Below are 51,219 nucleotides of genomic sequence, written 5' to 3'. Positions count from 1 at the left end.
CATTACTTAACCGGCAAAATAATGAAGGGTTTTAAATGAAATCATTACCTGTGATGAAAAGTAGATTCTCTACAATAATCGGAAACGCTCATCGTAATGGCTGGACGCTCGCTTGGCCACTGCTGCTTCACGACAACGCTAGACCACATACTGCACAACAGACGACTACCAAATAAGAGGAGCTTCAATTGGAATGTCTAAGACATCCACGACACTCCCCAGACTGCTTCAATAGATTACCATTTTTTTTTGAAATTCGAATATCTTCTTCCAAGAGAAAAAATTCAACCCGATAGGACAGTCCAAACCGCATTAAAAATTTTTATTGATTCCCGGCCAAATTGTTTTTTAGTTACGAGATCAATGAACTACTCATGAGATGGCAAAAGTACATGGACAATAATGGTTCTTACTTTGATCAAATAAATAAATTACATTAAAAAAAATTCTACTTTTTGTTCCGCTTATACCAAAAGACAAATTCATATGTAAGGACCTAATATTATATAATTCAGAGCTCTATGGTCTTGTACCATCAAGGTAGGTACTGTGTTTAATGTGGATGAACAAAATAGAGAAAAATACGATACACTACTCCAAACCCCTCATAACGGATTTACCTACCTACCACCAATTTTCATTATTCAGGCTTCCGCTTTTCGACATTTTTCTTTGCACTTTGCCTGGTATTATTGAGTTTAGGTCCATATTGGCGATATTTATGGCGATATCAAACTAGGATTATGCACGCCTTCTGCCATGGCCCGCCAGAGTTCAAATGACGGGTAGATTTGTTCCCGCGATAACTTGAAGGTCTACACAAGACGTGATCAGAGTTAATTGCTTAATTATAATTAAAATATTTTTAGGGTTTCGTATCCAAAGGGTAAAACAGGACTTTATTTAAAAGAGTCCACTTTCTTTTCCTTTCGCTAAAATGAATTCTTAGACAGTTGAAGGTCCTTTTGGGAAGTAGCAAATTAGGAAAGTGGATATGATGGTCCGAGAGGAAATGTTCTCAGATGATGTTTTTTTGTTGCCGCTATATCAACAAATATTTCAAAAAATAAAAAAATATTATAAGCATGGGATTTCCAATACAAGATACATGTTTTGCAGTTTTTAAAGAAAGGTAGTGAATAGTACGGAACACTTCGTGCGCGAATCCGACTGGCTCTTAACTAATTTTTGGTTTTATTGTATTCTTTATCAACTAACACGTGTAAGTTAGTTGTATTAGGCGAAAATAATAATTTATATCAAACAATAGAATTTCGGTTTATACTCGTACGAACAAGAATTATGTGGATGCGATATAATAACAAAGGTTTACACGTGTAAGCTTTTCGACAAGTTTATCTATATTATTTTTTTAAACAAGCTTTTGCCCGGGACTTCACCCTCGTTTTAGTCCTTAGTTCATACATCATAAAATAGATCTTTATCACTTTAGAACTAAGCAAACCTAACAGTCTTGAAAACATTTAAAAGTCACATTCAAGCTGTATGGTTTATTAATGGAATTGGGATCCAAATAGTGACAGGTTGTTAGCCCATCGCCTAAAGAAATCCCAAGGTTATAGATATTTAAATATCTTAAAAATTATTGTACTGCGACGAATGGAAGGAATATAAGGATCTCGTTTTTTGGCTGTAGAAGGGTGTGGGTTAGTTACAGTTACTGGCTAGAAGCCAGGATGGAAGCGGTATAGGAAGGAGAAGATTATTTTTAAGTGATGAGGGATTAAAAAAAGCATAATGGAGCAAAAATACAGCAGGATGTGGATGAAACATTAAAGGAACACAAATATTTAAAGGGTTAGAAAGTTGTAAGTATAACGAAAATAAGCATAAAATGTAGGCAACCAAACATCCCGTCTTCTAGTTGTAGTCAGCACTAGAAGTAGGAGGCGGTGGTACAGGAAGAAGAAGAATATTGTGTTAATGAGATGAAATGAATATTCAGAAATATTGTTTGATAAAATTTAAGGAATTGCACTAGGTAGAGAGAGCTCTTATGGCATTGAAAAAGGTTTTGAGATCGATAGAGAATTTAAAATGGTTGGGATCGTGAAAATACTATAGACGGCCTCTGTGGCGCAGCGGTAGTGCGTTTGTCTGTGACACTGGTTTCTTGGTTCGAATTCCGGTTAGGGAATCATGAAACGAACTTCCTTTGATTAAGCCTGGGTCTAGGATGTTTATCTACATAAGTATTAGTAGTAGGATGAAGCGAAGGAAGTATGCAGAGATAGTGGCAAGTGGAAAGATATAGTCTATGCCTACCCCTCCGGTAAAAAGGCGTGATTTTATGTATGCATGTATTAGTATTAATTATAAAAATTAGTATCGTTGAGTATCGCTTAACAAAAGTCTCGAAGTTACTTCGAGGCTCTTAATCTGTGTAAAATTAATTGGACGTATATATACCTAAGATATATAAAAGTCTGGAAAAAGCGTATATGCTACTTAGGTGTATTCCTATAGCCATTTTGATTCCTGTTGGAGAAACGGCTGAGTGCTGAAAGATTTCGTGTAGGGCTGATATAACTGCTTAACAAAGGCTCAGAATTCGAATTCTGTAGGGTATAAGGGCGTCATCTCCGCTTTGTCAGAAACGGAAAGGTGATTTAAAGGGCAATGAAAGAAACGGTTGAATGAGAATTAAACCCAACAAATGTGTTCCCTCCTTTATATCGACGCCATGTTTTGCTTTAAACCCTAGCCCACGTTGGCCATTCAGTCTTTTCAAGACTGTTGGCTCTGTCTACCCTGCAAGGGATATAGAGTGACCATATGTATGTATGTATCTCGCGGTATGTTAAAGCGTACTTTTACTATTGAGAAATGGAACTCCCCCTCCACCACAAAATTTTTGGCAGTGCCAATTAGCCCTTATTGGGGCTGTATAAGATGACCACCCACCTACGTCTTCAAGTAGGCTCCTGCGGAGGCAACCCTTGCGGACCTGTCCCAACGCAACTGTGCTTACCATTATAACTGCGGAGAATAAAGTGATTTCCAGTTCATCATCATTTCTTCTGGCTTCGAGGGCTGCGAAGAGAGCTTATACATCCAAGCGCATTCATCCACGATTTAGATTTAAGAGATCTATATTTGTAAATTGACGTCCGGTGAAAATGCTGCAGTGTAGTTTGTTCCGCCGCTTCTTCTACACATGCGTTTTGAAAGCGGTAGTAGTTATAAGTAGATTTAAGTGATGTGACTTCTTACCTACAAGGTCTACTACCTTGTATCCAATTTTGAAAATAAATCTATTCTATTCTATCTACAGCCAGGCTACTGACCACTGTTCTATTGCGTCAAGATTGAAACACTTCCAGTAGGTAGGTACATGTGTGTTAGAATACTTAACTGGTGTATCTTAGCGGAAATAGGGAGTTGCGACCTGGTGCGACCTTACCTTAGTCTCAAGATATAGAGTTATGTCAAATTTCATTCAAATAGAAAGGAATAAATTCAAACACATAACCTATGTGTTTGAATTTATTCTTTCGGAACAAAAGTATAAAAAAAATGAATCCAATTTTTTTTTACATATTAATACGGATAAGAAACATGCAAAACAAAAACGTATTTTTAGGGTATCAAGAGCGTCTGAAACAAAACAATTGTATTTTCGGTTGATAACGACAAGAATATTGTTGATATTTGATAAGGGAGAATTAATAGATGCTATTCTTATGTAGTAGTATGTGGCGCGTGCGAGGGCTGATAACGCAGGTCATAGGGTACTTGTATAAAGTGTGGATTCAGAATTCTCTCAATCACAGTTCCGCTCCGCTGGGCTACATGCGACGACGCAGTTTTTTGCACACCCTCAAAATAAAGTGAATCTTGTGCCTGAAAATGCCGTGGACTAGTGCCAACAGGTAATTGTGTTTTTTTGACAACTTGAAAATGGTACCAAAATTTATTTAAATAAAAATGAATTTGGAGCAACTAGAAACTAATATTATTCAGATTTCTAAAGTGGCAGCTCTGATTTAATTCCAGCTAGAAAATACCTCCAATTATCCTATCTTCCAGAGTAGTGTTTTTAACCGAAATTTTAATAATATTATTCACATTGCTTAAATGTATCAAACCAAATAATTTCACCGTATTTAAACTTATGTTTTGTGTTTTTTTTTATATATTCAAAAAAGCCATTTTTTTAAGTTATCCGATTACAAGAGTTTAGAAAGTTTTAAAGACGTAGTTGTTTTTTGTGATTTCTACTTAAAAATAAGAGGAGAATTGAAATAAAGTTTTAAAACAATTACTTATTATACAGAGTCTTGTAATTCTGTAATTTTACGAAGATAGAGATAAGAGACAAACATAATTAATTAAACAATTGTGATCTGTTAACAGAATCTACGCAAAACCCTCGAATTCAAGTGCGGGCGAACCCGTAGTGGGTCCGAGTGCAGCGCGGCCGGCGCCCACCGCCGCCGCCGACTCGGGCGGTCGCTTCGAGCTCTGCGACCACGGCTACGGCAAGGGCTCCGTCAAGTTGCTACACGTGCACCGCGACGGCGACTACCACGCCATCCGAGAGTTTGAGGTCTCCACCGAACTCAAACTCACATCAGAATCCGCTTACGTGGTAGGCGACAACAAAGAAGTTGTCGCGACAGATTCTCAGAAGAACACAGTATATCTACTCGCGAAGAAACACGGAGTTAAAACGCCGGAGGAGTTCGGTGCGGTTGTTGTGAACCACTTCTTGTATATGTACAAGCAGATAGTGGAGGCGAAGTGTCGTGTAGTGGAGTACCCCTGGGAGAGGCTGCAGGCCGGGACGCCGCATAACCACGCTTTCGTGTTTTCACCAACAGCTACAAGATGGTCTGAAGTTTCACAAAAAAGACATGGTGAGTAAAACATTTTAATATACTTAAAAAAATGTTATGCATCTATTAAATAGGTACCATAAATAAGTTAAATAAGTTTTAATTTAGTCATATGTACAAATTGCTTAAGCAATTTTATGATTTTGAATATTGTTTTTAAACAGAAACGATATTGACGTCTGGATCCCACATTAATTATCAACATTTGTCCTAACAGAGGCGGTCAAAGTGAAGTCTGGTCTGAGTGGTCTTCGAGTATTGAAAACAACACAGTCTGCCTTCGTAGACTTTGTACAAGACGAATATACAACTTTAACAGACGCAGCTGAAAGAATATTTAGGTAAACCTTTTTTTTTCAAAGTCTAATGTGCATTATAATTATCAATAAAAACATAAGTTATCACAGTGTTTGAGGATCATTATCTAATTAAAAATATCAAATCAAATTTTATTTTGGTAAGAGGAAGAGATATTACAGTGTTAATGAGCTCTTACTAAACTATGACCTTACGTATTATTTGATAGCACAAATACCTATATGTCATTTATTGATATCCGTGTTGGTGTTTGGCCTAATTTCAAGACTTTGTAACCGACATAAAGAACTGCCTTTTTTGTAATTTGAAAAGATGTAGGTACTTTCGGTTTTCTGTACCTATCTCTAGTCAATCGATGATTTGACTTAATTTTCCGTTTTCTTTGTGAGATGGAGATCCGCATTCTCTCCAACAGGATCTGTATGCTTCAAGCTTGACTTACTACAGGTTTTGTCATTGAAATTAGTCCTAGATAACCTTAAAACCTAAACTTTACTGGCAAAATTTAAGTTGTTTTACTTTATCATATATGCATTATTTTTTCTCGAAAACATAGGTACTTTATTATTAGAAACTTTTAATAAGATTAAAGCTGTATTCATAGTCTTCTTAAGGTTGCCCAAAATAAATTACATAATGTGATGGGGCTCCCATTGGAGTATCACTTAAGTTATAGTTACGTCTGTTACCATTGCGGGGTAGACAGAACAATAGTGTTGAAAAAAATTAAAGGCCACTTTGAGCTGTATAGCTTAATGATGGAATTTAGATTGAACTAATGACAGGTTGCTAGCCCAAGGCCTATATGTTTATTAATAAGCCTTTCCCTTAATCGTGCAAAAATTAGACTTAATTAATTTCTTGTTTGTCCTCCAACAGCACTGTCGTAGAAGCCGAATGGACGTACGACAGCATGCGGAGCGCGGACTTCGACAACGCGTGGCTCACTGTTAAAGACGCCATATTGGACAAGTTTGCGGGCCCCCCGGACACAGGGATATACTCACCTTCTGTCCAACATACTTTGTATTTAGCTGAGAAGACTGTTCTGGAAAAAGTTGCAGAGGTAAGGACCATCTTAAACGTACGATCTAGGTATCAGGTGTTGTCAATGCCAATATATATAACGCGATATAGGTGCAGAATCGAATTCAGTGCAGAAAAGAAAAGTTAAATAATTAACTTTTCTTTTTTAACTTAACTTCTCTTGATATAAGTATATCAAGAGAAGTTATAAAAATAACTTAGCTTACTCTACTTAACATTAATATCAGATCCTATTTAGATAAGGTCATTCACCTTTAAAAATTGACGTTTTATTTCAATATATTTTAAAGATTTTAAAAGTATCTCAAAAAGACTAAGAGAACGTTCCCACATGATTTGCATGAAAACATCACTATTTATAAACAAACAAACAGCTGGACCTTTCGCTAGCGTTTTATCTGTCGTCACGTGAACGACACATCATAATGTCGGCTCCATGTCGTCTCAGGCCAAAGATTATCGCATGCTGTCGTAATTAATAAATTTGTGTCACATAAACATGTACATATGTCCTTGCGGAACATCAATTTTATCAGCATATTTTGTAAATTCTGTTTTGTTTGGGGGATAGAGCTCCATACAAATTCTTGTCGTCCTATTTTACGAAATGAGGGACTGTGTAAATTGGTCTTTTTTGTTCTTAGATAACGTGGATTAAGATGACGATGCCGAACAAACATTACTTGAACATTGATGTATCAAAATTTCCCGCAAACGTGACTAAAGGGGACCCGCGCCACCACATCTATCAACCCATAGACAAACCGGCGGGGCTGATCTACGCGCAGCTACGGCGTAGACCAAAGAGCCATTTGTGACACTCGTGGACTCGTAGCAGTCAGTCTACGGCGTCGGCTACGGCGTAGCTTGTTCTTGTCTCGACTTTCAGTCAGAATGTACGCTATGCGTTTATGTGATGGATTTATGTGCTTTAAATATTTTAAAATACTCGTACCTAGGTCTCAATGTTGATGATAGTCAGAATAAATTTTCTCAAATACGCTAGGAAAATATGGATTGGCTTGGATATTTAACGTAGTACTGAATGTCGTCATTTCCATAACCCAAATACAATGTTTTAAACATGACAAATAGGATACAGTTATTCAAAATTAATGTAGTATTGAAGCTCAGAACAGTTAACTAAAAACGGTATTATAAAAGAAAGTAATCAAAAAAAGGTATATCCATTTGTATTGCATGTATGCGATGGAATTGAAACATTAAAAAAAGATATAAGAAAGAAGAAGAAAGAAGTAAGTCATATATACTGGAAAGGCGCATTCAAATGTTTTGTTAAAGTTAGTTAAGCGATGCGCCTTATGATTATTATTTTAAGACCACATATGAATAATGTAATTAATAAGTAAAATTTGTGATATATTTTGATTAAATTTGTATGAATAATACCTTTTTTATTTAATAAACTTCCTAATTGTATTAACTGAATATTACTACAATCAGACATTTTCCGAAAAAATACTAAACAAAGTTAAAAAATAAAACTAGTCAACGGTAAAAATACATTTAATAGATACAAAATTACGATCTCGCTTACTTCCACTAGTTTTATGAACTTTACAATATTTTTCATTGATTTATTAATAGCGATAAAATAATGGTAACCGAAACACTAAACCTTACCAAACTTACTCGCAAGATAACATGACATTTCTACATTTCTCTCAGACACCGAGTGTTGCCAGCCCAAGTGGCATGGCACGATTATAAGTCATAACTAAAATACAATATTTAGTTTATTTAATGTTGAATTTTGGATACCGATGATAACAATTAGAATTATACTACTAACTACATAAATTACTTTGAGAATTTTTGGATTTCTTTCACAAACGTGAAGGCAGTGACATAAATATAGAAGTACCAAGTATCGTAATGCAATAAGTTCTACCGGGATGACAAAGCAAATACCAGTTAATCATTTACGCTTAAAAAAGAATTACACAACTTTTTATAAACGTTTCGTGCCAATGATCTTGTCCGCCAACGCGTACAGCTCTTCAACTGTCTGTAGAAGATAAATAATGATTAACACACAATAGTACGAATACGTACATAAACTTTGGATAGGAAGGCAGAGATTACATCTTTCTACAATAGTTTTTCCAAATATATGTCCTGTTTCTGATGGACATGAATATAAGTAAATACATATGATAACAACCAGTCTAGACAGGCAGGTTAATAGGTTAATATATGGGACATAAAAAAGGATGATGCACACGCATGTTCAATTCTACCGTAAATTATCTTTTGTTAATAAACGAGTGTTCTATTTTTAAAATAAGTAGATAGACTACGTGGCGGATTATGGGGGATTACCCGTATAATTTCTGTAATGTATCACTTGACATTTATATCACCAAGGGGATTCTTTTAAAAATGTAATCAAATGTAATGTAAAAATGTTATAAAAAGAATTATAAATAGAAATTCATCATAGTCTAACATTGTCGCAGTAGGCAAGGTACCATTCTGTTTGGGTCAAAATATCAAGTTGATATGGGCCAAACTTTAGCATAGCTAGTATATAATTTAATTGGCACTAATAACCAGTAAAGACCTGTAGTATACTGGTTTTACTTCAGATAACTGGGGATTGTTTATTTTCACGTTATAAGTCGAACAGGTCCAGTCAGTTATCACGCATTCCTGCTTATCAGCCGAAAGTAGTAGGTAAGCGACTCAAAAAAAATTTCTAAAGTACTAATCGAGCTAAGATTTTTACGGCGTATTTACAAGTGACCTTTCTGAAATGCTACTTTCTTTTTGATTCGAAGCAACAATACCAGTAAGTGATGAGTGATTTTAAACAACTCAAATGAGCTAAAATCTGGTTAATTTGAATAAAAGAAATGTGTTATAAACTGGCTGATTTAAATATAAAAGTATTTGTCTGTGAATTTGGTTAAGCGTAGAAAGGTTGGAAGAATTTTTCAGGTAGGTATTTGTGTCACGCAATGAATATTTGAATTATTAAAGAATGTCTCTATCATGTAAAGAGGAAAAATATTTATGTTAAGGAAAATTGATTGAGATGGTTCCTTGAATTGGATTTTACGTGTTCTGTTTCTGTTTATTACTATTCAGAGAATTTTCAATGACTAAAACGTAATCTTTTATGACTACGGACGATCTTTCTGTGATGGCACGGAGTGATATATAATATTATTTATTTAATATAATCCTTGACATACTGCCATGAACTTATTTATGAAAAAGTCAAATATTTATTATACCGCTGTTGGTGGAAAAATATTTACCAATAAAAATCGGCTAGCACGGCCGGGTGATTGCGTAAAATTTGCGATAATTTTGTTTACGATTGGTGCATTTATTGTGGAAATTTTAACTTAAGATTACCTGTCAGGTCACGTCATCTTTAATTTTATAGGTCGTTTTATTTGAAGTGTAGTAAAAAAATAGCTATTGTTAAATATATCTTAGGTTAGCAGATATTGGTTTGAGTCTTAAAGCAATGCGGACTTCATCTCGGAAGGTTTAGCGTTTTTACTCTATACAAGGTTTTAGTGGCTAACTTAGATCTCTTCATGCTCATTCATTTCATTCTTCACTTCATTTATGCTAAGTTACTGCACATCAAAAAAACCAAGGTGCATAAACGTACAGGTAAATATATGTTAATTAGTTTTGTTCAGTTATTATAATGCTGTTTTTTGCTAGGGTAATTATCCCTATATCCAATGCATCATGGGTCAATAACATATTTGATAGGGTTGCAATGGTACACGAGCGAAGAATGGAGCAGGTTAAGTGATAAGCAATGATAACACACCGCCGGTGCAAACGAATAAAGGTCACATCAAACTAGAAATAACTCCAATAGAACTGGTTTACCACGAGCCAGATCCCCCTACAGAAGATAAACTATGATTAACGAATATTGAACTTATTTGCTATGACATTAAGCTACATAATTAAATTGATACCAATTTACCGAAGTAATATGTAACTTAATAGATAAACGGTTTTATGAATCTGGATCAGTCTAGAATCGACTGCGGACTTGAGACCGTGAGGGTGAATCTAGAAACGTGTTTGCACTTGGTAAGTTAAAGTTACGCCCCGCTCGTGTCAGAATTAAAACATCAAAATTAAAGTTACTCACGTGGGTATAAGGTAATAATCATAAAGTATCGTTACTACATAAGTGCGATATATTAGGCAAAAAAAAAAAATACAATCACAAATTGTATTTTTTTTTTGCCAAAAACTTACCGAAACTTGTACTGCCAAATATATATATAAACCTCAGGGTTTCATTTTAGTTTGTAACAAGCTGCATTTTAAGCTTATGTCTATTTTAAATATATAAATGTGATGTGGCCGAAAGTGATTCTAATTTTAAAGATTTTGAAAATTTGTGAAAAATAGTAACTGATACCAGAATAATTTGGAGTCAGACACTTACCGTTAGTGATTTCAGTGTTTTAACATCGTTGGTCTCATATTTGAGTAGATTGAACTGTTCGTCTGTGAAGCGAACTCCTTTCTCCACGTCGGCCTGTTTCTGCTCTTCCAGTTCCTCACGACATTTCGCTAGCAGCTGTTCCGAAGACAACTGCTCGCCTTCTTCCTCATCAGGGACGTTTTCTGTTTCTTCTTCTAATGACTGTAGAAATAAATATACTATCGTTAGTAAGTTCGTATGTTAGTTTTTAGATTTAGTTCATGGAACAGATATTACTGGACATTACATTAAAATTTTTGCCTAACATTGGCGGAATACCTTACTTATATTATAAATGCGAAAGTCTATCATTCTATCTGTTCGGCTTTCACAGCTGTACCGCTGGACCGGTTTTGATGAAATTTGGTCCAGAGACGGAGTTGAGCCTGAAGAAGACTACTTTTTTCCTGAAAATTCCCACGGTAGCGAAGCCCCGCGCACCAGCTAGTAATAAATAAAATCTTCAATATATGGAAATGAAATAGTTACATATAATAGGAATAAATTAGGATATTCTTAAGTTATTTCTTTAGAAAACTAACTACATATGTTAGTAGAGAAATGGTTAAGTAAAATTAGTTGAATAGGAAAAGGATTCACTTAATTAGGTACGTGAAATAATGTTTAAGTTAATTTAACTTATATTAATTAGAAAATTGGAATTTCATAATAGTGCATTTATAATTATAACTTGCCAAATTTTCGCATATCATATTTATACTCGAAGCTATTGGTAAACAAGTACCTACCAATGATAGCTCCGGCAAATAAATCTCACTTTACCTGATCAGCCTTCTGTGACGCTTTCAGTTTTCTATAGTAAGCGTCTGCTCGCTTCTTGGACGCCCTGGCCACCTCCCGGTTCACCATTCTCCAGAACACGAAGACCGGGTGGTGGAACAGCTCTGGGGGACATTCCTTCAGCGGCGTCTTACCGACCAGGATCAGACGCTTGAGACGTTCCATTTCATCCATCTGTGGAAGGGTATAAAATTTTATTACATAACGTTCGATATTTCTTTCGTGAAGTATTGCTACAATGTTAACAATTCCGTATGTAAATAATGAATGTCTTTCTAATAATACGAAAATATTTAAAATTCAATATAGGCAGCTGCTAAGCACTGGGAAGGAATATGGTTGATGATCAAGAGAAAGACTTGGTATAACAGTAAACACTTTACACACAGAAAAAAATCCTTCGAATATGACAGGGAATGTGTCATAACTGAAAACTTTGAATTAGGCAATATTACAAAATACTTGCAGATCTGTAAATTTTATGAGACAAGAAGCATACCTATTTATTTTATAAAATAGTTGTAAAAGTGAAGAATTGAGTGCTCAGACTATTACACTCGTAACAGTAGGTATTCAATTTTAGTATGCAAATAAAATGCTCTCTTTGAAGCATTGATCAACTATATAAATAGAGTGAAAAGTTCGTCTTAGAGCATTAAGTCAACGAATTCTGTACGTTATTTCGTGTCTTCGGTCCGATGACAATATATCCAAAACTCAGTGAAAAAATAAATTCAATGCTATTTAACGCGTTATCAAACGCGGTAAATAAATTAGGGTTTTATAGCCTTTAAATATAATAGTTTTTAAAGAAGAAAGTAATCCTTAACTTCCGAATAAACGATTCATTCATATGTGATCTATTTCAATTTAAGTCTAGATTTCAGAGTATATATAAAGATCGTAAATCCAGTCGACGGCTATAAACAAAACGTGAGATCTATCGATCTGATGATACACGGCATATGTGTTATGTGTCGGTTATCGTGTGACATGAGTTATAGACATTTGAAGTCTGCATCGCTGCAAGGCACGTTAAAGAAATCCTACTAAAATATTATAAATGAAAAAGTTCGTAAGCATGTCTGGATGTGTGTTTGTTTAGTTTTTCACGTTTCGACTAGACGAATTTTGATGAAATTTGGTAATACACAGATTAAATTTAATCTAGAAAAACATTAAAGTACTTTTTCTTCCAAAATTGTACAGTATAACTAAGTGTGTATAGTTTATATCTTATTCGATAATGTGGATGACGAATAAACGCTATTTCTTCAGTCCATTTTCATTCAATGTTGAAGGGAAACTTTTTAATAAAATAAGAAAAAACGGATAGTACTACGAGATACTACAAAAACCGAGCTAATTATTGAGCCATGAAAGATTCTACAAACCTGGAATTGAAAATCCCAGACGAAAGTTCCTTGTTTAAATTAGGGACTTCCTGGCGAAAGGTTAGTACAAGAGTATACAAAACCAACGAGCTTGTATGAAATTATGAATGTGGATAGTGCGAAAGAAGTGCAGGGAAAATGACATATGTGGTAAGATGTAGTCTTTTGTGGTGCGGATAATCGGTAATATTTTATGGAGCTTCTGAATACTACTTACCACCCTTGCCGAGATCCTCTTGTTGAGGTTCTCCTCGTTGACCTCCCGGATCCTCTCCTCCAGGTCCGTCATGTAGGACTTGTCTGTGAGGCTGACCAGGTTGGAACCCATGTGCTTCTCGAGGCGGGCCCGCACATGAGGGTGGGCGAAACTATGGACAAAAGGAAATATACAATTTGCTTTTAATTACAGGCGGTGAAGGAAGACATAGTGAGGAAACCTTGAGACACAGGAGACTAAAAATGTAACCATTGTTACAATATGCGTAAGGTTCTCCTGCACAGGTTGCGTTGGTCAGGAGGAAATCACTTCGTGGTCATAGGGTGCATGGACCCCGTAGTGTTCTCAGAGAGGTGACACCACAACAAGAAAAAAGAAATGGTACTTAGGTAATAAGTGAGTTTTTGACACACTCGGTTCCAAGAGTCCCACATTAGTCCGTGAAATGGCTTTCCCCTCCGATATAAAAAAAGGTTATAAGTGAGTTTGATAAATATCAAAATTTTTTTCATGTCCATGTTCATTTTGGGATATTTTTTTTTATCTTTTGAAAACAAACTGCTATAGACAAAATATTCAATTTAAATAGCGGATGACATAAGAGGCCATCATATAGAGATCAGGATCTCTATGAAAATCCGACTATATCTTTTAAGACAGAGACTTACCCCCGCCTTCTCGAGCTGTCGTTGCTACCACTACTCGTTTTGGAAATCGCACTTGTTTACTTCAAATCCGTCGAGTCCCCGTCAAGTTTTAGTAGTTTTGGCGCCAGACCCCGTGTCATAGTGGAGCCTTTATGTCGTGCCCTATGAAGGGCCTGGTACGGTGTGGCACGGCCCCGCCGCCTTTACATGTACGGTTTTTGTGTAAAGTTGTGTTCACATGTGACGTGAAAACACTTTCAGGTTGGTAGGTTGGTTTTTACTAACTTACTTAATTAATTTGGTTTCTCTTGTTTTTTATTGGAATCAGAGTCCAAGTGGAAACATGTAGGTAATCTGTGCATACGCCTCTGGGAAAGTCGTGTGATTTTATGTATGTGAACATTTATCGGTTTCATTCTGATTGCCCGGCCCCAGATATGTAGTGAATGATAAATTGATAACGTATTTATGTTCCTTGAATTCTTTGTTAATAATATGAATATCCAGGAATCCATATGGGATCGAGAAATGAACATGATGTACGCGACCGGATTATGATTTAGTAATTTAAAAAAATTACAATAAGTTTTTAAGCTTGATTTAATAGTTGAAAATAACATTTGACCTTCTATCAGCAATTAAATAACGAGTAGGTAAGTAACTTAAATTCTACTGTCAAAAGGTCTCATCGATAGATAAACTGTTTTATAACAAGCATTAAGATGTTGATAAAATTGTCAATGTTAATATCTGTAACTTTTATTGTCTAATAAAAAAATATCGCTAAAGAATTACAGTTTACCATTATGAACGCTCCTTTCAATAGCGTGATAGATGAGTATTTCCCATAACCCATATGTTCAGTACAAGGCAAGGGAATGACTTCCAAACTGCCGAAACCCCAGAATGCATTCATGGTATAGGAAAAACCTATATGAAAAAAAAATTCTGAACTTCTAATCAATTGTTGTCAACCAGGGCCGTAATAAGGCCGTAATAATTTTAGATGAAGACTCAGGTAAAGGAGTAAAGTAATCATAATATAGGAGTGGAAAGGAAAAATATCATTCCTAGATAAGTATATGCATGAACATGAAGTATACATGTACATAGAAAAAATGCTGCAGTGTAGTTTGTTACTGCTTCTTCTGCACTGACGCCTTGGAAGCGGCAGTAAACTTAGTTTTAAGTAATTTATTTGACGTCAACCAGCGTTGTGAAACTAAAAGATTAGACAATTATTAAGCGATATGAAGTATCCTTTAATAATAAATAAAAATTTTGAATGTGAATTACATCTTCATAAATTTCGCTTACTTTTTGACCATGTCAAACGACTTTTGAGGGGATAATTATGAATTGGTTTGATCAATTCTCGAATCGAATCGTCGATTCTTTTATATTGTGTGCTCTTCTTGTATAATTGTATCCTTAATAATTAAAATCCTTAAAAAAAACTATCGATGAACGTAAAAAAACACGAGCTGATTTACCCACAAATAGAAGAAACAGTGCTTTTAGAGGATGAATGAAAGCAGGTTGACTAAGCAGATATACAAGGAGAGTGTGGAGGGAAAGGTCGGAGTGGGAAGACCTAGACGAACGTATCTTGATCAAATTAAGGACGTCCTGGTAAAGGGTCAGGTCAAAAGTACCCGAAACCGCCGAGCTTGCATGAAGAGAGTTATGAATGTGGATGAAGCGAAGGAAGTATGCAGAGATCGTGGCAAGTGGAAAGAGGTAGTCTCTGCCTACTCCCCCGGAAAAGAGGCGTGATTTTATGTTATATGCATGTATTTATGTGCTTTTAGGTTATGTTGGAATTTTAATAGCTTCAGATAAAGATTGTTAATAATTTACATATTTTGTCCAAACACTGTTTCATAGAGAATCCGGCCCCGTTGCTAATGATTCGCAAGTTTTACAGTCGGCTTTCAATCTTTGGTGGAATTGTATCACGCGAGGCGGGGCGATAATCACTTTTGGTATTGTTATGGAATATAAAACGAATAGACCCTCTTTTTAAATGAAAACATATGAAACTATATCGTCCGTAGTGATCAAAGGGTTAAATATTTAGCACTTATAAATATACCTAAATAAAACTATATGAAACTGATCAGTAACAAATATGTTGTATTTTATTTACATTTAAGTGTTAAGTGCCAGTCACTTCGTCACTTTGTAGCACATACGAGTAATGTAGCGCAACTATAATTCAATTTTAGTAATAAATAGATTTATATATTACGGAAAAATCTTCCTATTTGTACATACTTAAATAAGCATTTGGAATATAAGAATATGAGAATAGAGTACTTAAGACTTTGATGGAACAACAGCAAATTATAGTATCGTTCAATTTGTATATCGTAATACAACTTTCGAACTTACACAGGCTAACTCAATATGTGTAATTTGTCCCATATATATGTATTATTTTGAACAGGTGAAAGAATGACCCGACTGAAATAAGGCAGACAACGTTTATTCCCTAAGAATTTTTCTTACTTTGTTTTTTATGAACTGAAACGAATGAAAAAATAAATTGTGTATTATTAACGAGTGGTATTTTTGATAAACATTCATTCAATCAAAATTGTTCCATTTTTATCATTTAAGGCATGGTGTTTTAATTTTTTATTAACACCTATTTGTTTTGACTTCACTAAATTACATAAAATTAATAAAATAAGACATTGAAAATGAGATCAAAAGGGGATCCGGCATTTTTTATCACCAGAGTCATTTCCACTAGGCCTTGGTAAACCAATTATTTGGCCAGCAAGTGACGGTCAAATTTTATTTGTTTTTATAATTAACATTAATTAAACTATTTATTACTTATTTTTCCAAAATATGATCGTTTTATCGAACTAGGAAAGGGAAGTGTAAACTTAAGTCCAATGCTTCTCGTAATGTAGGTATAGTTCAGTTCTAGTCTAATGTTAAATTTATCAACTTTGCATGGTTGTACTTATGAATCGGTTTAGCATAATATTGAACTTGATAAATCTGTAAACATAGTTAGATACTCTACATAATTCTGAATAAATATTGCTAGGTTACTCAGACTGCGTGACTGTATCTATAATTATTGTTTGTGCGTTCGATGATTGTAGCGTACCTAAAGACCCAGTTATATAGACAACCAGAGGCCAACATAGATAATTAAAAAGTGTTTTTGGATGTTCCATAATTTTTTTAATAGGCCTTAAAAACGTTTTAAATGTTGATTAATTTGTTCGATCTATATCGTAACCTTAAACGTTACCTGGTATGAGAAACGTTCTACGGCAGCGAATTATAACTAATTGTAATATAATAAAAACAAAAATTAAACAAATACGAGTTGATATTAATATAGTGAAATCGAGGACAAGTCAGGTAAAGAGTACCCGCAACCGACGAATTGCATGAAGCTAGTTATGAATGCGGTTGAAGCGAAAGAAGTAGGTATGCAAGGATCGTGACACGTGGAAAGATGTAGCCTCTGTCTGCCTTTGCTCTGGGAAAAGGACGTGATGTATGTATCTTATAACATGAAACAAGCCAGCCGTGCGCGTGAGTGTGTAAACAAAGGCGCGTAGACATTGTTTACACAGCTTCGGAATTAAACGTGACGATAACTTTACTAGACATCACCACGTCATCCGTGTGAGGAATTTCAGAGTAATACCGGGAGCATTACTGCCCAGTCGATGATGTATAAAAATAAAAATATACGGGGCAAATTACACAGGGTGCGTTAGCCTCGAAGTAAGAGACTTGTGTTACGAGTTACTATAACTCAAATGATACAATATTTTTTTATATTATCTAAATACTTAAATCGTTTAACATTCAGGACCCAATGTAACAGTGCTGAGTCACAGAGAAAGGTAACGACATTTTTTCATGGGTTTTTCAACTTTTATAGAAATTAAAGCTTTATTAAGAGTATACGAATCTGAAGAGCTTGCATGCAAAGTTAGGAATGCGGTTGCGAAGCGTGGGTCGCGGGCAAGTGGAAAGATGTAGTCTCTGCCTACCCTTTTGGGTAGGCGTGATTTTAGATATGTAGAAAAGCTTTAATGTTACTCCAAAAGGCTGGACTTAGTTTAATTAGTAACATAAGTTTTTATTCCCAAAAATTATTGTTAAAAAATATAATTATATGTAGGTATAGTTTTGTAAAAAAGAATCGTCTATTGGTATACTTAGGTCTATGTGATTGACAAACATTAAATAGTCTTAATCTAAAGTATAGTCATTAATATTGGTGTAGCAATCGTAAAAACGTCGGCTATTACGCAGATAACCAATTACACTTCCTTAGTAAACAAAAACACGCGCTCGAAGAAAGAATGAATGATAAACGACAACCGTGAACACTATGGGCAAACATTCTATTTAAATAGAAATTAAACAAATAGAAATCAGATACTAACTTACATAACATTAATATTCTTAGATTCTGCCTCGCTTACGTGAGAATTTCCAAAAACTAGCCTGTTAAGTACTCTTGATAAGGTTTTGTCTATGTGCCGAATATTACAATTGGTCCAATAGTTTGAGTTTAATCGTTAGAACAAATACAATTACAAATCCTTTTTCTTTATGATCCAAAACATCGTTTGCGTTGCTAAAAAATTTTTGATAAGGAGTCAAATTATTGGAGACTTTCATTAAGATGTAATTTCAATATTTCCTATAGTTTAGCTGGTTCATCAAAGGTGCCGCATTAGTTCCCGATCCTCAATTTTTATATCTCATCATTAAATGCTCACTAGGCTAGCATCTTTTGCTAAGCTATCGTTTTAGTAGCTGGATTCTTTGAGATCCACATCAGATGTTCCAGACCTTTGATTTTTACGTGCCAAATAAAACGCTCATCAGCTTGAGTAACTTTGAACAATTATACTCAAAAATTGCGTTCACTTACACATTTATACAATAAATAAGTTTTTCATAATAAGAAGTGCTTGCGTAAATGCGATATCTTACGTTCAACGTTAGTTACAATCGATTTCGAGGAAACGATACGTATTTAGTCTCACACAAGATGTTGTAATCTATTGAAGCGTTATCTAACGTTGATTGTATTGAACAGAAACTTTTCATTTCGCGCCCTTCATAAAAAATCTTTAGGAAAGCATTTTTAATGCTACCTACTACTTCTAAATCTTTCCGATTTTAATTGTCACCAAGGCAAGTTTAATGACAAATAAATATATTTTATAAGAAAGATCAGGATTAACTAAGTATTGAAAGTTGATGCCTAGTGGTTGTAGTTTAACCAATTGCTCAATTATAAATTGGAACGAATCATGAGTTTATCTGTCAAAAATTAATTTCAGATCGGTCCAAATACAAATTTTAACAAAATTGAAAGGCGAATAAATATATGAAATTTTAACATCTCAAAAAGCTTATTCAAAAACACATTGGTAATAAATCTTGTTTTCATACAACATTCATGTACAGACAACTCATGCAAAATGGTTTGAACGTGCAATTATTATTATTTTATCATCGAGTACTTTGAACCAGAACAAAAGCTTGTCTCGGGAGTGTAAACTTGCATGAGTAAGGTCGGAATTCCATCACTGATTTACGTAGATAAGCATGAAGAATACGGGAAGCGCGACGCACTTACATTAAACTGAGAGAGTAAATATTTACAGAGCCCTTGAAAACAGTTTCTTTCAAGCGCGTTCAGTCACGCAACATCTGAGAGGTTTTATGTAACTTTCGGTAATCCAATAAACAAAGTAAAGTTTCGAACAATCACTTTTCTTGTCATTCTTAGAATGATTTATGGATGTAATTATTTAATAGATCGCAAGTTTTTAAACTCCACTAAAGAAAAAGCGGGACACGCGCATATGTGTAATAGGATAAATGCTAATTGTAAGGAAAGGCAATAGGCACCTGAGAGCAGACGCCCCTCTCTTGGGTACATCCACGGAGACTGCATAATCATCCGCATCTCCAGCTGACCTCCGCCGTCCGCGGTCAGCCAGCAGTTCTATTGTAGTCCAAAAAGAGCCATCTGAAGAAGTCGAGGGTGTTCGTAACATGGTGAACTCTTCACTGCATGTTGCTCCAGCGATGGTCGCAGGTGCAATGACTGCCGCCGCCATTGCCGTCGCCGTCGAAGCCACCCACCCCATTCAACACCCCACGTGCTCACACGCGAACATTAATTTGTGCTGACACCTTTCATGGATATTTCCCGCGAATTCATCGTATCACATCGATGGGGCCCTTTCCAAACGCTTTCATAGCTTAATTGTAGTTAATTGGTTGGCACGTTCATTTTCCAGAGCCATTATGTTGTCAATATCTTCGGGCATGTTTGATTAATGAAAGTTTTGATTGCAGTTTGCTGTTGACGAGGTGTGGTACGCCGTAGCTGAAGGTAAATCGTCACTGAGGTGACACGGGCGTGGACTGTGTACCTGACCTGTTTGTTTCTGGCCAACAGGTTAGTCTAGGCCTAGTGACCCGGATGGCGCGAATGTCTCCGCGACCGGGTCAGCTTTCGGGCGGCCTTCAGATACATAGAAATAATAACATGGGTATGCAATTTTTGTACCGACGACCCTATTCTCTATTAGGCCTTCATAGACAATGGAATTTAGGCCAAGGTATAAAAATATATTTTTTAATGTTTGTGTATTCTCAAGGTGTTTTGAATTTTTTTACAGACAATAAAATTGCAATTTTTACATACGCCTTTTCCTTATAGATAGGTATGCCTTTTACTACACATTGAGAAAATAAAAGAAGAATAAAAGGAATGGACTGGGAAAAATAGTGGCAGTTGAGGTAGACCAGAAAGGAAAAAGTGGTAGGTTAGGAAGTGATAAATGGAGGAAATAACAAAAAATAAAATGTTAATTATACCTACAACTGGAAAAATCATAGCGCACAATGTTAACAATGAGCGTAGCGTCAACAATGAGTAATTTATTTGTCTCTTACATCTCGAACGTGCTATCACGCACACAAACTTGTTTTTTGGCAGATTGAGAATCAGTTCTTTCGATAAAGCGAAATGGGTCAAGCACGTGATATTCTTGAAATTAGGGACAAAACATGTTATTAATATGAGCGATATGATACGTCATTGAAATATTATATCCATTGTAACTATAAATATCATTGATAAACTTTATGTACTTAATTGGGGTTAGCTTTGGTTTAATCAGTTTCCTGTTGTTTAAAACTATACGGTATCAAGGTTCGATTTGTGTCAGTGAAATTGGAATGTATTACGTAACTCCGATGTAAACATAATGAAGTTCCATGATTATCATCATCATACTACTTGGCGTTTGTTCAGGTTGCGTTTTCTCATAAGTTTGAGGTCTCGCCTGACCTCCACAACCTTACAGGGGAAACCCAATTGCTTAATTGGGAAGATTTTCTCACAATGTTTAACCTAACTGTAAGAGCATCGCGTGGAAATTTTCATTTCTTGTCCTGTTTAAAAGTGTTTTATTTTATTTTCCTTAACTATTATTTATTTAGAAGTCCTATGCAGTGGACTGGACCAAATGGCTATCTTCAGTTAATCTATATAGTGTATTTGGAGTTACTAAACAAATGTTCAAATAGCAAAAATGCCCAAAAAAAAAAAATTTATTCCATAAAACTTACGCATATTGTATAATCTTGGCCTGCCACCAGCGCGGCACGTTGGGCATCTGGAACCTCTTCATCTTCCTCCGGCCTGCCTCTCCTTCCACCGCTTCATCTTCATTTTCCACCTACAGTCAGTTTCGCCTTGAGTTTACTCAAATGATGCCTTATTCGAGTTTAATATAGTTTCGAAAACTTCATTGCTACAAGGGATTTATTTCGTCCTGGCGTTGTGTGCTTCTCTGAAGAGAAGCCCGAGGTGCGCCTATTGATCATGTTTTGGATTGGACAAGTTAGGTAATTACATGGAGCAACTCTCATTTGATATCCTTGCCTCTAACAGATTTTAAGAAAATCCATGTGAATGTTGAGGTCCTATTTATGCACCCTCTTCTTCTCGTGTGATTGCATATGCCTAAAGGTAGGTAAGTCTTTAATACGAGTGTAGGTAAATACATTAATTTTGACTCTTTTGTCCTTGTCGTCGGCCGGGCCGTCACCATCTTTATTTTTATCACCCATTTTGACGATCACTGGTACACTTTACAATTTTTGATTTCACGTAAAATTTTGTTTAAAGTAGATACACTTATAATTTAGATTTATTAAAATTTCACATTAGTAATTTAACAACAATTTTGATTATGTTGATTCAAAACATGTTCAAAATTATAACATTAAAATTTACATCATAATTTGGATGAAGGGGGTCCGGAAAAAATGACAAAACAGTAATTGTTTTATTTATTTTTCATTGACTTCTTAATTTTGACATACAATACAAAAAAAGTTGGTTTACATAGGTTTTCTAACTTGTATGATTTTGTCAGAGTGTTAATATTTTTGTGCGAAGATAACTTATTATGATGACGACTGGATGAATGTGGTGAAGAAATTTCGGACAGCACACCCCAGGCCGCCAATGATAGAAATAAAGACATATAGGGATAGGGACAAATAAAAATTCTATCAATTATCAGTAAGAAAACAATTTATTGCAAAGTTCAAGGTTTATCTTGACAGACGTTGTTCATCTCGTGCGTCACGTGGCCTGGCACCGCCTCCCATCTCCGCCTGATCTCCTGGTCGACTGGCCCCCACTCGCAGGAGGGTTGACAACTGTTGCGGATTCGCTGAAAATTACAATCTTTGTACCTTTTTGCATATTTCTTTAAAAAAATTGTGCCATGTGGTTCCCCGTCACTTTAGAATAGAACTCATTTTTGGATGTCATAAAAGGCAAAACTTCTCCTGAAAAATATGCGGAAGTGAGACGGAAGTCGCTTCGGAAAAACTTGACTGATCATCAATGATCTCTCTTTCGCTCATCCCGATTGAACCGAGGTCCGTTGAATATTTCTAATAAAAGCTTAAATTTGTTAGAAAAATATAATTCTCACCTGGAGAAGAGATCCCTCTGCCTTATACAATACCTTGATGGCGTGCAAGGGTATGAAGATGACTGACACCATGGCGACTGTCCACCCGGCCAGCCCTGATGCTTCTCGCATACAGTAAAGGAATATTATCTGAAATTGAATTTAAATTTTTCCCCGACTATAAAAAAACACGAGGATTTTTGCTAAGATCACATATTTACATAAGGGTCCAAATCCGGGTGACAAAAGTATACTTTGTTTTTTGTATGTATGCCATGAAATATTCACTTGGGTGACATTTCCCAGGTAGAATAATAATATACATTTACTAACATAAAAACAAATTACAATGAAATATTTAGGAACCTGTTTATAAGTAGATATTTTTAATATACATTTACTAACATAAAAACAAATTAAAATAAAATACTTAAAGAACCTGTTTATAAGTGGATATTTTTCTTCCCAAGAAAATAACGATAAAGTTCATATAAAAGATTATGATATACGTAGCTAACTGGTACTGACGTACCGTTAGTATCGCTGGTATGATGTATCTCCACATGACGATCCAGAACGGTTGGAGCGGCTTCCCGACCATAAACATGACGTCACGGGTCAGCCGGCCTGGGCCGTACGTGTACATAGCAGCGATGAGTTCCAACAGGCAGACCATGGGAACACAGGCAATAGCTACATGGGAGTCTAGCAGACCTATGATGTGCAGACCACCCTGTTAAAATGGCATGAATAGTTAAAATACTCTTTAGCTTTTTGTGGTCACAATTCACACTTTTCAACAGTTACTTCCAAACTCGGGAGAGAGAAGTATCATAGTCTTTAGTATCGAGCAGCGCTCGAATCTTGAAAATAACTGCTGAGCTCCTATTAGCATTCTTTTTCTGTTTTTCCGACCAAGAACATGACGTCAGGGGTCAGCCGGGCCGGATAGTACCTATGAAGTGCCGACCTAAGTAATAATCGTGTAAAACCATATAGATAACACTACTCTTTAATTTTGGTGGAGTTCTTTGTTGAAATACAAGTCAAGTTGCTACCAATCACATCTTTGGGTGAGAGATATTTTCTAATCATAAACTTAAGCATTCAGCGCTTGAATTTAGCTTTAGCATTTAATAAAAGCGCTTTCATAAATAAAATAAATTAAGTAAGTATTGATAAAATCAATGCGAAATGAAAGCGAAACAAACTTTTTGTAACAATACACATAAAATACCCACGTTATCAGCACCAAAATGTCCTAAAGTTACCGAAACAATCTACGATCATAGACCAGATTAGTTTTTCAATGTGGTACCCAAATACCTTAGTAGATTTGTTCACGAAAGATTCACGCTGTTATCGTTGACTCTTACAGTGTATAAGCAAGTTGCAACAATCTTGAGTACTTGCAGTCACGACACCAAATATTTGTATGCATTTATCGGTATATTTCTGTAGAATACTGTTTGTTTTGCGATATTGTTGCAAAGTGTACAACACCAAATTACTTATACACATGAATTACAATGTCTTTTTTGCTGCAAAAAAATAAATATGTACAACATGCTTGGGCCAAATGTTTGTAAAGGATAGGCAAAGGCAGTGATCATATTGATATCTTCTGGCAACACTTGCTGTCGGGTGAATTATAAAATTGTTTTCATCTCTAAGAAAAAAAATATAAAGAAATTACCTCAGTATTACAGATGATTGATAGACAGAACAGAACTACGCAGGTCAAAAATGTGATGAGTCGTTTTCGAATTCGGAGCTGAGGGAATTCGTCTAACAAGCCTGCTATCACTGACTCGATTGTTACGAACTAAAATAATAGAACATTATTATTGTATTTAATTGTGGTATACTTATCATTAATTATTATAATCGTAATAAAATCACAGTAAACCTAGCACACGGCAACGGCTAGCTACTTGATTTCCCATTTAAATACATTTGTATCACTTCACTTAATATTACACGGTGATTTCTCTTTCACAAATATGCGTTAATCTCGAAAAGTTGTAGACAGAGTTTGTTCCTGTTAGAAATATTGAAAAAAAAGGGTTTTCTGAGGTACCTAAATAAATAAATTTGTTAACTCACCATTGTATCTATGCCCAGAAAGAACAACATTATAAAAAACGTTATTGCCCAGAAATTAGGCGCCGGCATCATGCTAACAGCAGCTGGGTAGGTGACAAATGCCAGTCCTGGTCCAGCTGTGGCTACTTGACCCACAGGCACACCAGCCCTCTCGGCTGCGAAGCCTAGCACGGAGAACACCACGAAACCGGCCCAAATACTGGTACCACTGTTGACGAGCGGTATTATAACTGAAGACCTGTAAGTGGATTTTGTTTAGTTTGTAAGAAGACAAAAATGTGCAAGGAAAATATTAAAATATATATATTTTTTATAGAAAAGGAAGTAAATAAAACCTTTCATTTTCTTAAGACGAAAAATAATTGAAGGTAAAATTTGTATTGTATTTACTTACCGCAAGTTATTATAGTGAAATTGATTAAAACTAGCCATACTAACTAGACCGCCCCATCCCGGTCCAAGGGAATAAAAAATTTGTGTAGCTGCATCTGCCCATACCTTATAATGAAAGAAACAAATTATCAATCTAAAATCAAATAACGATAAGTTTACATTTGCGTTAACTAAATTGCTGATTACCTTTGGTTTAGCTAACTGTCCCCAATCTGGAAGAATGTAGAACAAAATACCTTCCCACGCACCAGGTAGGGTGACACCTCTCACGAATAACACGCAAAGAACGATATATGGAAACAGAACGGTGAAATAAACGATCTGAAAATAAATAATGATTCTGAGAACACAGTTCAGGGTACAGCTAATTTGAATCTTGAGTGACAGTACGGCGATGTGCCAAGAGGGAAAATGGTTTACCTTCCCCACACTTTTGACGCCGTTGCAAATGCAGAAGTAGACGATGATCCAGCAGATCACGTTACAGTAGAACACGGGCCAAACAATGCCGCCTATGTGGGTGATGTCAGGAGATTGCCGTAAGAGTCTGATGCTGCAAGTAACATTATAATTTAATGTTAAATTAGACGAATACATAAAACATTTATTGCACCAAAGAAGTAGAAGAAGTACAATTAAAATATATATATATATATATATTATTATTAATTTGTAATATACAAAACTTCTGATGCTTGGCCCATCTGTCGTATTAGATTTCTGTGAGCTTTAGCTCACTTAGGTAGGCCCTATAATATTTATTTATTTCAACTTACAGATTTGAACTTACTGAAAAAATTCATCCTCAGGAGTTGATATAGAACTGTTGGAGCCAAAGAATGTTGAATGGCCTGTGAGCTGAAATATTACGTTTTTCATTTTAAGGTACCTAGGCTAAAACGAGTAAGTATTTACGTGAAATGACATTATTACCTGCGATTACGCCTTTGAGAAAAATCATGGAAATTCAATGAAATTCGTTAAATAACAGTCAGCTATACAGCCGCTGGATCAATGTCGCATTTTAAACTTGGAACTTCCAGAAGGTATTGACCACTGCCGAAATTCTGAATATCAAAATTACAATGCCAATAACTTCTACGATAAGACATACATTATTCATGGTACCTCAGAACATCGCTCCGTGTTCCAGGAATTGCCGCAACTCTGCCACGGTAGTGGAGAACTGAATGAATGATATATATAAAGCACTGGATATGCCATTATTGAAGAAAAATATATCACTGCAATAACGTTTAGAACCACTGCAGCGTAACCAGCTCCTGAAACCACATTGACAGCATGATTAATAGGTTGACCTGTTTTTGTTTGTACATACAGAATTACAGAAAATATAATATGGCAAAAACAATAGCGCATAATCGCGGAATTATCCCCAGGAGTTTTTTATTTGATTACACCCAGCTGACAGTGGTTAAGAACAACTAAATATTGTTACATAGTTTGAAATGAGAATACATTTGGAATGATATTTGAACCAAAATTGAAAATCTCGTAGAATAAAACTGAACTTCAATTAAGTCAATAAGTTAACCAAAAGTTTAATATGAAGGCGTTTATGAAACCAGACGTACTTAATTGCAATGCAAGGCAAATGCATGCACACTGCTAAAATATATCCAATTTATAATAGACTTGGATTGTTAACGATTCTATTTGTAACGGGCGTGTGTGGATATCATCTGTTCGCACATTGTTTCTATGAGTTCTGTTATTGAATTGAACGTTATGTAAATTACTGAAAGATACGACTATGAATATGGTTTTCTAAATGCATGTTGGTTATTGTTTCATATTGTTTGGTGAATTTTCTCTCGATGTTTTGTTATAAAATTAGAAACCTGTCGACAAAAGCATCTTAGCAGTTAGAAAAAATAAAACTAGCATATAAAATAGCACATAACTTGCCTTTGAACAGTGGGTTTATATTGAATACTGAGATGCACCCTGCACTGGCAAACTGGCCCAGTGTAGTCTCCAGATAAACCAAAGGAATTCCACATATTAACAACGTCAGGAAATAAGGAATGAGAAATGCTCCTGAAACCATAAAATTAAAATTATAAGAACTTGTTAACTACATTAAAATCTTCTACTTCCATTAAAATCTTTGGAACTAAGGTAACTATTATTTCTGAATTTATGTCTGAAGATGAAACAGTAACAATGCTTGGTATAATATGACAAAGAATTTTTACTTGCAGCCATACACGTAGATACTGCCGAAATAGATTTCGCTGAAATTTAGATAGGATAGCTACTCACAAACAATAATGATTACTTTTGAAAATATGTACAGGAACGAAGCTTAAGGTAAAAATTTGTTATGCAGAAATTATATATAAATACAGACGTACCTCCACCATTTCTATAACACAAGTATGGAAATCTCCATAGATTTCCGATGCCGACCGCATAACCCAAGCAAGAGAGGAGATACTCCCTTTGGTTACTCCACTTCTCATGTGGACCTCCCGCCATTCACAAACACAAGTAAAATATACAAGTTTTGGGTAACTTAAAAAAAATATTCAAATTCATATACTAGGTGAACAAGTGACATCGGTCAATCGTCCAACTGAGAATACCAAACCCGAAACTGTGGTCTATAAATATGGAGTGCTATAACAGTTTGGTCGTAGGGATTATCCAAGTATACTGCTCTTGACGCTTAACAAGATAATCGGTTCTGGGACTGGGTTATTGTTTGGGAGCAGTGATTCAGAAGGCAAAGGTTAAATTAAATAATATAATAGATGTATGATCGTAGACTTTATAGTATCATAGTACTTAAGTCGCCCCGGGCTCCTCTCCAGGGGGTGAGGATGCAACCGGGACTAAAGCCAGGAGGAAGAAGAAGTACTTAAATCTTCATAGCGTATTACCCATTTGCATTTCTAGGCCTTATATTTTTGTGTCCGCCAAAACGGCATGTTAGTAATACTCAAGAAGCTGTGAAAACATTCCGAAAAAACGATATTCGAAATAAATCGACCTAGACAATAACGGTTTTTTTTAAAAAGGAAGTACTTATGTTCGAGTAAATTTCGATTAAATTTATTTGCAATAGTAACATTTAAAATTAGCGATTAACAATTGATTGTGTTAACCTCGTAATGTATCAATACCAAAACCAAAGTGGCAAGTCAAGTTTTCAGGCGGCATTTGCCTCGTCGATGTTCCCACTTCAGATTCGGGTTTCCCTTTGGTCACTTTAACTGGAGCTTGACTATATTGTATAATCTGTACAATGGAGATATATATATATGAATTTTGTTTCTCATGATTTCGCGCAAAATACTTATAGCTTGTTTAAATAATAAATATTAATACTTAATATTTATACGTGTTTAAGACTATCGAAAATGTCCAATCTTTACTAAGCAAAAGTTTGATTAATTTCTTTCTATTACCTATATGTACTCTAGAATACGGGTTGGGTTATTTCAATAATTGACATCACAGATCTAAGGTTCACTGACTCTCAATTTATCTAAGTATACCCAAAAATAAAGCAAATTGTTTACTTACTGAGAGATCTCCGTCACCCCAATGGATAGCTTCATCGGTGCCCAAAGAGTCATCCCAGTGGAAGTGCTGAGAGGGTTGGCTCCAGTCCAGTCGTCTCAACGGACATTTAACTGACGCTAGAATCACTCGCTGCTCCGCTGGTTGCTTAAATGCCATTTGGCTTTTCTTGTCCTTTCCTGGTTTTACGGTGATTGACTACGAAGCAATCAAGTCAGTGTATTCTCGATTGATACAGAGCCCTAAGGCCCACTCCCTAATCTAGGTGATTTTTGCACTTTTTGCACATGAAATGCTCTAGTCACGGATATAAAAAAATACTTGAATGTTCTTTTCCCCAACCTCGAACGGTAAATCGAATCAATCCGGGATTTGGATAGGTCAAAACAAATTCTAGTCGGCGCTCTGAATTTCTTATAGGTATTATTATTATTGGAAGAATTTCTTATATTATTGGAAGATTTTCTAATATTACTCGATACTGTTTGAAGTAGAAAGCAGTCTTTCGGTAGGTATGTAGGTTATTGCGAGAGTAAATTCCAATAGGATTTTTTTTAAATTCCTGTAGGAACAGGAAATTTTACTATTAACGCCGATGGAGCCGAAATGAACTTTGTGTCGTGAGTAGAAAAAACACGAATCTAAATAAAACTACAAAAAATGTTTAAGTAAACATAATACCACTCACCACGGAATAAACTAATCTGACAGTGATATTACTCCGGAAAGTATTCCGTAAGGCGACAAGATCCGGACAAAAAATTCTGAAGGCTGGTTCTTGGAAATTCATCACTTTATTCCACTGGATTCTGTTACTCTCGAATACAGTGTAATGACGAATTACACGAGAATTCACAGCTTCTAAACGATTGTAGATATCGGACTGATCTGATAATAACTCTATATCAGTAGCATTTCCTAGAAAAGTGTTAGAAATTACCAAGATAGCTTTATAATATTTTTGGTTTACCGAAGTAAGAAATCCTCATTTTTATAAATGAAGAATCTTACCTACAACTGATTTACTTTTAGCAATAGTGGAAGTGGCTTTAGATGCTGACCAATCTTCATCTTCGGGAGGAGGTAACATTTCTGTAAGAGATTCATTTCTTCGAAACATTAGAAAGGCTCTCCTTGCAGTATCCATTAATGGTAATTCTAATTCTACGTGAAACGTTGTTACTGCTCCCTAAAAGATAAGTTACTTCAATTTTCAAATGAAATTATATTTTGTATTGATTTGGTTAATAATTTTTTATAGACTACCTTTTCGGGTTTTGGAGGTTGCGGTGCTGACATAATCCTAAAAACTGTGAAATTAAAATAGGAGGAGCGCAAATCATCTGGGTGGGGCTCAAAATCTGTCGATCTGTCTGATATCAAGATCTCCCTAGAATCCAGCCATTTCAGACGAGGTAATCTCATCAATGTTAATCGAGCGTATCCAGCACACATCTTAAAATTTAAGAAAAATATGTAATGAAAACCTGGTAGCTCCATCTGGTGGGTGATCATATCAATTACAATATAGGAATGAGCATACTGCGCAAGGGTTCCCAGCGAGGTGAAGAGCGGTGAGGTTTGGAAGTTTTGCTAAGACTTCTAGTAACGGGTCGATTCGATAGATGTCGTTGTCAGACAAATCTAAAACCGTAATATTGTATGGTACATGCGATAGCCCCTCAACACTATCTGAAAAAAAGAAACAGAATCTAAGTAGTTTAAAATTTATCTAATGTAACTTTTTAGATAAGTACTTAATAGATGGGAAAATAACCGTCATTCAACAAATTCCTAGATAAACCCATGTATAATAAATCAAAAGGCAAGTGTTCAGCAAAAGACTCCACAGATTTAATTCTATTTGCTTGAAGTTCCAATATTTTCAATGATGGAGGAATATATGCTGCAACAATATCACCAATAAAATTTCCACATAGAGAAAGAGACATCAAATTCTCGTATTTAGCTAATTTTCCGTCTAATTCAGTCATCTGAAATTATAACATTTCTGGTGTAATAGTTTAAATAATAACACAAGAAATTCTTAGTGTATTGCCTGCTCATTTAGATTTTCACTTACTTTTGCATCAGTTACTCTTAATACAGGTATTAATTGAAATTCTTTAGGTATTATATCTCGATCACCCATTTTTACAGCTTTCTTTATAATATTTTCCATATTATCAGTCAAATTATTGGCGCTACGAAAACATATCTTTCCTTCTTCATTAGAAAATTTTGCATTATCCCATACTGCTGTAGGTATAATGAGTTCCCATTGTTCGTCTAGTGTTAAGGTTGATTTTTTATCTAAGAAGGTGTGGAAAATACTGTTTTCAAGTTTGGTTTGAAGGGCTTCACTAAAAGTACATTTTGGGATATCATCTTGAAGACATTTATTTTTGTGATGACGTGCTGCTTGTTCAATAAGTGTCCAATCTATCCCTGTTTCTATACGCTCCACAAATCCTTGAAAATAAACAAACCATCTGAATATATTATTTATTTTAATGGATGACTAATAAAGCTTTAAAAGACCTCATTGGATCTAGAGTAGTACCAAAACGAAATTAAGTTTGTCACGATTCCGAAAACATGACAATTTAAATCGATATACCTACTCAATGGCCCCCTTTTACAAACCTCAAAGATAAAAAAACAAATTTGCAGGTTTAAATTTATTGAGCTGTGTTGTTATTAAAAGTTTAGTTGTTAGTTATTCAAAGTATAACTTTAGCGTGTGAGTTTCTTGGATTTATTATTCTCATGTATTTAATATTGGCAGGCGCATAAAATTCCTGTGTTGCACAGAAAAAACTAGCAAAAACCTTTTGCTGGGTAAAATCGAAAAGAAATGCACAGGACAATAAATTAAAATAGTACCTAGTAAAAACAGTAATCGTCTTTATGTTCAGTGGGACCTCTCTAGAATATTATAAGATATTTACATTAATACCTTCTACTGCATCCTCAGGAATATGTAAAAGACTGGAATCACTTATGGGAGGACGACTTACGGCAGTTGGGGGTTTTTTAACCGCTTCTTTAGGCGGCATATTCTTATACGGCAGATATAATTTTGTAAAAAAATAAAATGTTAGTACTTTTAATCAATGAAAGTCAATTTAAAATTAATTGTATTTAAAATGACAGAAATAAAAGAATTACGTTGTTATTAGTGATTTTTCATGTCAGTGTAAAAGTCAGTTAATAACATAGATAAGCATCAAGGAATTTAGTTGATTTTTTTTATAATTTTTAAAAGTAGAAAATATATTTACTTAATTTAAAGCAGAAATTTCTACAAGTTATTGAAAATTTTCAATTCCAAAGTCGGTAAAACAACCATATAAATTTTTTGTTCCTAATAATGTCGGTAGATGTCGCTATTATCTGATATCTACAGTGAGAGGTTTATTTATTTTAGAACATGCCATGTGCGTTTTTGCTGTCTGTGCGTTGAAGTTTATTCGCGGCTGATAGCTGCCAAAGTGCACGTCACTTTGATTATGTGTTCAAAAAAAATTGTTACATGATTTTAATAAGATTGCCTCATTTGTAGGTTACTAGTCGTTGATCGTCGCGTAATATGCATTAAAATATTCCATGGCATTATAAAATCGCGAGTGATATTTTCTGGGATAATATGAACTGTTTTCCTAATAATACCAGGATCTTTGTGATGACATTGACATGTGTACAAGTTTCGCGGGAGTTTTGAGTTGTTTGTGTCCTTTTTAGAGTTTGTGTTTCCATGTTTGGCTATAGCAAATTCAACAGTTTCCTCGGTGAAAGTATTTGGTAGAGTAGCGGCGAGCCGATGACGTTGCTTGTACAACTTGTATGTGCCCTTGTATGATTGGCAGCGCACCATAGTATGTGTGCAATTCGTCGACACCTTCCGCTTTAAGTTAATTGGCAACAAACGTGAAAAAGGTAAACAATAAAATAATTAATTATAAGAGTTCATTTGTTTCTACCATTACCTCTAACATTTTGCGACCAAAGGTATCTGAGAAAGTAGCGATGTTGAAACCGGCGACCTTATCTAGTTGAAATACAGTCTATTTTGGTCAGATTAATACGTAACGTTGACAATCGCCGTTTTGGATAACGTAAGAATTTTGCTGTTTCTGGCAAGTGTCTCTGGCCCTGCACTACATGTAGTTAAAACTTGTAACTATTCGTTAATTGGATAACTGGATTTGTATTGGCCTTGACATAATTTTAATAAACCAAAGAGCAATGTTTCTTCTTACAAACCGATCTCGATTCTAGTAATATATGTATGTATGTAGGTATACTAAAAATTTAAGGCGCAGCATAATGTAGAATCAAGTGGTGACTGTGGATCAACTCGCGAACAGTCTATTCCGACTTCGCTGGGGGTATCGTAATACTTCTTTAACTGGATGCATATGGCAAAGGAAACCTCAGAACGCTAATGAATGCTACGAAAGAGATCCAACCTAATAAGTCCTATAAAAATGTATGTAGGTACATCAAAAATGTAACTGGCTGTTAACATGGAAAAGCCCCTCTTTTTAAATGTATCTATTAAAAATATTAGACCTTCAATCGCCATGCGAATTCATTATGCAGAAAGAACTGCTAAGTTATTTTCAAATAGGCGCCCGCCGTATAGTTTATAACTGTACTTATAGATAGTTCGGACCTTGAAAATATTGCTAAGATAAAAAAAATAGGAATTTTATGGGAATTTTCATAAAATTTGTAGCGATGGCAAATTTGTACAGCAAGTTAAAAAAGTTACATTAAAGACAGCCAAAAAATAAAAATTATATATGAATGATTATACAGCTGTAATATACGTCTCATAAGTTCAGAGGGCGAAATTTTCTAAAAAGTTTTAATATCAAATTATTACCACCACTTGTGAACAGTAATCTTCAGAGTTGTAAGAAGACTTATGTTTCGGTAATAAAAACGGATTCCTAGAAATTTGAACCTGTTTGATAGAACACAATATATCTAATAATTAATTTGAATGAAAATTCTAAATGATGACCAAAAAGAAAGATATGGTATAATAGGTACCTAGTTAGTTACTTGAGAGAGACAAACATTTATTATTTTAATTAAAAATGGCTATCAGTAAATCGTAACAACTAAGTACCAAGTAGATAGAAAAATAGAGAGATACCTATGTACACGTTTAGAAAGTCAAACCAATTTACCTAACATCTTATCTGGTAAAATTTCAGTTCGTAATTTTTGAATGAAAAACTATTTCAATCTGAATCGAAAAATGAATGCCAGCTACTGATTAATATCATTCGACATGCTAAAAATATGGCTGTGCAACATAGTTGTGATTGGAATCTGTCCAGTTTTTAGATGAAGCGCATGTTTTTATAACTTGAGGAACCGAATATGGATAAAATTAAATTAGAACTTACTACGACTTGATCGTCGATCTCTACGTCATAAATTTAATTTAAAAATCTAAGATTTCATACTTCTTAATTTTACTGTAGTTCCGAACGGGTTCGGTTCGGTAACGTACGCGACTTGTGAATAATAAATATACCTTTCCTATGTGCAAGATGACTTTGATACGAAGAATGTTTTCAAAATAAGCGTCTGAATTAACGGGGTCAATGAAAAGATTCCAAGTCATCTGTAATAATAATGCTCGGATGAGCAAATAGAGGACGTAATACGGCCAGTGCAGATTAAGCATTCGATTTATTTTGAGTGGACATGACGTCAACTCTGGTTTTTGTACTGGAAAGGTACTGAGACATCGATCTAAATTTAAATAAAAAATGCATGGAGTTGTGTGGGCTAAACCTGATTCAGAAACATACAATACGTCCTACTTCTACTTCTTTATTGTACAAACAATTAGCGGATGTTTTCATTACAATTGCTACATACTTATAGGTAACCGTGAAAATCCCGAAGATTGCTTCCAGTCGAATCCCTTTTTTTGCATTCCGCTTCAGCTATATTGTCTCTCACACTTGAAAAGACATGTAAATTCGGGCCGCGCTCCACCGTAGTGTGAAGGTGTGGAGCATTAGCGTAATTAGTTTGTGAAAGTTGATCTGGTTCATCATTAATATGGAAATGAAACTTTCAAAATAGAGTTAATAAAATAAAATTATCTATAAAACTATGTTCATCTTTTGTTACAGTTCCTAATCCGGCAAGATGTCGTTCACAATGAAGGAGGGTGGTTTCCAGGAGACAGATTTTATCGTTTTTTTCGTGCTGTGCATATCATCATGCGCAGGCGGCCTCTGGTACAGTTATACCAGCTCCTCCAAGAAGAGAGTAGTAGATATTAAGGACTACCTCCTTGGTGGGAAAACGATGACGACGTTTCCTGTAGCTTTATCATTAATAGCAAGGTAATTATTTTTGTTTCTTAGCTCGTTCTAATTTGTAAGATAGGAAATAATTTATACCAAAATCAACGTCAAACTAGAATCATAGTACATTAATTTAAGTTAGTGTAAGTATACATTTATCTTCTATTTCGTTATTTATCACTGCAAGCTTACTTGTATCAAAATAAACTCGCAAAACGTTTTAATGGATTGAGATAAATGAGAATATCAGTCATCTAAACGATTAGCATTGTTAAGTGTCTCATGGTTACGAATCTGCTTTATCAGTTGCAGACTTTGTGTAAATACAGTACACAACTTGTAGATAATATGTTATTGTCCTAATTATTTAGCATTGAAGGCTCATTCATTCATATAATCACGTCTATATCCCTTGCGGGGTAGATGTAGCCAACAGTCTAAAAAAGTCTGATAGGCCACGTTCAGCTGTTTAAAAATGTTCAGGTGGGACAATGCAATATAAATTTTAGCAGACTATGCTGTCGCCATTTGTCCTAAAACACGATCACGTGTGCTTCTATTCGTCAAGCGCAGTTCTTTGTTTTGCGACTAAACTAAGTGGTATTGTTAATTTTTGGACAAAGGCTAGTCGAAATCCTTAGGTTAGGCCGTCTGATTAACTCTAGGGAACATGAAATTGAAGACTTTGAAGATTATAAAGTTAAAAGAAAAAAGTTGGAGAACGGTCCCAGGAAGCCGAAGCATAGCGGCGGAGGGTACAACACTGAAAGTGAGTGAGAGACTAATGAATGAGATAAGAGAAGCTACAAATAAATAGAAAAAGTTATATCGATGAAGCTCTAAAGCCAGCTTTGCTTATTTAATGGTTTAATTTTGTCAACAGTTACGTCTCCGGCGTGACAATCCTGGGCACACCAGCGGAGATCTACAATTACGGCACCCAGTACTGGATGGTGGTATTCGCAGTAGCGCTGAGCTGTGCAGTGGTAGCCGTGGTGTATCTACCAGTGTTTTGTCTCCTTAAACTGTCATCATCGTATGAGGTACGATTACGAGATTCTATATTAAATTTATCATTGTGTTTTATTAATAATGCCGGCTTTGTCAACGTAGAATGAAGAAATAGGACTAACACACTTAGGCAAAAAACCTTTGGGTTTTTGTACACTTGAAGAAATATTAAAGTATGTAGGTGATAGGATGTTTTGCCTTCGACTGAATTCTTTGATTGACATTTATATGGTTTTTTTATTAGTTTTTGTATTCTATGGTTCATGCAATGTCGCCTGGCGCTTCGCTATTGTAAATTCTCCGAATTTTCCAATTGGTGTCGGGCACATCAGTTAGATCCAGACATAAGGATTTTTTTTGCAATTCTTGTATAGGTAGAGTAAAGATATAATAAATATGGTCTTAGTAATCATTCAACTAATGACCATAACCAAGTAATTAAACTTACAAGTTGTTTCCTTGTTCTCTCTGCCATATAAGATTCATCGACTCACGGTCAGTGGGTGCAGAATGGCAGTTTACATAATATATCGAGATAAAATAATAAATAGATTCTGAAAGGATGCTTTCACGATAGTTCAAAGTCTAAACAAGATTCACATTAAAACGATTGGAAATGAAAGAACAGATAAGTTTGTCTTTGCCAGGAACTTAAATTCAGAAAAATAAAAAAGAAAATACAACCTTTCAAGCACAGAGTGTTCATAAAATTTTACGTAATGGAAGAACCATTCTTCTAAAATTAATCGATTTGCCACACTGAGCTCATTCATTCTATACTTATTATGTCATGGGGTTCATCTGGTGTAATTCAGTCATTACTATTTAATTTATTAAATTACAAGGATACGATTTGCAATAATCGTATAAAAGTATGTGTTTATGATCATCATTAGGCGTAAAGGTGATATGATGATGCTGCCAGATGAAGGTCGCATAAATGAAGATTTGAGGGACAAGCCAGAAGAAAACTATTTGCAAGTAACTTTTGCAAATTCCTCCGACTATATTACTTGCTACTCGTATCTTCATCAGAACGTTTTTTGTATACTAATGTGAAAGAAAAGACATTGATTTATCCTTAGAAAAGTTATATTTTAGTTAATAATTATACTTTAGAATAGTATTATTAATTAAATATCTTTTTACAGTATCTGGAGCTACGATTCAATCGAAATGTGAGAGCGGTGGCATCAATTCTCTTCTTGTTAGATGAGGTGAGTTTTTATTTTGTTTTACACAACACGTTTTTAAACTATTACTTAATTTATTTTTATTATCATAATAATATTATCTTTATGGGCTGTACGCTGATTATACTTGTCCCTTTAAATGTGCCTTGAACTATGCACAGAATACGTTGCGTTGTATAAAAAAAAAACAAATATATGTAAATATCTTCCTTAAATATTAGCAATTTGTTTTAAATTCTATTGAGATATTAAAACAGCTTTACCTTATGTGGTAACTAAAAATATGATTATAAATAATAAAGTCTTAATTTAAAAAAAACTTAATTTTATTCATAAATAGAGGAAATAGTATATATTTTTATTTGCACAATACTTAAATTTTTTTGAAAAATGGTTAGATAGGTAATTTTATTTTATATTATATCTTTAATAAAACAAAGTAAAGTTCACCCACGATTTGGTATTAGAGGTTGGATGATTGACAAAGTTTTGTTTAAAAAACGCTTACAAAATGACAACAAATCATATTATTGCAGGCACTGAAAATATGACAAAAAGTAACCAGTGAACGCGGAAACATTAATCAAAACTACCAAATAAGTTTATCGTCATCATAAAACGTATCTTAATTTTCCACACGACAGATAAATTTCCGGTGTAAAAAAAGATTTGTTTTCTTTCATACCAAATTTTGCCGCTAACTTTGATTCCAAATTACTGTGTGACATCACAGTTAATGCACACATCACGCCTCTTTCGCGTTAGGGTAAGCTAGCAACATCGTTCTACTTGCCGCCATCCCACCAATAACTCTTTTGTTTCCTCAATATTTTCATGCAAGCTCGACCTGACCTTTCCAGGGCATCCCAGATTTGGTCAAGGTATGTTCATCTTGGCCTTCTCCTTCCATTATTTCCATTGGCCGCTGTCTTTGATTGTTAATTGCTGTTTGACGTAACAGTTACGTATATTCACCTAAATATCTTGATGGAATCAGCAATTCTGATTAATGCAGGTCGTTCGCCGGCGAGCCGTGGACTTTGGCTTGTAACTGAGTGCCGTCAACATCAATTGTCCGCTATAGTTGAATGTTACATGAGTACATGTACATCACGTGTATGTAACTATTGATTGATGGTTGACGGAAAACCACGAGCTATCTTATTTTATAGTTTTACGGATGCGGAGTTAGGATTGGATAGTTCATTTTCGCTATTGTTAATGTCTTACATAATTTTTGTTAAATACCCAAATTGTGTATAATTTCCAAAGTTTTTTGGATTGAACGTTGTTGAACGTTATTTGTTTTCCTATAGAAACTTATTTTTTATTTTACAAAAAGAAAATTATGGCTATGGAAATGCAGATCTTTACCATTGTAGGCGTCTAGCAAAAAGGTTGCCTACAACAATATTTTATAATTTCTGCAAAATATTTATTAGTTCTACATTAATGCTTAATTTACTTTATCAAAAGGCTTATTTATCGATTTCATAGAAATCCCACGTGAAAAATAAATCAATTAGTGTTCTTTAGTTTTCGATTTAATACTCAATTAGTTCCTATTTCGTTTTGTTGTTTCTTCCTCTGTTGCGTTCACCTTGAAATTTTAATGCGAAATATGTACCTGAAACTTATTCTTAGAAGAGAGAAGCTACACGAATAATAGTTGAGTTGGGTTTATATGCAAACTGTACGTTTTATCCGATGACTAGCGACCTGCCCCGGCTTCCTTCGGGTAGCATTATCAATTATATAAATCTTCATCAGAAAACCCTCTTCCCAACATTTCAAACAGCAACAAAATCCGTCCACATCTTTCGGAGATAAGCACATACATACAAGCAAATAAAATACAGGAAAGCCCTGGACTCCTCTGCAGGAAAGATGAAACCGGAACTAACGCCAGGAGGATGATAAATTTGATAGCATGTCATACCAAATTGTTGGCTCCGGTTGTCTATAGATCAGAGGTTATGCGAATTAGAAAGTTTTACAACATAGTATGAATCTTTAATTTTATATGTTTGCTTGTTTGTGGTGGCCACTGGTGCCAATAAAATAATAAATCTTGCATCTCTTTTATTCTTAGTTAAAGTCGCTAAACAGAGCAAAATAGCGCGACTAACAAGTCTTGGAGCTGTGTTGTTGGACATATTTTGTTACTTTATCTAATTTCTGTTGCACTGCTTCCATTGAAATAAGTATGGCGTACGTATCTTATATACAACTTTCCGCATGGCAATCATTTATTTTCAGTTTAATACTGTTTGTCCCTAAGAGTCTCGAGGATCGCCTTTGGCAATTATCTATGAGTCACATTGAACGACTGTTGTCATACCTCTTGACCCATTAGATAGGGAAACCTGAGCGAATTTATCAATGACAATCATTGTTTACGTCTGTAAGCGGAAAATGCGATGCTTTATTGGATTAGTAATTTAGCTGATGCGACATCACTCACTTAATGATTTGAGGAGTGTTGTGACGCAGGTTTCATTTTTGCGAAAAATATAGAAACATGCGGTAAAAAAATGTATAGAGTTCTTCTTGTTTTATATGGTTGCTTTTAATGTCTTACATACTAGGCTGTCTCTACGTGAAGATTTGAGTGAAGTTGATTGCTTTACATGCATTCTTAAGTTTTAAATCTGATATGTTCAGTAACGTTATTCAAATAATGTATAACATTTATTCATTTTAGCCTTGTTCTACACCTGGCCATCGTTTTGATAGGGAAAATGAATCAAATGAACTAGTCAATTCAATAAATGACCGATACAATTCACACGATTATGTTTCTAATAGGTATATCATGGTTCATGATCTAGGTAAGTATCAATATAAAGAACGCGCTATATGACGATATTTTTTATTTGATTAGTGGCCAAGGTCTAGTGGTCATCAACACGGACTTTGACCACCTCTTTAATTGACTCCTTAGACTGAACGTACTTGCCATGAGATGTAAATTAATTTGCGTGATCCTTATCTAAGCCACGCAATATACCTAATACGATTTTTTATCGCGTGTGTGCAAATAATTTTTGATTCATTTACTGTTCATAACCAAACTAACAGATTTATATTACATCTATATGTGTGATGATTTATGAATGTATTTATTTTGTAGGGGATTAATTCATGAAGGCACTGGCACGTTGATGAGAACAAAGAAATAATTAAGAAAAAAAGAGATATATTTAGTTTAATCTGAGATTTCAGTAGTCGCCAGTATGGACTTTGACTACGCCGTCTTTGAATAATGTTAAGCGTTAATTGACTCTTAAGGCTGAACACACTATTGCGACATAAAATGTATTCTTATCTCGTGCGTGGTCTAATGCACATTGTTAGAGCAGAGGTAGGTATTATCCCGCAGTGAATTGGAATGTAAAATTCGCAGATGCATAAAATCAATAAATAAACAATAAGTTCTAACTCTTGCTATTTAAAATATCTTTTTAGTATTTTACGATATCTGGACAAGTAAAATTTGTTTAAATTATTTTTCTTTTTTTAATCTACTACTACATCTTAAATTAAATTGAGGATTAAATTTCCATACGTGAGGTTTCGCCCTTATCTCACGATAGTGTAACATTAGTTACAGTTACACCGCTATTGTTTTATCAAAAATAACTTATCGATTATATAAAGTGTAATTGGTTTATACATTCCTGCAAATGTTTAAAACAGATGAAAAAATTTGTGTCTTTTTTAATATAAATTGTTTAACGAATGCTGTATGACATAATTTCTTTTAATTATACAACAAGATTTAAGATTTATAAAACAAGCACTTACCAGATAGATGTTTTCGTACTTTACATGGATATTTTTCCCCCGTTTTCCATATGGGTAGGAAGCCAGGTGTTACTAGTACGTATTATATACGTAAATTAACTAATTTCGTTACTGATATTACGGGTAATGCAAGGAAAGACGGAAAAATATCAGGTTTAGTTTCCCCAGATGCACTAAAACATATGACGGCTACCATTATTATTTATATTTTAGTACCTTATACTTAGGTTATCTTTCATGAAGTATTTTTTTTTAGTTCTGTTGTTTCAGCAACTGCTGTAACTGATTAATTAAGAAAGTTTGAATTTTGTTAAATGGAATTATGCACTTTGACGAGTACAGTGAAATTACAAATTATTGTTTCAGGTTTTGTTCTTACCGATGGTCATTTATGTCCCGGCTTTGGCGTTCAACCAATGTAAGTGATCACCTAGTTCTCATAGAAATTTTCACAATAATGTTTATGTTATTATTTTGATAGTTCTTAGATAAGTTTTTTCATAACTTGCTTTTTGTAGGCAAATCCACTGTTCTTACGTTTGTAATTTCCAACAGCTAGTCACACCACTTTTAGTGAGCGTTGGTCGTCGAATCGGTAAGGATCCTGGTGGCGCAAAAAGGCACAGGTTCGAATCCCACCTCGGCCATTTACGAATGAATATTTTTGAAATTATGTACATAAGTGTGAATACTAACCAATGCTCTTATTGTGAGGGAAAACATCGTGAGGAAACCTGCACATTCAGGCAACTGGATGTGTAACCATGATTGATCTAATACGGGTAAGGTTCCCCAGCAAAGGTTTCCTGACTCACCCAATACAGGATCCATGGTCAAGGGCATAATACCCCAGGCTATTCTCTTCTTCCTGGCTTTAGGATGCAACTGATACTAAAGCCAGGAGGAAGAAGCCCCACATTTTAGTGTTTTATTAAATTTAGGATTTTTATTAGTTTCTGTTGACTGACTTTTACATTCAGCGCAGAAAAAGAAACGTACAAGATTATTAACCTTATGAAAAGCGTGAAAAATAGCTTGTCTGTGTTACAAGTGAATATGAAGCGTTGTACAATGAATGAATTGTATTGTTTGATGTTTTGTTTCAGTAACTGGCTACAATGTTTATGTTATTGGATGCGTTATGGTTGTTATATGCGGCCTTTACACTGCTTTGGTGAGTAAATTATAAGTTATATTTTTTATTATTCATACTTGTACAATGAACTGTACGTACTAAGATTGTTTTTCTTAGAGAATGTAATTTCATTTATAACTTGCGTTATTTATTTAAACTTTTTTGTACAAAAAACAAAGGTATAGCACAATAGGTGGGGTGAATGCTATAAGCATTATCTACCAATCAACCGTTGGGTTACAGAAAACTTTAGGTGGGGTCAAACTAAATAAATATATTTCCATTAATAGCAAAATATAAGGTACTCGTATATTTTCTTTACCCTAGAAAATTCTACAAAGTGTAAATGCGACATAACTGCTTGTATTGTACGATGCTGAAATATTTGTTACCTAATGTAAGGCTATTTACGAAATATGATAAGGCTTATGCTTCGATCATATATTGAAGGGCAATGTCTTATATTATCTCTCAACCTCTTCTGTTCTGATGGAAATCCCCGATTTGATGAGTCATACGCCTTAACAAAATTTTTGAACAGTCTCTCTGCATAAATAAAATGATTTAAATAATGGTGCTCCCCAAGGCACAGTAATGGGTCTTTCAAATATTCGCTTTAAAAAAGCAAAATTTTTAATAAGTTTATGGGTATTGCTCTATTACAATCAGAAATACGTCTTGTTAGTTCAGCTAAATGTAATAAAATATGTTTTTAATTTTAATTAAAAACAATGTTTTTTTTCATTCGATTATAATATTATAAAGGGAGGACTCCGAGCAGTGGTGTGGACTGACTCCGTGCAGACTGGCATCATGTACCTTGGAGTAATTCTGGTGGCTGTGGCGGGCACTCTGGCTGTGGGTGGGGTTGGTACCGTCGTCAACATCGCCAAGGAGAATGGACGATTCGACTTGTCCAAGTATGTGCAGTGTTATTTTGTTTCTGATATGCTTTTATTAAGAGGTTGTTGAAGAGTAGTTTGGTTGGCGACTTTTAAGAATATGATCACTCCATATCGTTCTCGTGACTATCGAAAGCGACAATTAAGACATCAAGCACTCTCAACTTATTTATGATTTTAGCCAGCATAGGTTTTCAATGTTTTCATGGTCACGGAGTTTATTGACGGGAGTCATCATTCTATTTTTAGTCTCATGACAGAGATACCTTATCATTTTCCTTCTGGATTTCGTTACATCTCTAGTTGCCGGAAATTCAAATGTTTACACGGGAGTCGCTTTATGTAATTAGCTAACTTATAACGTAGCAAAGAAGGAAAACAAAACATACAAATGATGTCCATGTTCTGCAGCTGGGATCTCAGTCCGTACGAGCGCCAGACTGGCTGGGGCGCGCTGTTTGGAGGCTTCTTGTACTGGACGTGCTTCAACTCCGTCAACCAGACTATGGTGCAGCGGTACATCTCGCTGCCTACTAAGAGGAAAGCTATTTAGTAAGTCATAAAGTTAGTTTTGGTCCAAGAACCTTACGAAGGCTGACTTAGGATTTTTCTCCAAATGTTAGGAAACCTGTCTTAATTGAACTTTGATTAATCCATCATCACCGTCAACAGTAGCAGTAAATGTTTTGTTGATTTAAAATAATAAATTGAAATAGTAGTATTAGTAGTATGTTTTATAAAATACATATAGTGTCGTTGGGTTAGTACCTAAGTAAATCGTAACACATCTTTCGAATTTACTTCGAGGCTAACTCAATCTGTGTAATTTGTCCCGTAGATATTTATTTATTATTTACATATTTCGATAACAAGTAAAACAGTATGTACAAGTACATATATCTCAAGTGAATGCTGATTAAACGAGACTAACCTTCATCCGATAAAAAATATTATTTCCTAACGTAAGGAGTATCTACTTAATTTAAACTTTTTCTTCCCACATATAAATTCAATATTTAATATGTTTACAAAGACAAAACCTTACAAACAAAAATAGTTATTTACCTCTTTAATATATTAGTAAATATTAAACAATTCTAATTTATTGCAGTGCTTTATCAATCTTCTCTGCTGGGGCAATACTGGCTATAACCCTTTGTGCGTGGAGTGGGTTAGCCGCCTTTGCCACCTGGGTGCAAGGGGGTTGCGACCCGGCGGCGGCCCCGGCCGTGGACGACCGCCTGCTGCCAGCCTTCGTCACCTATGTGTCCAGGGTCAAAAAACTCCCTGGACTACCGGGCGTGTTCTTAGCTGGTGTCTTCGGTGCTGGACTAAGGTAAGTTTATAATTCTAAGACTTGCCTTTATTTTTTTAGTTTGGGGATGTTGATTTGCTGACGCCGACTGTCTACCTGTCTACAGAAGATATGCCGGTAACCAATTACGAGTCACATTTAATACACTAATTTAGTTAGAAATTTAACAAAATATATTAATTATCCGTGTAGTTCCTGGCACCAAAAAAAAAATAAGAGTAGGACCACTCCATCTCGTTCTCATAGATGTCGTAAAAGGTGACCATGTGATAGGCTTATAAACTAAAAGAAGAATCTTTTAGGCGATGGACCTGTCACTATTTGAATCTCAATTCTATCATTCATTAAGCAAAACAGATGAACGAGGCCTATCAGTCTTTTAAAGCCTGATGGCTCTGTCTACCCCGCAAGGGATATAGACGTTATTATAAATATGTATGTATTAAATTATTTTGTACATTGCCCAAAAAATTATCTTTACGGGACTCTCGGGTAAAATTCAGACAGATAAAAGTTATCGTGCGTATCTCGTCATTCACGTACTGGCAGACGTACTGTACTCGAATACTCAGATAAGTCATCGATAGGCTTATCATCATCTCATGTATGAATCCCGGATCTAAGATAATTTATGACGGGCCCCCGTAAACTCCGTGTGATAAAAGAAACATCTCGATGATAAAAATGGATTGTCACTGCGTACACAAATAAAAGTACCTACATTGAATATAATTCTATCACTATGTTAAATTTTCCTGTAACGCGTTTTCTTTCTGAACAGAGGTTAATATAAATGACTGATTACAGCAATGTCGACTATATTTAAGATTTAACGTACTTTTTGTAGTAAAATGATATTTAGGAAATATTTTTACTTCAGTTGTAAACGTGCTGTGTTATTTTTAGATGAAAATGATAACATTAACAGTGCGTATTTATATGTAACCTTTACTTTCACGTGATTCTACAAATGTAGCCAAATCAACAAAAGATTATTATGCTTTGTCGCTACATTCATTGTTTTAATTGTAAAAATGTACTAAGGTATATAAACTAGAATAAAGTCGTGCCTCTTTCCCGGAGGGGAATTCAGATATTAGGTATCTATCCCCACTTGCCACGCGCACTACTCACTACCGAAATCATACATACATACATATTACCACGTCTTTATCCCTTGCGGGGTAGACAGAACCAAAAGTCTTGAAAAGACCGAAAGGCCACGTTCAGCTGTAGGTTTTATTATGTGATTGAGATCGATCGATCGAGATCAAATCGTGATAGATTGCGAGTCCATCGCCTACAAGAAGAATCCCATGTTAGTTATCAATACCATACCGATATCAATCGTCAAAATCCTAAGAAAACTAGAGTGAACTACTTACCTTTTACCCTGTTAGTTTTCCATAAACAGTTTGGTCGTAAGGTTCGACTGGCAGAGAATGCCTTGTGGCATTAAGTCCACCTGTTGTACATATTACGTGCGTAAAGTTTAATTAAATAAATAAATAAACAATTTTGGTTCCAGCTCCTTATCTGCAGTCCTGAATGCGTGTGCCTTGGTGGTGGTGGAGGATATCATGCACGGCTGGTTGCAGATCCACCTGAAGCCACTATTTGAAGGCATCCTGGCGAGAACCGTTACAGCAACGTTGGCAATCGTGTCCGTTCTAATGCTCATCGTTATTGCCAAGCTGGGAGGGGTTCTTGGTAAGTGTAGTTGATATGTCTCCCACTATCCTTTTAAAGTTTTGTTCCGTTAACTGAAAATAAATTATAGGACTACGTAAGTGAATGTCCCGCTCACCAGCGCACGGCGTCCGCCATCGTCAATCTTCTTTGGAGCATGGTTACACAATCCATTGGACTGTATTTACAGCAGCATTTTCCCGGTTGCATAAAGTTTTAACATTACATCATTTGTAAAGGTCATTAGGTACAAATATTAACATTGTGGAATCCAAAATATTTGCTAGGTAGGTAATTTATCTATCAACGTCATTCAGTCAGATTGAGTAATCAGATTACAAATTTCTATTCGGCTCTTCTGAAATGTTTTCCTGACATTCACCTTCACTTTCAACGTTGTTTATTAGTTTGTTGATCTATTTTGGAACAATGTTTTGTTAGCTTTTTCTCACTTCGTACAGTCGCCTTCAGAGAAACATAACCTGTTCTTAAAAATCAGAACTATAAGTGAGTCAAGTATTTTTCACCATGATAATTTGTGTTACCTATGTTATAGATATTCTTTCCTATCCTTTATCCTCACATCCTCAGATGAAACTATGCCTCCATGTTTTTCTTACTACATCAACTACACCTACTTTTTCTACGTTCTATCCTCAGACCCGATTAAACCAACCCATTGCGACTATACTTCCATGAACTCCTTTACAACCAGGCGTAGCAACAGCACTGTCGGCGATCGCCGCTAGCGCCACCTGCGGGATCTTCACCCTGGGCATGGTGTGCTGGTGGGTGGGCCCGCGCGGCGCGGTGGCGGGCGGCGTGGCGGGCGCGCTGGCGGCCGGCACCGCGTCGCTGGGCTCGCAGGCCGCGGCCGCCGCCGGCCTCTCGCACCCGCCCCTGCCTGTCACCTCGTGCCACATTTCGACCAACTCTACTATTCCATTCGTAAGTTTTTAATATATTGGGAATAAAATGCAATCTTTAATTTAATCGTCAGTTTTAGTGTGTAAACACTGTTTTATCATATTTTGATTATCTCAGTAACTTCTTTGGCGTTATTTGAATAACAGACATGGAGCCGAATATTGAAGTAATTACAGTATAAATATTCTTGCACGCCTGTTTTAGGATTATAAACTGGATTTACTACTTCTATTTGTGTACACATTTTTTTTTATTATTTGTAATCTGTTTGGTGTTCTAAATAAATAAATAAATTACAGTTGCATTTTTATAAAAAACATATAATTATACTCATTTACCTTTCAGGACCCTACCACGGTATTCCCCCTGTTCCGAGTGTCGTACCACTGGATCGCGCCCCTCGGCTTGACATCAACTCTGGTCGTCGGAGCGCTAGTCGGGTATTTCTTCGACAAGAATGACCCGTCCAAATTGGACGCAGAGCTGTTCACGCCCGTGATATGGAGGTGGCTGCCGACGAAGGCTCACGAGAATGCGGGCTCCGTGAGGAGGGCTGTGGCAGCCTCGTCCAATAGCCAAGCACCCCCTTCGTCGCCGCTACTAGTACCGAAGGTAGATAAGGTAATATTATTTATGGGTTGGTGAAGAAAATAAAAAAGTTTTTTTTTTTAATTTGATGTCATGCTTAGTCATTTTTATTGGAGGTTTTTGTAAATTAACATATCTTTGGCCGAAGTTAGTTAGTTAATCATTTATTTTGTATATATTAATTCGAATCGTGAAACTTAAAAACAATCAGTTTTCCATTTCATAACTTATAGTAAAAAAATAATAATTTATATATTGCCTTCAAACATATTTGCATAACGAACAGTACCTATATTAACATTTGTGATTTAACCGAAGAGACATCAGATAACCTTGTTATGCCCTGTGTAGATACAAGTAGGTACTGTCGCTTCACAATTACTAAATATAACATATTTCTTAGTAGGAAGAATAGTAGGTAGAAAAGTCCACGAGGTTATTTTATAAGACAAACTGAAATTTTTCACATCACTTATAAAATTTACGAGGGGTGATTTTGCTAATATTTAACTTGTTAATTTAAAGATTATGTTATGTGATTTTGATAAAGAAAGAAAATTTTTATTGCTTCGACATGTGTTGCTCCTTACAGAATTGGGAAGCAAAGTGCACGTATTGATGTATGTACGATTGATATTTGCCTTTATGTTTACCACGATTGATTGATTTTAACAAAAAAGAATACATTAATTAATGCTTACCGATGATATTTCTCAACGGGAAAACATCTTGAATAAATGTAACAGGGTTAGTAATTTATGATATTATTTGGCTCATGAATCGTGGTCATAGGTTTAGAGGACGGTAAAAATTAAATATCACTTAAAACTAGAAGAAAAAAAAATTGAGAGCATCGCGACTAGGATATGTTTCAGCAAGCTCCTCCATTTATTGCGATCTTATGAATTGTTAATAGTTTGGGAGACGGCATCGGACGTCTTCATGGACCACCGTTTTGAACTGCTACACATTTTTTTGGTCTATCATCATCAATCTGTCAAATCATTACAAGTTTTTCATACATACATACTTGACGACTAAATCTGTATAATTTGACCCGAGAAAAAGATAACATCACACCTGTTACTATTAGGGATATGCACACACTATTGGTTTCCACTTGCTACGATTCTTGCAGACCTCTCCTGCCTCTTTAATTACAACTTGTTCAAATCTTATTCATGTAATAAATTAATTTTGTTTCAGATTGAAATGCACGATCAGGAACGCAGTTGATGAGGGTAAGAATCTATTCAAGAAATTGTAAAAAGTGCACATTGATTGCAGAGAAATTATAGGAAATGGACCAATATCACAACCTTTATAAGATGATGGTAGAGTGTGTGTTGTAGTAGATATGTTAGGCATTTTTAGGATAATTGTAATAATGAAACTAAACAAGGGATGGGACCAAGTAATAATATATATCTTTTTTTCAAAATATGAATGGTTTGATAAGACCGTATGTATGAAGTTGATAGATATTTAAATTATATAATGCGTGGTCTCACCAACGGGACGCAACTGAGGTAAAATGTCAAATATGGTACAAAATAAGACAATAATTACCTATTTACGCCATAAAGGTGACATTATATTCACGTTTTGACCAAGTTTTGTCGACGATTATTTACAACATTTTTTTTGAAATTTTAATCCATTTTGTAATAAATGTACTAAGTATAATTTAAGACTCACGAAATTATGATTTTGTACTTGTCTCTACCGTTGTGTATTTTATACTTACTGTGTATAACAGTATATATTATAAGATATCAATCTAATCAATTGGTAGCTATACCTATTTACTACGAGTATATGTTCATATGATCACGACACTTCACTAATTGATGCTTATAACTTTAGATGTAGGCATTTGTTTTGGTTGCAATTGCATTAGTAATAGCATTTTAGTAAAATCCCGAATATTTTTCTTCAGTATTGTATGGTACTTAAATTAATTTATGTTATATTACAATAAAATTACAAAAGATGATAAAAAGGCAAATTTAAAAAATGTGTATTTTTGGTAAAATGTCATAATCAATAATGCAGCAGGCCTGCCTCAATTAGTATTTTGATTTATATTATTTTATATCTAGGAACCTATATTACTAAATTAGCTTTATTGATTTGATAAGGAAGCTAGACACATTTGTAATATTTTGTTTAGTGTATCGTACAAAAGTTAGATATATTACATATGTAGGTGAATTATATTTATTTTATTTACACGGAACCGTCAAGACCTAAATTAAATCCTTAAATAAATAATAAAGTTTAATATTGTATTTATGGAATTGATGTAAAAGCAAAAAAGTTTCTTATATTACGAAAAAATATTTGTAAGTACCTGATTTCGTAAGCATAGTACTTTATGTACATAGAGTACCTATACCTATAGCCTGTGTTTAATTGCTAGGCGAATCTCACCATCACACTATTATTTTCTTAATAAAATGTACTTACTTAAACAATGTCACATTGTATCCAAAATTATTATTCTAATTATGTAGCTTAACAATGTAACTTGTGTTAGATAGTTATAATTTTATATGTAGTGTACAGTACATCAGCGGGATACGCAAAAATATAGATCTTAAAAGCAATTAGTTAATGAATGAATAGGCAAATATTGTAAATAAATTAAAATTTACCACTTCTACACAATCTAACAAACAACATCATGTTTTATGAAGATAAAATGAAACACAAAGGTATCGAAATGGCTTTCATGCGATTCTATCAAGTGTCAACGTTTCTTACATTTTTAAAAAGATATATTTTTTTACAATGTTTTACACATAACGTCTGTTAAAAATATTTTTTTATGTAGCTATATAAACTAACAACTAAATTTTGATTTGCCTGTGTGTCATAAGATATTTAACAGGTACTTTCGAGTTTAGGTACCTTATCGACGGGTCATGAATATTGTGATTACTCTATTATTCTCGCTGCATTATAATGTATACTACAAAAATTATACAATGTTAAATGAATACCGTTTTAAATAAACGTAATTTAAACTATTATGTCTTTTTTTCTCTCCAGTCAACATCAACATTTAAGTATGCATTCTCTCTATGACCGCTGTGAAAGCCAACATTGGGAAATCCTTTTTTAGTTCATCCATAGACCACATAAGGAGCTTTCACGCCAAATTTCAAATCTCCCGATTCAGCGATAAGGTCGTGTCTTCTTCTACAAATAAGTACGTGTGTGAGTGTAAATAAACATTTGAGTTGGAAGGCACCTTGATCCAATCGGGAAAAAAGATCTGGCAAAAAGTCAGGTCTAGACACTGACACCGACTAGCTTGCTTTTGAAAAGAGACATGAATGTGGATTAAGGGACCGTGTAGTCTCTGCCTTTCCGGAAAAAAGGCGTCGTGTTTTAATGTAGGTATGTATGTACATAAGTACCTATATTCTAGTTAAAAACTTGAGATTTCCCAACTCGTGTCGTAATTTATTAACA

General features: G+C 34.9%; 5 protein-coding genes across 6 annotated transcripts; 2 read left to right on the top strand and 3 right to left on the bottom strand.

The window, feature by feature from the left end:
- Positions 1 to 3,799: 3,799 nt before the first annotated feature.
- Positions 3,800 to 7,602, top strand: LOC106143030 (uricase). Its single transcript, XM_013344999.2, has 5 exons — positions 3,800 to 3,893; positions 4,378 to 4,880; positions 5,077 to 5,200; positions 6,057 to 6,243; positions 6,869 to 7,602. The coding sequence occupies exons 1-5, from the start codon at positions 3,871 to 3,873 to the stop codon at positions 7,040 to 7,042; spliced, it is 1,011 nt and encodes a 336-aa protein (XP_013200453.1). The 5' UTR covers positions 3,800 to 3,870; the 3' UTR covers positions 7,043 to 7,602.
- Positions 7,603 to 7,787: 185 nt separating this feature from the next.
- Positions 7,788 to 21,926, bottom strand: LOC106143019 (uncharacterized). The gene is made up of 6 exons (XM_060950575.1): positions 21,861 to 21,926; positions 21,423 to 21,532; positions 13,129 to 13,279; positions 11,500 to 11,691; positions 10,678 to 10,878; positions 7,788 to 8,253 (listed from the first exon to the last, which is right to left on the bottom strand). Exons 1-6 carry the CDS (start codon positions 21,924 to 21,926, stop codon positions 8,197 to 8,199), a joined length of 777 nt encoding a protein of 258 aa, XP_060806558.1. The 3' UTR covers positions 7,788 to 8,196.
- A 482-nt stretch (positions 21,927 to 22,408) lies between these two features.
- LOC106143035 (sodium-dependent proline transporter) lies at positions 22,409 to 27,868 on the bottom strand. The gene is made up of 12 exons (XM_013345003.2): positions 27,661 to 27,868; positions 27,212 to 27,343; positions 26,411 to 26,565; positions 26,073 to 26,140; positions 25,703 to 25,835; positions 25,469 to 25,603; positions 25,284 to 25,387; positions 24,890 to 25,127; positions 24,480 to 24,608; positions 23,316 to 23,516; positions 22,805 to 22,933; positions 22,409 to 22,537 (listed from the first exon to the last, which is right to left on the bottom strand). Exons 1-12 carry the CDS (start codon positions 27,782 to 27,784, stop codon positions 22,409 to 22,411), a joined length of 1,677 nt encoding a protein of 558 aa, XP_013200457.2. The 5' UTR covers positions 27,785 to 27,868.
- A 132-nt stretch (positions 27,869 to 28,000) lies between these two features.
- On the bottom strand, positions 28,001 to 31,890 carry LOC106142986 (uncharacterized). Its single transcript, XM_060945379.1, has 9 exons — positions 31,791 to 31,890; positions 30,915 to 31,303; positions 30,609 to 30,825; positions 30,375 to 30,523; positions 30,098 to 30,286; positions 29,843 to 30,020; positions 29,520 to 29,749; positions 28,835 to 29,029; positions 28,001 to 28,546 (listed from the first exon to the last, which is right to left on the bottom strand). The coding sequence occupies exons 1-9, from the start codon at positions 31,888 to 31,890 to the stop codon at positions 28,409 to 28,411; spliced, it is 1,785 nt and encodes a 594-aa protein (XP_060801362.1). The 3' UTR covers positions 28,001 to 28,408.
- Positions 31,891 to 32,279: 389 nt separating this feature from the next.
- On the top strand, positions 32,280 to 50,753 carry LOC106143198 (sodium-dependent multivitamin transporter). 2 transcript variants are annotated; one of them, XM_013345222.2, is made up of 13 exons: positions 32,280 to 32,770; positions 34,996 to 35,211; positions 36,056 to 36,215; positions 37,335 to 37,400; positions 41,550 to 41,601; positions 42,290 to 42,357; positions 43,084 to 43,238; positions 43,632 to 43,772; positions 44,332 to 44,556; positions 46,064 to 46,245; positions 46,940 to 47,172; positions 47,497 to 47,763; positions 48,946 to 50,753. In XM_013345222.2, exons 2-13 carry the CDS (start codon positions 35,012 to 35,014, stop codon positions 48,973 to 48,975), a joined length of 1,779 nt encoding a protein of 592 aa, XP_013200676.1. In that variant the 5' UTR covers positions 32,280 to 32,770; positions 34,996 to 35,011; the 3' UTR covers positions 48,976 to 50,753. The 2 variants fall into 2 exon arrangements, with proteins under 2 accessions (XP_013200676.1, XP_013200675.1); XM_013345221.2 differs by having other exon boundaries at positions 47,497 to 47,772.
- The last annotated feature ends 466 nt before the right edge of the window (positions 50,754 to 51,219 follow it).

The sequence above is a fragment of the Amyelois transitella genome, chromosome 2 (assembly GCF_032362555.1).
Source record: "Amyelois transitella isolate CPQ chromosome 2, ilAmyTran1.1, whole genome shotgun sequence".
Classification (NCBI taxonomy): Eukaryota; Metazoa; Arthropoda; class Insecta; order Lepidoptera; family Pyralidae; genus Amyelois; species Amyelois transitella.
Note: the sequence above shows the minus strand (reverse complement) of the source record. Positions and strands in the feature narration are given on the sequence as shown.

Coding starts and splice junctions, on each gene's coding strand:
- LOC106143035 (XM_013345003.2), bottom strand. CDS start 27,784: ATGGCGGGAGGTCCACATGAGAAGTGGAGTAACCAAAGGGAGTATCTC. Junction 26,141..26,410: donor ACACGGAGCGATGTTCTGAG/GTACCATGAATA, acceptor GTAATATTTCAG/CTCACAGGCCATTCAACATT. Junction 22,538..22,804: donor CAGAGGGATCTCTTCTCCAG/GTGAGAATTATA, acceptor TGTAATTTTCAG/CGAATCCGCAACAGTTGTCA.
- LOC106143030 (XM_013344999.2), top strand. CDS start 3,871: ATGCCGTGGACTAGTGCCAACAG. Junction 3,894..4,377: donor CCGTGGACTAGTGCCAACAG/GTAATTGTGTTT, acceptor ATCTGTTAACAG/AATCTACGCAAAACCCTCGA. Junction 5,201..6,056: donor GCAGCTGAAAGAATATTTAG/GTAAACCTTTTT, acceptor GTCCTCCAACAG/CACTGTCGTAGAAGCCGAAT.
- LOC106143198 (XM_013345221.2), top strand. CDS start 35,012: ATGTCGTTCACAATGAAGGAGGGTGGTTTCCAGGAGACAGATTTTATC. Junction 35,212..36,055: donor GCTTTATCATTAATAGCAAG/GTAATTATTTTT, acceptor TTTTGTCAACAG/TTACGTCTCCGGCGTGACAA. Junction 42,358..43,083: donor GCGGCCTTTACACTGCTTTG/GTGAGTAAATTA, acceptor AATATTATAAAG/GGAGGACTCCGAGCAGTGGT.
- LOC106143019 (XM_060950575.1), bottom strand. CDS start 21,926: ATGGGTGATAAAAATAAAGATGGTGACGGCCCGGCCGACGACAAGGAC. Junction 21,533..21,860: donor ACAAAAGAGTCAAAATTAAT/GTATTTACCTAC, acceptor AACTGACTGTAG/GTGGAAAATGAAGATGAAGC. Junction 13,280..21,422: donor GCCAAGATTATACAATATGC/GTAAGTTTTATG, acceptor TTTTGTCCATAG/TTTCGCCCACCCTCATGTGC.
- LOC106142986 (XM_060945379.1), bottom strand. CDS start 31,890: ATGCCGCCTAAAGAAGCGGTTAAAAAACCCCCAACTGCCGTAAGTCGT. Junction 30,524..30,608: donor TAGGAATTTGTTGAATGACG/GTTATTTTCCCA, acceptor TCTTTTTTTCAG/ATAGTGTTGAGGGGCTATCG. Junction 29,030..29,519: donor TCAGATTAGTTTATTCCGTG/GTGAGTGGTATT, acceptor ATTGCTTCGTAG/TCAATCACCGTAAAACCAGG.